Source organism: Chiloscyllium punctatum, chromosome 38 (assembly GCF_047496795.1).
Source record: "Chiloscyllium punctatum isolate Juve2018m chromosome 38, sChiPun1.3, whole genome shotgun sequence".
Classification (NCBI taxonomy): Eukaryota; Metazoa; Chordata; class Chondrichthyes; order Orectolobiformes; family Hemiscylliidae; genus Chiloscyllium; species Chiloscyllium punctatum.
This window is the reverse complement of record NC_092776.1, coordinates 47,737,011-47,809,099: the sequence shown is the minus strand read 5'-3', so window position 1 is coordinate 47,809,099 and position 72,089 is coordinate 47,737,011. Positions and strand designations below refer to the sequence as shown.

The following is a 72,089-nucleotide window of genomic DNA, read 5'->3' as shown; positions in this document are numbered from 1 at the left end:
AGACTGAAGAGTCCTGGGGCACATCACTGCTTTACAGAGCACTAAGTGGACAGAAGTTACCATGTCTAGGAACATCCTGCTCACTGAAGGACCTAAGTCACTACTGCCACCAGAAAAGGATGTTGAGTAAAGGCTTTGGAGGTTTTTGTCTCTGCTAGTGACTATCTGAAGACCTGGACACAATGCACTCTGGCAAGGCAAATGAGATGCTTATGAGTTCAGCCTGGCATCACTGGCTGCAACATGCCAGGTCTTGGATGGACAAACAGTAATGTGATACTCAGCAGCACTGCAGGAACATGTGTCCATGGGAAAGGTGCAGCATTGTCAATGATACAGGCAGGCGATGAGGAGAAGCAACTGAAAAATTCTTGGAGGTATCAGAATGTGCTACCACAGCATCCTTCCCTTATTCTTGCAGGTGATGGTGACCAATTCCTAAGAGCTCCAGAAAAATGGGGTTAGATCCTTTCCGGATGCAGGTGGCTGTATGCTGATGGGGTCAGTGATGGTCTGAGGTTTGGAAATGGCAGCTCAGCTGTTAATGATAATAGAAGCTTTTCACCAAGGAGGCAGTGAATGGTAGTAACTGAGTACAGGACAGCTTTGGACGAACGATGCTCTACATCACATCACCTCATGACCGTGCCATGTTGCATACCTTCAGGCAGTAGTTGCTTGAAGGGACGTGACTAGGTTGGTTGTTATCTCCATGTGACCATAAGTTCATTAGATTATGGGGGTTAAATTAGACCAGTGAGTCTGCTGTGCCATTCAATCATGGCTGATATGTTTCTCAACCCCATTCTCCTGCCCTTGATCCCTTTATCAATCAAGAAACCCATCTAACTCTGTCTTAAATATGCTTCATGACTCTGGCAATGAGTTCCACAGATTAACCTTCCATTGACTAAAGAAAGTTCTCCTCATCAGTCCAGAGGGTCATCCCTTCACTCAGAGGCTGTGCCCTCAGGTCCTCGTCTCTCCTATTGGCGGAAATATCTTCCTCCACAGCCATTCTGTCAAGGCCTCTCAATATTATGTCAATTTAAATGTGGAAATTATCAGAAGTTAATTTTCATTTCCGAAAATTGGAATTGCCCTGGACAAATGAGCTCCCCCAATTCTCCCTGAAGTGGAACCTCCTCCCTCTCCATCCCTACACACACACACCCCTACACAGACAGATTCTAATCTCAGGTGACTGTCTGTGTGGGTTTCCTCCCACAGTCCCAAAGATGTGCAGGTCAGGTGAATTGCCCATAGCGTTGGGTGCATTAGTCAGAGGGAAATGGGTCTTGGTGGGTTACTCTTCGGAGGGTTGGTGTGGGCCGAAGGGCCTGTTTCCACATTGTGGGGTATCTAATGTAATCCTTTAAAAGGAGTTACACACTAAAGCATAAATACGTAGAACTGTTTTTGTTTTACTGAATGTGAAAAATGTTGCAAATGTTAATGTGTCAAGGTATCTTTGACAATCACATGTGCATGCCATAGCTAGTGTTCATCCTGGCTCGGTTGTAGTCTTCGTTGATGCGATTACAAATGAAGAGGTTTCAACTGAATGTGTTGAACCAAATGAGACCAACACTTTTGGTACTATGGAAGGAGCAGTGTTGCAAGAGCAGTCACACTTAAATGTCTCCTGCTTCACAAAACTTGGTTCTGACTGATCTGTTTGATGAAATGTTGATCAGCATTCCGAATAATTTCAATGGGAATAAAGGATCCATCTGAAACATTTGAAACAAAAACTGAAATTGCTGGGGAAACTCAGCAGGTCAGACAGTATCTGTGGAAAGAAAGTGGACTTAACTTTTTCAAGTCCAGTCACCCTTCTTCAGAGCTAAGATGAGCTGAAAGAATTTGTTGCTCAGATTCATTGCTCTGTTCTGAGTTCTGGCAAATGAGTATTGAGTTTATTATCTAGATAAGAAAGATATGCTCCCAGCTGTCATTTGATTAGGTCAAAATCAATGACTCTTGAAGATAACACTTCTTAAAAGTATTCTTTATTCAAAAAATTGTAAAAGCAAAAATACATTCAAAAGCCTCTCTACTCAAATGTTAAACAATTTTTAATAAAACATTTCAAATTGGAAATTACAGAATGTATAATACAACTGAACCTTTCTCTATACCTCACTGCATTTTCAATCCCCTTAATTTTCAAAATGTACATTTTTTGTTAGGTGTACATACCCTGATGTGTTCTACAGTTTTCAACCCCTTGTGTTACGGCTAAAAAAAGCAATCTTACCTCATTGTGCTTCTGCGGTGGCTGTTGCCAGCTTTATTGCATCTCTCAGAGCATATTCCTGGAAACTGGAATATGTCAGTCTGCAATGTTGAGTTGAGCACAGGTCTTTGCACTGGAAGATGAGTCAGGTAGACCAGGGTGAGTCTTTCACTGAGTTGAAGGTCCTCCAGGTGCAGTTCATGGTTGTTCATGGACAGCCCTAAGATCACACAATCTTTCATCATCGAGTTACTCATGATAAACCTCAACACAAGCCAGTGTTCCTCTCCAGACCTTTTTTGCAAAGGCACATTTGGGAAGGATGTGGACAACAATCTCTTTCCCACCACAATCACCTTGAGGGTAAAAGGCAGAGGGAGTGAGAAATCAGGCACATAGGGAAGGACTTTTCTCTCCACTAGCCAAGCTATGTCTAGATGCTTGTTTGTAAGTTCTAATGATGAGATGTTCTTTGGGATCTGCTCAGGAAACCATTTGATTTTCCACCATCTTTATCCACAGGTCCTGAGGACTCTACCTACCAACCACTGATAGTCTTATTATCAAAGGTGTTTCTCTGCATGAAATTCTCCAGGAGGGAAGATGGTATGGCACAGTCCAACTACTTGGATGGTTCCACAACAATGTGATTGTTGTGATTGTAATGAGGTCGGCAACATGATGGCTCCGTGGTTAGCACTATGGCCTCACAGTGCCAGGGACCTGGGTTCAATTCCACCCTCTGGTGATTGTGTGGAGTTTGGCCATTCTCCCTGTGTCTGCATGGGCTATCTACAGGTGCTTTGGTTTTCTCCCACAGTCCAAAGATGTGCAGGTCAGGTTGATTGGCCATGCTACATTGCCCAGAGTGTTCAGGAATGTGCAGGCTAGGTGGATTAGCCACTGGAAATGCAGGGTTACGAGGATAGGGTGAGTCTGGGTGGGGTGTTCTTTTGCGGATTGGTGTGGACTTGATGGACTGAATGACCACTCGTAGAATATGAGTTTCCTGATTGGAATTGTTAACCTGGTTCAATCAGGGAGCCCTGGCTGACAGATATATAGGGGAGTGTTGGGGGTTCTGCTCAATCTGAGAGCTGGCTCTGAGGGAGTTAGATCATTGTCAAGGACTCTCCTTGTAAATAAAGGGTGACTTGGTGATGGGACACTGGTCTCTGCAGACTTATTTTAGTGGCCAGACACATACTTCAGTTAAAAATCACACAACACCAGGTTATAGTCCAACAGGTTTATTTGGAAGCTCTAGCTTTCGGAGTGCTGCTCCTTCATCAGATGGTTTCAAGTCACAAACTTGCCAGGTTAGTTAGCACTTATATTTTGAAGGCATTAATTTGTTCATTCTGGGCAAACATAAAAGTCTCTTCCAGCTGGTAGTGCTTTATTTAGTGGATTCATTTCACTGAATAGGTCTGTGAGGTAAACCAGTACAACCAGCCACAAGTAATTATTCTGTACCTTTGAACGTTCAGGTTTCTTAGCAACCAAAAATGTTCAACTTCCTTGAGCTTAAAAAGAAAAGTTAGCATTCAGCCTTGAGATAACCATCTCATCTCCAAATGCATGCAACAACAGGAATTCTGCAATTCAAAAATAATCAGTTGATTTTGTTTTCATCTCAAGATCTTTTCAAAACAAAAAGTAGATCTATTTTAATTCCTTTTCAAAATGTCCTGAGGATGAAAGAGTAGAGAGGACATTTGAGAAACAATGTCAAAGTCTTGCCTTGTTGCTTGACACTGCTTCGATTTGATCTGATGTAACATAAGTTCTGCTAAACCAATTGAGTGAGGCCAGTAATAGTGTGATGTGATATCGGTCCCTCTCCTCTTAGAAAACATGGCGTAGAGTCATAGAGATATATAGCATGATCTTTTGGTCCAAATCATCCATGCTGGCCAGATATCTTAACTTGATCTAGTCCCATTTGCCATCATTTGGCCCATATCTCTCTAAACCCTTCCAATTCATGTACCATTCCTTTTAAATGTAGTAGTTGTACCAGCCTCTACCACTTCTTCTGGCAGCTCGTTCCATACAAGAACCACCCTCTGTGTGAAATTGTTGCCCCTCTGTCCCTTTGAAATCTTTCTCCTCTCACCTTAAACCTATACCCTTGAGTCTTGGGCTCCCCTACCTTGGGAACAAAGATCTTGGCTATTCATTCTATCCACGATCCTCATGATTTTATAAATCTCTGGAAGGACACCCTCAGCCTCTAACCCTCCAGGGAAGAAAGTCCCAGCCTGATTCTTACCCTAGTTTTTTTTTCCTTTAATGTATTTTGTAGAAGCTCTTTGAATTCTCCCCAACTGTATTTGCCAAAGATATCTGGTGTCCTGATTTCCCTGTTTAGTATTTCTTACTGCCTTTGTATTCCTCTAGGGATTCACTTTATCCCAGCTGTCTACATCTTGAAAAGGTTTAGCAATATATTGGGTTCCATGGTCAGACACTATCTGATCTGGGATACCGAAACAACCGAAAGGAATGCTCATTGGGTCAGTGACAGTCAAGTTGTTGAACAATGGGAAATTTACAGTGGTAATCTATCACAAGGATGTAATCTTCCCCATGGATTGTGAATTAGTTGGCTGCTACTTTAACCTGAGGATTGAATCAAACATTGTGGGGATGTGGAAGCTGCCTCCACATTGTTGGATTTGGTATGTCTGGCACCTTCACAATTTGTTGAATATGCTGACCTACTCCGTACTCAGATTCATGTGCTAGCTGGCTTATCTGTTCAATATCCACAGGTCCCTGATTGTATCAAGGACATGATATGTTGGCATAATGCTTTTGGTATTAGGACTTATTTGCCCTTTATAATGACTTATTGCAATATACCACGTTCATCTCTGTATGGTCACAATGAATGAATCTTTTCAGGTCCATCTTTAATACTGTCAGGCCATCACTGTATAATGATTCTATGCCACTTTTTTACTTGTTAATTCTCAGCAGTTGCCAATTACAGTAGCTCACAATGGCTCTGGCCAAAATGTAACAAATTCTCAAGATTAAACTTGAGAATATTTACAACTTCTGGGTCTAGAGGATCAACATGGTAAAAGATATTGGTAAAACCTTTTTAAAAGAGGAATATCTTTGGTCTTTGTGTGGTTTGGATAATCTCCTCAATCTTGGTTCTGAAGAAGGGTCACTGGACCCGAAACGTTAACTCTGATTTCTCTCCACGGATGCTGTGAGACCTGCTGAGATTTTCCAGCAATTTCTGTTTTTGTCATCATGCTGGTACCTGTCTTATGCGTCACTTCCAGCTCACATTCTTGCAACTTGACAAGTGGATGATTTAATTTATTGTTGTACAGTTAAAAGTTTTGTTCTGTGAGCAGTATAGGCAGACCATAGCAAAAAAGGACATAGAGATCATAGAGCGCTTAGACAGAGTTGGGCATACAAGGTCACAGCTGCACAGGAGGTGCAAGGATAAACGTTAGATTTGAAATCGGAGAGATTCATTCAGCAGTCTAATAACAGCGGGGAAGAAGCTGTTCTTGAACCTGTTGGTGCATGTGTACAAGCTTCTGTATCATCTGCCTGATGGTAGAGGTTAGAAAAGACTATTAGAGGGGTGGGAGGGGTGTTTGATAATGTTGGCAGCCTCTCCACAATAGACAAAGTGCAAATGGAGTCCATGGACGGGGGTTTAGCTTCTCTGATGGTCTGGGCTGTGCACACAACATTCTGTAGTTTCTTACAGTCCTGGAGAGAGCAGTTGCCATCCTAGGCTGTTGTGCACCCAGATAGAATACTTTCGACAGTGCATCTGTAAAGGTTGATGAAGGTCCAAATGGACATGCCATGCTTCCTAAGCTTCCTGAGGAGGAAGAGGCATTGTTGTGCCTTCTCGACCATTGCACCTACATGGAAGTTCCACAACAGGTTGTCAGTTATTGTCTCTCCTAAGAACTTGATGCTCTTGTCTTCTCTCCACATCAGCTCTGTTGATATAAATGGGGGCATGTCCTTCTCCTTTCTTACTGAAGTCAAGGATCATCTCTTTTGTTTTGCTGACATTGAGACAGAAGTTCTTATTATTGCATCATGACACCACACATTCTATTTCCTTCCTGTATTCTGACTCATTGTTGTTTGATATCTGGCCCACAACGGTGATGTCGTCAGTGAACTTGCAGATGGCGTACATATGGAATTTGGCAACACAGTCATGTGAGTACAGTAGGCAGCTGAGTATGCAACTTAGTTAAGGATGCTGCAGATATTACAGTGCACACACTTGTGCAATATCATTTTTACATTTATGATCAGTTTCCACAGTGAGTTCTTGCCAAATAATTAAGTGTGAAACTGCATGATACCAAAGACCAGAGGTAAAGGCTTGTGTTTTCTTTTTAAGTCAGTTTTCAACAGCAGGATCGAATGAGCCAAGCTTCTCAATAAAGGCATGATGCCAGAACTGCTTACCCCAACTCCAAGTTGACTGTTGCAAGTGAATGTTCTTCAGGCACATACTGTTTTCTCCCATCGCCACTGAAATAATTGCACAGAGGCCAGTATCCGGTCACCAAGTCATCCTTTCTTATGCACAGTACACTGGCTGTGGCCAGCCAGCTCAGAATCAGTCTGCCTGAACTGAACAGATTCTAAATCTCCTGTTTATACATATTATACTGCAGTTATACCGCAGTAGTGCTTATTTTTGTTTTGCATTCTATATGGAATTGTGGCTCTGCAGATGGCAGGGCTTTTGAACAATTATGTTTCGTCTTGCAAAAGACATGTACCTAAGCGTTTTAGGAATACCATCACGTCAAGGCTTGTGTCATCCCTTAATTGAAGACGTGTTGGTAGTCGTCTTGCCATGCAGAAGAGATATCATTCTTAACCAAATCTCTCAGTGGAAATACATTGTTCACAGAGTTGGGAGTATATGGTGAGTGGAAGTTGAAAGCAAAATTGTACATCTGATTTCTCATTCGTTTAACAATCTTGAACCTCCTGGATTGGGCTTGGTTCTATGGTGGAGTGAATAGATCTGAAAACATTTATCTGTCTGATGCTGGTCTGGCACTTCAGGCTGTTAATACCAAACTATATCATCACACTTCTGTTATCAGGAAGTGAAGGTTCTGGTCATGAGTAGACCTTCATCTGACCCATGACTATGATGTAAAAACAGCCAGGTACATCTTTAATGATGGCATGACAGAAGCTTTAGCTAACGGATAGCCCAAATGTAACTGTCAGGAAGAGTACCTTCCAAATTGCATTCTGAATGGGCAGAGCAGTTCAATGGTTTGCATCTGGCTTGGAAAGCAGGACTTGCTCTAGAAAATGTAGGATTTAATTTTTCCAGTATTGATACTTTTAAAAAGTTGAGTTGCCCTGGATCAAGGCAAACTCTTATGGTGCTGCCATTCTTTAAAATGCATTTCATCAAACTACATCAATTTAGTGCCAATTACATCTGTTCGCAATGGCTCTGGTCAAACTGTAATGGAATCTCAAGATCAAACTTGAGAATATTTTCAACTACTTGGTCTAGAATATCAACATGTTGATAAAGAGGGATACCTTTGGTGAACAGTGGTCAATATTCTGCATTATAACATTTTGCTTCATCCCATTCAGTTCTGCTGGAATTTACCCCTAGATATTGATGCCATACTTTGTTGAAGGATCAATACATATGGTTGTATTAAGATGCAAAGCAGCACAATCCCTTAAAGCTGATGACTGCATTGAATTGGGTCTGGGTAGAGATTTTAGAAATTATTTACTGATTCAGTTGTATAGCATGTGGTCTGTTTCTTCAAGCTGGGTCCAGTATGCAGCTCATGAACTGTAACCACACTGAGACTTGTCCTTCTGCCACTGCTGGATTGTTGCAATTTTCTCGGCAGAAGATGAACTTGGTGGTGTAGTGTGATTCTAGCAATGCACTGGCTCAAGAATACGAGTCACACGCCAACTGGGGGGGTTACAGTCCAACAGGTTTATTTGAAATCACAAGCTTTCAGAGCACTGTTCCTTCATTGAACTACCTGGTGTCACGTGACTTCTGCTTTTGTCCACCACAGTCCATCACTGGCACCTCCACATTGTGGTTCAAGAAGGCAGTTCACCACCCACTTCCCAGCCAATTAGGGCCAGCCAATAAACGCTAGCCTCACCAGAGATGCCCACATCTCATAAACAAGTGAAAGGAACGTTCTTAAATCATCCCCAAATAATTAATGTTCCTTGTTTTCACATATTTTGTGCTTGTTAATGACATGCCTGTGTAATTTGTTGGTGGGGGAAAGGTGTGAGATTTCTAAGTTTCTTAGGGCAGTACTTTTCAACAAATTACAAACTGAGCCTGAAGTGTACCCCCATTTCCAGCACACCAAATCAAACTTCATTTTTCCTCAATACTCAGCGTGAACAATTCCTTATACTGTTTTATTCACCCTTCCACCTCCTCACTAATCTTCAACTCTTATGGATGAAGTTTATTGAAGGAAGTTCTGCATAATTGCTCTTCTGTTTTGAAATGAGTTGTTTAATTAAGGATTTACGTTGTTATTTACATTCATATCTGGTTATTATTTCTGCACTCTTGCAACCATTTTTCCCGTTTTTGCAACTGTTTTCACTTCTGCTGAAACAGCCCCTTACATAAAAGAGAATTTGTGAAGACCTAAATTTGTGTTGTGTGACCGTTTATTTCCCAAGATTTGCTCCACCCCCCATCAACCATTTTTTGGGGGTGGGGGGAATGCTGCAGTAACATTCCATTCCACATCCTTCATTTGGCAAACTGTCATTAATGATTCCGAACCCCAGCACAGCAATGAAAGCCAATCATGTAAATTGATCTCATCACCAAATGATAAAGGTTATTGATAAGAGAGAAATATGGCAAATAAACAGTGCCTCCATCCCCTCCAAGCTACTTTATCCTACCGATCTCACTGCCATAAATTATTTACTGATAGATACTGTCTACCTCTATTCTCCTCAACTCCTCTACAGCTCTATCAATAGAAAGAACATGAGCAACCAGGTTAGGTCTATAGAGCTGCCTTGGAACTCAAGGTCATTAAATCTCCAAATCTGAAGTAGGAGGAGTTGAGGCCTCTCCTGGAGTACTGAGTCCAGTTTTGGTCGCCCTGTTACAGCAAGGATATTATCAAGCCGGAAAAGGTTCAGAAAATCTTTACCAGGACGTTGCCGGGAATAAAAGGTTGGAGTTACAAGGAGAGGCTGGATAGGTTGGGACTTCTTTCACCGGGGCAAAGAAGGTTGAGGGGTCACCTTATAGAGGTCACCTTACAGATCTTTGTAAAATCATGGATTATAGATAAGGTGAATGGCAGGTGGCTTTTCCATATTGTGAAGGATTTCAAGACTACAGGGCATATGTTTAAGATGAGAGGAGAAAGATTTAAAAAGGATGCGAGAGGCACAGAGAGTGGTTGGTGTGTGTGAGAGGAGGTAGTGGATGCAGGTACAGTTACAATGTATAAAAGACTAAGCCCATGAATAATTACGGTTTGGAGGGATATAGGCCTAGCACAGGCAAGTGGGAATAGTTTATTTTGGGATTATGGTCGGCATGGACTGGTTAGACTGAAGAGTCTACTTCCGTGCTGTATGACTCTATGACACTACAATGGCTTCAGTTACTTTACTATCTCGGGAGAGGGGTTTGGTAAGGTGAGTTGGCTGGACTGTTGGTTTCTGTACAAGATGGATAGGCTGCTTCTTGGGAGGATTGGGTCTGACATTCTAAGAGGGAGATTCTCTGGTGCAGCTGCGGAGAGGTTAACCAGATCAGTCGGGGTTGTGAACCTGACAGAGACTTCGAGAGAAGCAAAACTCATAAAGGAAGTAGAAAATTAGAAAGCAAAAATAGAAGACGAAACATACGCAAGAATCAAAATGGGTCAGAATAATGTTAAAAAAAAGAATTAAAGTCACTCTATCTGAATGCAAACAGCATTTTCAAAACAAAATGATTATTTAAACACACAAATTAGATATGATTTAATTGCCATTAAGGAGTCGTGACAATAGGATGACCAAGATTAGGAACTGAGTATCTTAGGATATTTGTTCTTTAGGAGAGCTCGGGAGAAGGGAGAAGTAGGTGGAATAACACTCTTAATAAGACGTGCAATTAGGGATCTGAAGATCACGAAATAAAATCAGTTTGTGTGGAGCTAAGAAACAGCAAAAGTCTGCAAACATTGATGTAAATTGTTTATAGTTCACCAAGCTTTAGGGATAGTATTGGGCACAGTATAAATCAAGGAATTAAACTAATGCAATGTGGATGATATAGAATAATGGACTACATCAATTCACACATAGACTGTGTTAGTCAAATCAGTGTTAATACTGTGGAAGATAAATTTCTGGAGTGTGTGTGAAATAGATTTCTGGAGTACTATGTTGAGCAGCCTATGGGGGATCAAGTTATTTGGATTTAATCTTGAGTGATGAGAAAGGACTAGTTACTAAGCTTGTTGCAAAGCTGTCTTTGGGAAGTAATGACAACATGATAGAATTTGCATTAATTCAGACATTACAGGCTTAAATCTACATGATGATCAAGTTAGCTATGGTGGATTTGGAAATTGCAAGAACTACAAATAGCAGATGGTAGAGCAGCTACTATTTAAAGAAAACTATAGGTCTACAACAGATATATATTCTTCTAAGGCACAAATACCCAAAGGGAAGGGAAATTAACCAGTGTTAATTAAATAAGTTAAAGAAACTGCTCACAATATTCAAAATGCAGTCTGACCAGAGTTTTATACTGTCTGAGTGGTACATCTCTGCTCTTGCATTCTAGCCCTTAGAATAGAATCCCTACAGTGTGGACGCAGGCCATTCAACCCACCGGGTCCATACCAATTCTCCGAACAGCATCCCATCCAGACCCAGTCCCCTACCCCTTCATTTCCCATAGCTAACCCACCTAGCTTGCACATCTCTGAACACTACGAGCAGTTTGCCATGGCCAATCCACCTGATCTGCACATATTTGGACTAAGGCAAGAAACTGGAGCACCTGGAGAAAACCCACACAGACACAGGGAGAATATGCAAACTCTACACAGACAGTCGCTTGAGGCTGGAATCAAACCCGAGTCCATGACACTGTGAGGCAACAGAACTAGCCACTGAGCCACCCCAAAATTTGGTAACAAGTGTTACAGTCACCATACGACTCCTGATCTATTGCAGATATTTTATTAAGTTTAATTTCACCATGTGATTGGCAGGATTTGAATTGATGTTCCCCAGAACATTGACAGGTTTCTGGATGACTAGGTCCAGTGATATTAACACTGCACAACTGCTTCCCCTCTTGCATTTATTGCTAACATTGCATTTGTTTTCCTAACTGCCAATTGAACCTGCATGTTCACCTGAAGAGAATCCTGAACCAGAACTCCTAAATCCCTTTATGCTCCAGATCTCCAAAGCATTTGTTGATTTCGTTGCAGCTGGACAAGACGTTGGTGAGGCCACATTTGGAGTACTGCGTGCAATTCTGTTTTCCCTAAAATGAAAAGGATATTATTAAACTAGAAAAAGCGCAGAAAAGATTTACTAGGATGCAAGCTGGACTGCAGGATTTGAGTTATAAGGAGACATTGGATAATCTGAGAAATGGTTTCCCTGGAGCGTAGGAGGTGACCTTATAGAGGCCTATAAAATCATGAGAGATATAAATGAGATAGATAGCCAACAGCTTTCCCCCATGGTAGGGGAATATAAAACTAGATGAGAGAGACACAAAAGGGTCCAGAGGGGCAGTTTTTCTTTCAGATAGATGGTGGTGAGTGTCTGGAACAGGCTGTCCAGAGTAGTGGTGGAAGAGAGTACCATTTCATCATTTAAGAAATATTTAGACAGGTACATAGATGTGATAGGTGTAGAGGGACAGGGACCGAATGCAGGCAAATGGCACTATAGTCGAGAAAACTGGGATGCCTGGGCAAGTTGGACCAAAGGGCCTGTCTCCATGCTGTAGAACTCCATGACTCTATTGCAAAAGACAAAAAGAAATGACTTATATGGCTTCCTAAAAAAGTGGTAAGCCTGAGGATTGGGAACAATTTGGAGCCCAGCAAAAGAGAACAAACAAACTAATTAAGAAAATAAAAAAAAGTATATAGACGCAAACTAATGAGGAACATAAATGTAGACTGTAAATGTTTCTTTCGGTGTGTGAAAAGGAAGGGATTAGCTGGGACAAATATGGTGGTTTAACCGAAGAGTCACCACACCTCAGGCAAGGAGCAAGGTTCATGTTAATCTCAGCTGGTACAGGAATTGAACTCATGTTGTTGGTGTCTCTCAGCATCACAAAACAGCCATCCAGCCAACTGAGCTAAATAAAAAAGAATTGCTTATTGAAACCAAGACTTAGGCCCAATTGTCTAGCTACCAAAATTGAGGATTGCTGAGGTCAACAACAATGTCGTGTAAATGTGAAAATCCAAGAGAAACTGCATGAACACCACCACCTCAATCCACCCTTTTTGGCCTTGACTCTGATCCACAGGTTTTGTGCATTTTTGCCTATAATTCCCACCCATGATATTCCTAAACAAACTGTCCCATCAAACTTGTCCATCTTGTGTGTAAATGAATACGTGTGTTTGGATTTAAATGGATATTTAACCCTAGAGATTAAATTGGTCAGATTTCACATTGCGATGGCTTTTGGAATAGTAAATTTTGATTTCGAGTGTATTATTCCCACCAGGTTGTTATTTGTAGGATATCGTAAGGATCAGTACAAGGTCCACAGGTGTAAATGATTCTCAAAAATACTTTAACTACAGGGACCAATCACTCTTCTGGTAGCGTCCTTACTTCTGAGCCAAGAGACCTACGTTCAAGTCCCACCTATTCCCACCTCTGAACAAGTTGATATAGAAAATAGTCAGAGATGTATGGCATGAAAATAGACCCTTGGTCTATACTATACCAACCAGATATCCTAAATTAATCTAGTCATGTTTATCAGCATTTGGCCCATATCCCTCAAACTATAGATGGCATGGTGGCTCAGTGGTTAACATTGTTGCCTCACAGTGCCAGTGACCCAGGTTCGATTCCAGCCTCGGGTGACTGTCTGTGTGGAGTTTGCACATTCTCCCTGTGTCTGCGGGGGTTTCCTCTGGATAATCCAGTTTCCTCTCACAGTCCAAAGATGTGCAGGTCAGGTGGATTGGTTATGCTAAATTGCCCATCAAGTTAGTTGCATTAGTCGAGGTAAATAGGGGGAATGGGTTTGGGTGGGTTACTCTTCGGGGGGTTGGTGTGGACTAGTTGGGTCGAAGGGCCTGTTTCCACACTGTAGGGAATCTAATCTAAATCTAAAAAACCCTTCCTGTTCACGTACCCATCCAGACGCCGCTTAAATGTTGTAATTGTACCAGCCTCCACCACCACATCCTCTGGCAGCTCAGTCCAAACCTGCACCACCCTCTGTGTAAAAACAGTTGCCCCTTAGGTGTCTTATAAATCTTTCCCTCTCCCCTTAAACCTGTGCCCTCTAGATTTGGACTCCCCCACCCTGGTATTGGCTTCACCCTATCCATGCCCCTCATAAAACCTCTATAAGGTCATCCCTCAGCCTCCTGCGCTCCATGGAAAATAGCCCCAGCCCATTCAGCCTCTGCCTATAGCTCAAACCCACTAACCCTGACAACATTCTTGTAAATCTGTTATGAAATCTTTCAAGTTTCACATCACTCCTCCAGCAGGGTGACCAGAATTGAACACAGTATTCCAAAAGTGGCCTAATGTTTGACTATGGAAACCAAGGGCTCTTGTGGTGCAGTGGTAACCTCTGAACCGGGAGATCCAGGTTAAAATCCCATCTGCTCTATAAGTGTTGTTAGGTTCTTTTTCTTGAGATTCTTATACACTTGATGCAACTGCAATATGCCAACTTCTGTGAACAGCCAAAATTTATTAAGTACAAACTTTTGAAGGAACTCTTAACATTCTACACAATGCTTGTGAAGCGTGTCAAGTGAAGCTCTCTGAACAAGGGAACAATCCTCCACTGTACATCACGATCAGTAATGCCCAAAAGACAACCCCCTGTCACTCCCCCATAGTCACATGCCACTCAAGACACAATATAGTGATTTGATTATTTCCACAAATAATGTAATTTAATTGATTCTGAATTGCAGGAGATGGCTATATACATGTTTAAATTCTGCCTGCAAGACAGAGAAACATACCACCCTCCCCCTGGGACATCCAATTTCTTACAGGTCAGCAGAACAAATTAACCCTTTAAATCTCAGTGTGTGATAACATCTCTGAGCACATTAATCAGGAAGTTATCTGAAAATGGAGACCAATGGGAATATTTCAAAATTTGCAGACACCATAAACCTGTTTGGAAATGTAAACTGTGAGGAGGATTCAAGAGGACCTGAACAGTTTAAGTGAATGGTTTAGAGTCTGGCAGATGAAATGTATGTGAAGTTATTCACTTTTGTAGGGAAAGGCAGAATATTTTATTCAATGGGAAGAGATTGCACAGTGCAGTGTCCAAAGGGAGCTGGGTGTCCTTATCAGTGTGTTACGAAATCTTAGCACGTAGGTGCAACAAATAATGATGAAGTCTATTGATACATTGGGGGAAGAGACCTCTTGTGGTGCAGTGGTGGTGTCCCTACAGTAGTGATTGTAACAAGGTCAGCCAAGTGGACCTCATAGAATATGAGTTCCCTGACTGGGGTTGTTACTCTATTCCAATCAGGGAGCCCTGGCTGACAGATTAAAGGGAGAGGTGTGTTAGGGTGTTGCCTGCAGTAGTCCCTTACAACCGCAGATTGCTGAGATTCACAGGCTCCAAATACAACTGCTTATTTTGCGGCGCTATGGACCATGTATATATCAGATGAGGGCATTTGCAGTCCCTTTCTGGTTACTTGGAAAATCTTTTATTCTGTTTACAGTTGCACTTCACCCCCGTGCTCTTGATCTATGGGCACCTGGTGCGGAAGGGTGTGGGCAGATTAGGGAATCTCCTCCTGGGTCTGCTCCTGGGCCTCGCTAAGCTGGGTATAAACAGGTTCAGGCAGCAGGCCATGGAAGGGGTTGTTGTTTTGGCTGACTGCCTGCCTCTCTTCCGTGGTTATGTTCTAGGCCGGGTGTCCCTGGAAAGCGAATATGTGGTATCCACCAATGCTCTTGATGCCTTTAGGCACAGGTGGGAACCGCGGGGAGTGGAGTGCTTTATTCCCCCTTCCAATTCCAAACTGATTTAGTCCCTGCCCCTCCCCCTTCACTTGCATTACGCAGGCATTGCCCTCTTGCTTGTTAATGGTTCACTGGTCACTTGGGTGCTTTCCTGTTGGTGGGAAATATCGAATAAAGTTCGTGCACAATGATGTCTTTGTACCGAGTCACTACACATACACTCACAGCCACCGGCGATGTGGGGAATAAAATAAATAAACAGGAGATTCAGAAGTTCGCCTCAGTCTAGGGACTGGCATTAAGCTGGCTGGTCACATCCTAAGAAAGAAAACAAACAAAAACGGGGTCCCAGAGATACTGACTCTGAAGAAGCAGTCCCAAGATCAGGGAATGTTCACGTGTAAATAAAGGGATGACTCGGTGAGGGATACCAGCCTCTCTGGAGTTACTTCACCTAAACCTGGTCCAGGAGGTCCTGGTTCAAGACCCACCTGTTCCGAAGCTATGTGATAACATCTCTGAACAGATTGATTAGAAAAACAGGAATAGCACTTTGGGCTTCATCAGAAGCAGGTTTGAGAACAGGAGTAAAGTTGCCTCGATGAAAAGTTTGATTATTTTTTTTCCGAGGGAGGGATTATATTGAACAGAGAGGGAGTAAAATGGATACTCACCAGTGCAATCGCCTGGGATGGTGAAATTATCTGCAGAGGAATGTGGAATGAGGAATGTGGGCCTGAATTCTTCAGAGTTTGGAAAAATTAAACATGATACTCGTTGAACTTTACTGGTCGCTGATAGTGTGAATGTCGATAGGCTGTTCCTTCTGGATAATCATTACAACCAAAGAGTCACTGGTGTGGGGCGTGAACTGCTCATAACCTTTTGACTCGGTTACAGTCAACATTGACCTTTTGATAGAATTTTTAAGAAAGTTTATTCCAAAGTTTAGCACGACTAAACAAATTGTCATAAAGCATCGGCGAATGTAATTTTGTTTTTTTAAAAAAAAGACATACAAAGCCCTGCATGAATTAAGAGACGTGTTTGGAAACGCTGATTCAGAGCCGAGAGCTCCTTCTGTGAGAGAGAGGCGGCATCGCTTCCCGGTTTCTTTCACTTTCACAGTTGAGGGAGCAGCAAACTAGGAGCCAGCTGTCTCTGGGAGAGAGACAGAGAGAGAGAGACAGACAGAAAAATGAGGCGAACGTGCCCGATGTTGCTGGTGTTGTCTTTCCTGGTGAGTGAATTCGGATCGTGACAGTCAGAGGCTGGAAGAAAGTGCGGGTTTGAAAACACGGCCAGGCTGTAGGGTGACACAAGGGAGCTGTGTTGCTCACCCGACTCTCTGTTCGCTCCCCGGCGCATTCAGTGGATTAATAACTTATAACGCGGGCTGGAGGAGAGTTGCTGGGGAGCTGTCTGGGCATGTTAACTTCATCAGTTAGTTGTCTCGACACTAATGGAAATCAAAGTTGACTGTACTTCTTAAATTCAGCCTCCCCCTCCCAAGATTTGTCATTGACTGATTGTGTGAAGTTCACATCACACTGTAGCAAATCAGAAATCAAGAATTTATTTTTTGTATGCGGATTGTCCCCGGTGTTTGTTCCAACACACTCTCATACTGATAAAGAGCACACAAGTACAGCATTAGCGGAAAAAAATAACCTGTGTGTTTTGACACCTTCTGTTTCTTATTAGTGTTGTAAGCAAAATCATTTTGGTGTTTGTATTTTGTTCAGAACGTAAGAATTAAGGGCAGGAGCAGGCAGTTCGGCCCCTCAAGACTGCTTCCCGACTCAGTACGATCGTGGCTCATTTCATCTGGGCCTCAACTCGTTTCTTGCCCGCGCTCCACAACCCTTCAAACCATTATTAATTAAAAATCGGCCTAAGTTACTCGGTGTCCCAGTATCCATCGCACTCTGGGATAGTGAGTCCCGCAGATTCATGTCACTTTGTAAGAAATAATCTATCCTCCTGTCTGTTTGAGTTCTGCTACTCTTATAGTAAAACTATGACCTCCCCTTCTAAATTGCCGCACATGAGTAAGCATCTGCTCTGTCTACTTTGCCAATTCCCTTGAATTTTTTTTCCTTTTTTTCCCCTTTCTTTTTAAAAATCCCCCTGCAAAAGCACTGCACCCAATTCCCTTTCATGTCTTGTGCATCTCAATTAAATGTCCTCACATTCTTCTAAACGCCAAAAGAGCAAAGGCCTAAACTGCTCAAACTCTCATCAAATGACAAACCCTTCATCTCTGGAATCAATCGATTGAACCTCGTCTGAACTGTGTCCAATGAAGCTAAATCCCTCCTCAAATAGGGGATCAAATTTATATACAATGTTTATTTGTTCTTGGGATGTGAGCAACACTGTCAAGGCCACTACTTATTGCATGAAAAGCACTTAAGGTGGTGAGCTGTGTTTTTGCACCATTGCTGTCTTTGGGGTGTAAATACATCCATGGTGATTTTTGTTTTCTCTGTAGCATTTTGATATGACTGAGTGGCTTCATGCACCATTTCAGAGGACACATACAAGCCATGTTGCTGTGGTTTGGAGTCTTGCAGAGAGCAGATGGTCTAAGGAGTAGATTACCTCCCCTCGAGGATAGCAGTGGGTATTTACAGCAATCTGATAAATTCACGATCATTATATAGTGTGGTTTGCATTTCATTCTGATTAACTCATTTAAAATTTCACCTCTTCCTCCACCCCCCACTCTTGTGGAGGGACTTGATAACTTGTTTCCGGTGTGCTACATTGGGCCTGTGCATTACTAGCCCAGTAATATCAATGCTGTACTGCTGTCCCCTAATTTGGAACAATTTTTTTATATTTACATGTTTTTTTGAATGCCTGTTGCTTCCTGTGCCAAGTGTTAAGAGGAAGCTTTGCAAAAGAGGTTTTTCTAAATAATCAAAATAAGGAAAATCTTAGTGACATGCATAGCTACAAAAAAATAATAAATGCAGATAATGTATCAGTTTATTATTTTTAAATTAAATTGAAAAGTAAAGTCTTTTTAAAGATAGTTTTCCTGTAAGTGTATTTCCCTAAAGATAGTGACTCATATTGGATTTGTTTCTTAAGTACTAGCAACCAAAAGGGAGTTGCCCCAATGGTCCACAGTTATGTGAAAGACTGACGGCATACTTTAGTGAGGTTTAAAAGCTGTATAGGTTAAAAAGTCAAACCCACTCCTCTGCTCATCCACTATATACACACACACACACACACAGACACACACCCACATATCAGGTTAAATAATAAACAAAAGCAAAGACTTTATCTTGCTAGTTAATAATTGGGAGAAAGTGAGGACTGCAGATGCTGGGGATCAGAGCTTAAAAATGTGTTGCTGGAAAAGCGCAGCAGGTCAGGCAGCATCAAAGGAGAAGGAGAATCGACGTTTCGGGCATAAGCCCTTCTTCAGGAATGAGGAGGGTGTGCCAAGCAGGCTAAGATAAAAGGTAGGGAGGAGGGACTTGGGGGAGGGGTGTTGGGAATGCGATAGATGGAAGGAAGTTAAGGTGAGGCTGATAGGCCGGAGAGGGGGTGGGAGTGGAGAGGTCGGGAAGAAGATTGTAAGGCAAGAAGGCGGTGCTGAGACTGAGGGTTGGTTTTGGTAATGAGTATTAGAATAATGACAAATTTTGCTCTGCTGCTATACTTGAATTTTTAGACTGAACAATATGGTTTATTTGGTAAGTAAAAGTGAGAATAGCAGCTGCAGGAACTTCAAATTGAGGTTGAATACAATACCTACCCTGGATAATTTCTGGCTTCTCCACTGTATTGATACTTCTTGTGCAGACCTTGAGCGAGATACCCATTGCCTCCAAAACAGCAGGAGCCTGGAAGAACGCAGCATCAAGCAGTGGAGAAGTCGACATTTTGGGTATAACCCTTCTTCAGGAAAGGGGGTAGGGGGAACTTCAGATAAAGCAAAGGGGAGAGGGGACGGGATGGTGAGGTAGTAATAGGTGAACATGGGTTGTGGATGTGACTTGGTTGGTCGATGGGAAGGATAAATCCTATTGGTAGCCAGAAGGAAGAGTCGGTTGGAGAGATGGAAGGGAGGTGGCGGAGCTGGAAAGGGAGTCAGGGAATGGGAAGGGAGGTTATTTGAAATTGGAGAAGTCTATGTTGAGCCCTCCAGGCTGGAGGCTGCCCAGGCGGAAGATGAGGTGTCGTTCCTCCAATCTGCAGTCTGGTTCACTGTGGTAATGGAGGAGGCCGAGGATGGGCATGTCAGAAAGGGGGTGGGAAAGGGAATTGAAATGAGCGGTGACCGGGAGGTCAGGTCAGCACCTGCGGGCCTAGCTGAGATACTCAGCGAAATATTGCCTCAGTTTATGTTTGCTCTCCCTGGTGTAGAGATGACCACATCGGGAGCATTGGATACAGTAAAATAGGTTGGGAGAGAGGCAGGTGAATCTCTGTCTCACCTGGAAGGACTGTGTTGAGCTCCTGAATGGACGTGAGGGGTGAGCTGTGTTGGCAGGTTTGCATCTTTTATGACTGCGGGGGAAGGTACCTGGGGGAGTTAGGGGTGGTCGGTGCGGTGGGTGTTGTGAACCAAGGAGTGATGAAGGGAATGGTCCTTGGAAGGCAGAGACGGGTGGGGAGGGGAAGATGTTCTTGATGGTGGGGTCTAGTAAAGTTGAAATGTTTGAGGATGATGAATTAGATGCAGAGACTAATGGGGTGGAAAGTGAGGATAAGGGGGACTCTGTCTTTATTATGCTTGGTTTAGAGCAGTGGAGCAGGGAATGGAGGAGGTATGGTGGAGGGCTATCTGGTTGACAGAGGAGGGGGAACTACATTATTCAAAATAGGTGACATCTGGGGTGCTTGAGAGTTGACCAGCTACTCATCAGAGCAGATGTGATGGAAATGAGGAATTGGGGCAAAAGGGATGGAGTTTTTGCAGGAGATCTTGGACATCACCCTCCCTTTTCTTGACCTCTCTATTTCCATCTCCAGCAACAGTTTACAGACTGACATTTAATATAAACCCACAGACTCCCATAACGACCTGAAGTATACCTCCTCCTATCTCTTATCCTGCAAAAACTCCATCCGTTTTCCCAAATCCTCCGTCTCTGTCGCATCTGCTCAGATGAGGCGACATTCCATTCCCAAGCATCCCAGATCATCCACACACCCCTCAACTGCACCACCTCCCTTCCCCAGTCTATTGCTCTAAACCCCTCCCCCGCTCCAAACATAGTAAAGACAAGGTACCCCTTACCCTCACTTTCCACCTGACTAGTCTCCGCATCTGACGTAGCATCAAAGGCAGGCATCAGCCATGCTCTGACCTGCTATGGCCACATCAAAGAGAGCAGGCCCCCCTCCTCAGTGGAGCATGAACAAAACTCAAAACAGGGTTTGGAAGGTGATTTGGTGGATTTCTGCTGTGTGTCTTGAAGATAGTACATGCTGCTGCTGCTACTAAGCATTGGTGGTGTTAGGAGTGGTTCTTTCCACATCCACAAGCAATCAAGTGGGCTGCTTTGTCCTCTTTTGGGGTCAAGGGATGATGGGAGGATTCTGTTTCTGAGATGGCCCATTGCATGGCAGTTGTGTAGCATGAATGTTACTTGCCAGTTGTCAGCCCAATCCTGTACACTGTCAAAGCCTTGCTTCACTTGGACACAGACTGCTTCAGTATTTGAGGAATCCTGAAAATTGTGCAATCTTCAATGAATATTTTCTCTTCTCTTGGAGGGAAAGTCATTCGTGAAGCAGATGAACCCCTGCGGAGATGTCGTGGATCTGAGATGACTGACTTCCGACAACCACGCAACCAACTTCTTGTGTGCCAAGTAGGACTCCTACCGGCACAGGTTTCCTCTAATTCCCAATGACTGTGGTTTGTCTGAGTCTCCTTGAGGCTACACACAGTAAAATGTTGTCTTGATGTCCAGGGCAGTTACTCTCACCTCCCCTCTGGAATTCAGCTCCTTTTGTCCATATTTGAACCAAGTCTGTAATGCGGTCAGGAGCTGAGTGGCCCTGGCAGAATGCAATGTGAGGCTCAGTGAGCTAAGTAAGTTTGTAAGTACGTGTTGCTTGATAGCCCTGTTGATGACATTTCCATCACTTTACAGGTGATTGTGAGTAGATCGATGGGGTCAAAATTACTAAATTGGATTTGTCATACATTTTGTGATCAGCATCTACCTGGACAAATTTAGCAGTACAGACCCAATTGACTGAAGGGCTTTTTCTGTACTGTACATTGTTACAGTGTACTAAAGCTGCTTGTCTAGTGCACATCTTCAGTACTATTGCTAACATGTTGTCAGGGCTCATAAGCTTTGCAGTTTTCAGCTGCTCCAACTATTTCCTGATATCATATGGAGTACATTGAACTGGCTGATAACTGGTATCTGTAATGGTGGGGACCACTGGAGGAGGCCGAGATGAATCATCCACTTAGCACTTCTGGCTGAAAATCATTGCATATGCTTGGAGCACAGCTCTACTATTGCCGATGATCCACAGCACCTCATATATGTCCAGTCTTGAGTTGCTAGATCCTTTCATTTGTCTGTCCCATTTAGCACAGTGGTAGTGGCACCCAATAAGTGGGGGTGGCACAGTGGCTCAGTAGTTAGCACTGCTGCCTCACAGCGCCAGGAACCCGGGTTTGATTCCAGCCTTGGGTGAATTCTGTGTGGAGTTTTCATATTCTCCCTGTGTCTGCATGGATTTCCTCCGGGTGTTCTCGTTTTCTCCCACAGTCCAAAGATGTGCAGGTCAGGTGAATTGGTCATGCTAAATTGCCCATAGTGTTCAGGGATGTGGAGGTTAGGTGCCTTGGTCAGGGGTAAATATAGGGTAGAGGAATGGTTCTGGGTAGATTACTCTTTGGAAGGTTGGTGTGGACTTGTTGGGCCAATGGGCCTATTTCCACTCTATAGGGATTCTAGAATACGATAAAGGTTATTCTCAATATGAAGGCAGGACTTCACAAGGCCTCTGTAGTGGTCACTCTTATGAATTCTGTCATAGATAGATGGTTCTGCAGAATGAGGTCAAGTGTGTTTTTCCCTTTTGGTTCCGTCACTACCTGCCACAGATCCAGCCCAGCAGCAGCGTTCTTTAGGAGCTGACCAACTCAATTGGCAGAACTTTTGCTGAGGTTTCCCACCCAGAATGCATTCTGTGCCCTTGTTACCCTCACTGCTGTCTTCAAGTGATGATGAATTAATACTAATCAGGTATGGTGTACTGTGGAGGTGGCGGGGGAGTTGGGGTAGGGGCGGGGGGAAGTGGAATGGATATGTTGTAATCAGGAGGATTGTCCATGTTTGGTTTGATGTCATGAGACTTCATGGGATCCAGAGTCCAAGTTGAGGACTCCCAGAACAGTTCCCTCCTGAATGGGCACTACTGTTCTTCCACACATATTGAACCTGTTCTGGGATGATGGTGGTGGTGTTTGGGATGTTGTCCGTAATGTATTGGAGTTAAGTTTGCTGTTTCATTCTGTAAGTGAGATTGTGTCAATCAGGTGCTTGACTGGTTTGTGAGGCAGCTGTCCCAATTTTGGTACCAGCCTTCAGCTGTAACCGGCCTCCAGCTGAAGGATATTTTAGAGGGTTGATATAGCTGATGCCTTCATTGATGTTCGGTCCATCTGGTTTCATGTTTCTTTTTTCAGATTTTCTAGCAGTTCCTCTGTCACATGTCGGCCAAACCAGATAAGAACAGCATTTTTCCTTCCCTAAAAATAACTTGGGTGAACTAGTTGGGATTTTTATGCCAATGGTTTCATTATCATCATTAGACTTTTAATTCCAGATTATTATTGAATCCATTGCCTGCTGTGGTGAGATTTGAACTCAGGTCCTCAGAACATTACCTGGGTTTCTGGATTACTAGTCCCATTATAACATTGCACCTGCACCTCCATGTCTTATCATAACGATTGCTTATTAAGGAAATGTGTTTCCTGCCTCCAGAGTGTCCAATCCTTTAATAATCTTATATGTCTCAATCATATCCCCTCTCAGTCTTCTAAACTCAAGGGTATACAAGCCCAGTCGCTCCAGTCTTTCAGTGTAAGATAATCCCGCCATTCCATGAATTGACCTCGTGCACCTACACTGCACTCCCTCAATAGCCAGATTGCTAGATTTCCTTGTTGAAGTTGTTAGCTCATTTAGTTTAAATGTCTTGAATGTGATTATGCTTCATAATTTAACTAGAATCTTGCATTTTATTTGTCCATTTATAAATAATTTTCTTGGTGCAACTTTACAGAAATCTGACATCACTGTTTCATCAAATCATGTTTTGCAGATTGGGATAAATGCCCATCAATCTACCCAAGAGGAGAGGAATGCTGTTCAAAATAGTTTATCAACTGACAATATTTCGGGTTCAGTACAGAGCTGGCCCATGAAACGACGTTTCCGAAGGGACGATAGTTGTCCATCTGGTTCACCATCGAATTGCAGCAAATGTAAGGCAGGTAAGTGAGTGTTAACTCTGAACAAGTACACAGCATTGGATTACTGCCATCTCTGCAAAATATTTCTAAACAGCACATATTGGAAACTTGGAACTTCCTTTTAATAACAACAAAAACCTGCATTCCTGTAATGCTTCACTGAAGTGCACTCACACAAAGGTAATACCAAGACATTGAAGGATTTGCAGGCTTGGCAGAAGATGTGGGATTTAGGGTGGGCCTTTCTGGGGGAGAGAGAGGTTGAGATGTGAGATATTTACGAAGTAGTGGCATGGCTGGGAATGAGGTGGGCAAAGCAATTGCGAAAGGGGGAAGAGGGGTTTGCACAATAGACAATAGACAACAGGTGCAGGAGTAGGCCATTCTGCCCTTTGAGCCTGCACCACCATTCAATATGATCATGGCTGATCATCCTTAATCAGTATCCTGTTCCTGCCTTATCTCCATAACCCTTGATTCCACAATCCTTGAGAGCTCTATCCAACTCTTTCTTAAATGAATCCAGAGACTGGGCCTCCACTGCCCTCTGGGGCAGAGCATTCCACACAGCCACCACTCTCTGGGTGAAGAAGTTTCTCCTCATCTCTGTCCTAAATGGTCTACCCCGTATTTTTAAGCTGTGTCCTCTGGTTTGGCACTCGCCCATCAGTGGAAATGTGTTTCCTGCCTCCAGAGTGTCCAATCCTTTAATAATCTTATATGTCTCAATCATATCCTCTCAGTCTTCTAAACTCAAGGGTATACAAGCCCAGTCGCTCCAGTCTTTCAGTGTAAGATAATCCCGCCATTCCATGAATTGACCTCGTGCACCTACACTGCACTCCCTCAATAGCCAGAATGTCTTTCCTCACATTTGGAGACCAGAGCTGCACACAGTACTCCAGGTGTGGTCTCACCAGGGCTCTGTACGGCTGCAGAAGAGAACCTCTTTGCTTCTATACTCAATCCCTCTTGTTATGAAGGCCAGCATGCCATTAGCCTCCTTCACTACCTGCTGTACCTGCAAGCTTACCTTCATTGGCTGGTGTACAAGAACACCCAGATCTCTTTGTACTGCCCCTTTACCTAAATTGATTCCATTTAGGTAGTAATCTGCCTTCCTGTTCTTGCCACCAAAGTGGATAAACCATACATTTATCCACATTAAACTGCATCTGACCACTCACCTAACCTGTCCAGGTCACCCTGTAATTTCTTAATATCCACTTCACATTTCACCCTGCCACCCAGCTTAGTATCATCAGCAAATTTGCTAATGTTATTACTAATACCATCTTCTATATCATTAACATATATTGTAAAAAGCTGCAGTGCCAGTACTGATCCCTGCGGTACCCACTGGTCACTGCCTGCCATTCCGAAATGGAGCCGATTATCACTACTCTTTGTTTCCTGTCAGCCAACCAACTTTCAATCCAAGTTAGTACTTTGCCCCCAATACCATGCGCCCTAATTTTGCTCACTAACCTCCTATGTGGGACTTTATCAAAAGCTTTCTGAAAGTCCAGGTACACTACATCTACTGGATCTCCCTCGTCCATCTTCAGAGTTACATCCTCAAAAATTCCAGAAGATTAGTCAGGCATGATTTCCCCTTCATAAATCCATGCTGACTCTGACCTATCCTGTTACTACTATCCAGATGTGTCGTAAATTCATCCTTTATAATAGACTCCAGTATCTTTCCCACCACTGAGGTCAGACTAACTGGTCTATAATTTCCTGCTTTCTCTCTCCCACCTTTCTTAAAAAGTGGTACAACATTAGCCACCCTCCAATCCACAGGAACTGATCCTGAATCTATCGAACTCTGGAAAATAATCACCAACGCATCCACGATTTCTCGAGCCACCTCCTTCAGTACCCTGGGATGTAGACCATCAGGCCCCGGGGACTTATCAACCTTTAGATCTAACAGTCTGTCCAACACCAATTTCTGGCAAATATAAATTCCCTTCAGGTCAGGTCCTTCAGCCACTGTTACCTCAGGGAGATTGCTTGTGTCTTCCCCAGTGAACAAAGATCTGAAGTACCAATTCAATTCTTCTGCCATTTCTTTGTTCCCTGCAATATATTCCCTTGTTTCTGTCTTCAAGGGCCCAATTTTAGTCTTAACCATTTTTTTGCCTTTCACATACCTTAAAAAAAGCTTTTACTATCCTCCTTTTATATTTTTGGCCAGTTTACCTTCATACCTCATTTTTTTCTCTGCGTATTTCCTTCTTAGTAATCCTCTGTTGTTCTTTAAAAGCTTTCTAGACCTCCGTTTTCTCACTTATCTTTGTTATGTTATACTTTTTCTCTTTTAACTCTTATATGTTTCTTAACTTCCCTCGTCAGCCACGGTCACCCATGCCTCCTCCTAGGATCTTTCTTCCTTTTTGAAATGAACTGATCCTGCATCTTCTGCATTATACACCGAAATATCTGCCATTGTTCCTCCACTATCATCCCTGCTAAGGTATTGCACCATTGAACTTTGGCCAGCTCCTCCCTCATAGCTCCATAGTTCCCTTTTATTCAACAGAAATGTTGTCACTTCTGATTGTACTTTCTCCCTCTCAAATTGCAGATTGAAGCTTATTGTATTATGGTCACTACTTCCCAATGGCTCCTTCACTTCGAGGTCCCTGATCAATTCTGGTTCGTTGCACCATACCACATCCAGAATTGCCTTCTCCCTGGTTGGCTCCAGCACTAGCTGTTCTAAGAATCCATCTCTGAGGCACTCCACAAAGTCTCTTTCTTAAGGTCCAATACCATCCTGATTCTCCCAGCCTACCTGCATGTTGAAATCCCCCCATAACAACTGTAGTAACATCTTTGCGACAGGACAATTTCAGCTCCTGATTTAACTTGCATCCAACATCCAGACTACTGTTTGGGGGCCTGTAAATAACTCCCAAGAGGGTCTTTTTACCCTTGGTATTTCTCAGCTCTATCCACACTGACTCTAAGTCCCCAGATTCTAGGTCCCCCCCACGTAAGGGACTGAATATCATCCCTTACCAATATGGCCACCCCACCCCCTCTGCCCGTCAGTCTGTCCTTACGATAGCACTTGTAGCCTTGAATAATCATTTCCTAGGCCCTGTCCAGTTGAAGCCACATCTCAGTTATCCCCACAATATTGTATCTGCCAATTTCCAAAAGAGCCTCAAGCTCATCCATCTTGTTCCTAATGCTTCGTGTGTTCATGTGTAGTGGTTTTAATTTGTTACTGCCCTCACCCTTCCCATCAACTCCTATTTCACTCAACCTTACAGCATGATCCCTTTTTGAGTTTTCTGCCTCATTGATACAGTTGTCTTTCATGACTTCCCTTGTTCTAACTTTCCCCCCAATTTCCTTCTTAAACATCCAGTTTGTCCCCTCCCCCCCGGCTACTTAGTTTAAACGTAGCTGTGTTGCAGTAGCAAACCTGCCTGCCAGAATGCTGGTCCCTAACCTATTAAGGTGCAAACCATCTCTCTTGTAGAATTTATGTTTACCACAAAACATACCCCAGTGACCCAAGAATTTAAATCCTTGCTTCCTGCACCAGTTCCCCAGCCATATGTTCAAGTCCATTATCTCCCTGTTTCTGGCCTCACCAGCCCGAGGAACTGGAAGCAAACCGGAGATAACCACCCTGGACATCCTGCTTTTCAGCCTTCTTCCTAGTTCTCCGAAGTCCCGCTGTAGTATGTTCCTCCTCTTCTTCCCGACATCATTTGTGCCGACATGTACCACCACCTCTGGCTCTTCACCTTCGTCCTTGAGGATTTCCTGCACTCTGTCTGTGATGTATTTAACCCTGACACCAGGAAGGCAACACACCATCCTTAAGTCCCATCTGCTGCCACAAAAACTCCGGTCAGTTCCTCTCACTATGGAGTCCCCTATTACCACGGCTCTGTGCGATGTCCGACTTTTCCGCTCTGTCTCCACTGATAGAATCTAAGGAAGGAACATTTGGTATTGAAGGGGTTAGAGGTTGGGAGGATAGTCAAGGCCTGATGCAGTTGAATTTAAACACAGTGATGAACATTTTAATTTAAGCTGTTGGAGGGTCAATTTAGTCAACCACATTACTTAGGCTCTACAGCCACTTGGAGACCAGACCAGGTAAGGATGGCAGTTTCCTTCCCAAATGGGCATCAGTGAACAATGGTTCACAAACTTCGATTAATTCCAGATTTTTATTGAATTCAAATTCCACCATCTACTGCAGTGAGATTTGAACCCCAAGTCACCTAAACATTACCTGGGCCTCTGGATTAACGAGCAATAATCCCACTAAACCATCACCTCTCCATGTTAGCCAACCCACTATCAAAGTACTATTCTGAGGAAAGGTCACTGGACTCGAAACGTTCACTCTGATTTCTCTCCACAGCTGCTGCCAGAGCTGCTGAGATTTTCCAGAAATTTCTGTTTTTGTTTCAGATTTCCACTGTACTTTCGGTTTATTTCCCGCATTATCCTAGCTGATGTATTACCCAATGCCATGTCATCTTGTATATCAACCTTTTGTTTAGCTCCATATCAAATACCTCCTGGAAGTCTATATATACACTATATCTATACCTTGCTTGTTATATCTTTAAGAACTCCAGCATGAAACGATACTGACTCTGTTGGATTGTTTTTGACTTTCCAATTGTCCTCTTGTAAATTCCTTAATAATGGATTCTAAAAACTTTTCAATGACCTATGTTAAACTAACTGGTCTACAGTTTTCTACTTTTTGCATTTCTCCCTCCCTTTTTGAATATAGCAGTGTTTTGCAATCCTCTGGAACCTTTCTCTCATCCAGGGAATTTGGGATATTATAACAATGGATCCACTGTCTGTTTCTGCCTTCAATTCCAATAGTTTGCTCAGTACTTTTTCTCGTGGTGATGATGATTTATTCTTAATTCCTCCCTTTTTATAATCTCTGCATTACCTGTTCCTACTGGGATAGTACTAATGTCATCCACTGGGAATACTGAAGCTACATACTGACTTAGTAACTCTGCCATTGCTGGCTTCCCACTCCTTAGTCTCATGCTCCAAGGGGTCAACATTCACTTTAATTACTGTCTTCACTTTTATATATTTACAGGAGTTTTTACTATGTGTTTTTTTTTAATAGTTTGTGTGTTTTCTTTCATAATTTCCATTGCTCTTTTTATTACTTTTTCAGTAACCTTTGTTGATCATTTCCCAATCCTCCAGCCTGTCACTCACTTTTGCAATTGTGGTATGGCGTAGTTTTTGTCTTTAACTTCTTTGCTTAGTCATGGATGGTTTTTACCCCCTTACTGTCTTTCTTCCTTTCTGAAATATAGTTTAGTTGGAAGAAATTGAATATCTCCTAAAACATTCATTACTGTTCACCAACCAACTCACCTTATAGTTTTCCTGCCCAGCTCATGGGGGCCAGATCTGTCCTTGTAACTATGCAATTACACTTGCTTAACTCCAGAAAGGTGGTGTGGGATGTTGAAACTCTAGCATGCTGTGATCACTCTTCCCTAGCCTTTACCATGAGCCTATTAATTAATACGACATTGTTACACAATACTGAATTGGGTGCTTTCTGGTTGACTCCATACCATTTCACTCCAAGAACCAACCCTTAATACACTCAATGAAATTTCCTTTGAAGATACCCTTGCCAATTTGTTTAATTTAGCCTCTATACATATTAAAAACACCCATGATTATTGTTATACCTTTCCTCTAACCCCTAGTATTTCCTGGTTTAAACTGTGCCCACTGTGGATTTACTGTTTGGCAACCTAAAGATCACTCCTATTCGGGACTTCTTTCCTATGCTCTTTCTTTTTTCTGCCCAAACTGATTCTACATCTTGATCCCCAGTGCTGACATAATTTCTCAGTATGGCACTGATCCTATCCTTTGCAAACAAAGTAACACCAGCTCCTTTTCCTTCCTTCCTTCCTTTCTATTCTTCCGAAGCATTATTCGTTTTCTAAACCTGGTCTCCCTGCAACCTCATCTCAGTAATTGCCACCAAATTGTAACCATTTGTTTCTACTTGTGCTGTTAATTCATTAATTTTATTCTAAATTCCTTGTCCATTCATATATACAAAGCTATGAAATGCATCCTCTTATCAAATTTCCCTCATCTTGTACAATTCCTGGGTGTGATATGACATTCCCTCATTCTTCCCCTTCATTTTAATCACTAACTTGCATTCTTGTCTTCTCCTTTAACTTCAGTTTTCTAATTTTCCACACAATTGATTCCAGAGCCACCACTAAACCTCTAAGAATAACCCAGGTTCATCAGGTCTCTGGTCTCAGTATGATTCAGATGGAGCCCATTCCATCAGAACAGCTGTCCTCTTCCCCGATACTGGTGCTAATATCCCATGAATTCGAACCTGTTTCTCCCACACCAATCTTTGAGCCACATGTTTACCTCTTTAATCTTAATGACTTTGTGCCAATTAGCTTGAGGCTTGGGTAGTAATATGGAGATTGTAACCTTTTTTTGGTTCTGCTTTTTAATTTAACCCCTAACTTCTCCTATTCCTGCAGCAGAACCTCTTTCCTTGTTCTTCCTATGTTTGTGGACTACATCAATGAGACCTTTCCCTTCCCACTTAAAGTTCCTCTGCAGCCAGGTGAGATATCCTGAACCCGGGCACCAGGCAGGCAATGTAGCCTTCGGGACTCTTTGATCTTGTTTGTTCGAATGACTATACTATCCCTGACATGTTTCTCTTTTCTCCACACTCTTGAGTGGCTCCCTGGACAGTGGTGCTATGATCCATTTGCTCATCCTCCCTACAGATCCACTCTCATCCATGAAGGGAGCAAGAATGTCAAACCTGTTAGATAAGCTCCAGAGTTGATGCTCCTTCAACACTACCTCCTGGATCCCCTAATCTGCCTTGCTCATAGTCACACACTTTCTGTCCCTGTCTCCTGACCAAATTCTAGGTAGTTCATCTAAAGGTAGTGACAGCCTTCTTAAACACAGTGCCCAGGTATCTCTCCCTCCTCCCTGATGTGTTGCAGTGTCTGAAGTTCAGCCTCCACCTCACCAATTCCCTGTTAGAGGTTCCTCAACTATGAGCAAGGCAGATAGGGGGATCCAGGAGGTAGTACTGAAAGAGCATCAACTCTTGAGCTTGTCTAACTGGTTTGACATTCCTGGTTTGACATTCTTGTTCCCTTTATAACCACTTGGTACAGATGTGGTCACTATGGACCACAATGGTGTCCACCAGCTCCTAAATCACGCATTGCTTGGCCCAGCACTTCTATTTTACTTAGCTGCTAGTTTGATTTTTAAAAAATTCTTTCTAGTCTTTTGTAATATATGAAACATTTCTTCTATTTTCTTTTAATCTGAGAACAATTTATAGTAGGCATTCAGATCAGCTATTACTAACTACTAGTAAACTTATAGTTTTCCCTGTGATTCATTCTGTTTTGTCTCTAAGCCTGGGCCTCAGTTTATTCTGTAAAAAGACCTTGCGAGCTATGAACCAGAAAAAAAATGCAAAAAGCACTTCTGCACTGAACTCCCACTGTGCTCCACATTCCTAGAAACACCGACTCACTCAGGCTGTGCTCTCTCTAACTGCTATTGTGAAGCTTATGGTTTGGATTAGTTCAGGCTGGAGATGAAAATAGATGAGTGGACGAGGATTTCAGTAGATGATAGACTATGGAAGGTGCAGAGTTGGGTGATTTCTTCTTTTGTAGTGGCAACATAAGTCTACCCCCAATAATTGGTTTGATTCTTCTGAAGTGTTAAGTATTTTAATGCCTTTAAAATGCCTTTTGAACTGCTGTGTTTTTAAAATCTGATATGGCTATATGCTGCAGTTTGTTTTAGTCCTTACATTCACATTGTTTGCTCTTAGGTACTTATCTGGCACGTTGCACTTGTAATTGTGTGGAGTGTCGAGAGGGTGAATTTACAGATAGTGAAAATCACTTGCCTGAATGTAGGCGATGTCTGCAATGCCAGGCGAATGACGGTAAGTACATGGTTTTTTTTTTACCAAAAAGCCCATCTGGATATGCTTCACTAACTGCCTAAGATTATGTGTACCAAATACTGAAGGCATTCCAGTTAAATAGAACTAGATTCATACAGCACCAAAGGTCATTTGGCCTTTTTGGCTTGTGCGGCCAAATTAAAAAGAAACCCCTTTTCTGATGCAGGATGGCTGTGAAGTCTGACATTTGTTGTCCATTTCTAGTTGACCAATAGTTAACACAATTGTGTTTCTTACTTGGTCACCTTAGAAAGTGGTTTCTGCAATGTTTTATTGGAATATAAATTAAATTCACATCTGAGGCATCCTTTTTAATCTGCCTCCACCACCCTTTCCACGTAGAATGTTCCAGATCCCAACAGCTTGTAACATTGGATTAGATTCCCTACAGTGCAGAAACAAGCCCTTCAGCCCAACAAGTCCTCACCGATCCTCCGAAGAGTAACCCACCCCAGGCCCATTTCCCTCCAACCAATACACCTAACACTATGGGCGATTTAGCATGGCCAATTCATCTAACCTGCACATCTTTGGACTGTGGGAGGAAACCCACACAGACACATAGAGAATGTACAAACTTCATACAGACAGTCACCCAAGGCTTGAATTGAACCTGGGACCCGGGTGCTGTGAGGTAGCAGTGCTAACCACTGAGCCACTATGCTACCCAAATTTCAGTAACACCTTCATCTTCCTTCATGGTTCGTTTACCAACTTGTTAGGTATTTAAATTCTTACTGATGGAAACATTTTCTTGTACTTACTGTATTAGAAAAACTTCCATAATTTTGAGCATCTCGACTAAATCTCCCCCTAATCTTTTCTGCTCTGAGAAGTTTCATCCCGGTTTCTGAAGTATCTCCACAAATACTCTTGATATTGAAGGAATGGTGGATTGCTTTATGGCCATATGGCAATTTATTAAACTTCAAGCTTTCAGAATTGTGGCATAGGGTTGGATTTTGCAGTCTCTGGTAAACAAATAACAACAGTTGGTCATTACACTTAACATGTCCGCAGATCTTTAAGTTGAGGCTTGCATTAGAACCTCTGGTGATGAAAGAAGCCTTTGTGTGCAGTGGCCTGTGTAGCACAGAGACCAAACCAGGAAGGAGCAGTTAGACTATTTAATAAAATGCCTAACCAGTTATAGAAAGGGAAACAAAGAAATAAATAGTAAGATTGAGCATGAGGGATTAGAGAGATGGAAAGAGAAAGTGAAAAAAAAATTGATTTTTATTTTAATTAAAGCCTGAAAGAATGAGACTCCACATTTGTAAAAGTTACATTTCAGATGCAGAGAGGTTGTTTGGTAGATTATAGCGTAGGAAATTTAATTCCACTAGGATGAATGAGTCTTAATATTTTAGATGAGGTTAGTGGGCATGTACTAAGTAGTTCTTACAGCTTTTATACCCTTTTGTATATTTAAATTCTGAGTCTCTGCTACTGCAAAGCTTTGAGAGTAGCAGGACACTTTGGACAAGAGTTTCCTGATTTCTGTGTTTGACTGTGTGTATGTGAGGATGCTGGAATTTGTCCAACTTAATTTTCTATAAGAGTGAACAGTGATAGCCTTACCATGATTGCTACTGAAAATTTTAACCAATCAATTGACAACTGCAGCCTGCGACTTGTACTTTTGAAGCAAAGGGTTTCTAAGCCAGCTCAGCGTATTATTTGTGGTGAACCTTTTGAAAGATCTGGGCTGAGAAAGCTTTGCAGAATTGCTGCTCCCCACAATCTATTCCTTCATGAAATGCATTGTGGAAGACCTAACTAGCATGTAGAAATTGAGTTACGGGTGTACAGGGCTCAGAGTCTGCTTCCCACTGTGTCTTCAATGAAGGAATAGGTCTCACAGTGGGAGCAACACTGAAATTTTACTGCCCTGGAGGCTTGTAACTTCCACTGGAAGTGAACATCAGATTAATAAGGAACTCATGAAGGAAGAAGATGGGAAGCAGTTTCGAAACAATATTGTGAAAATGTAATTGGCATGAAGTTCATACTGGTTAGCTGTTGGCTGAGTGATGCCAGACCACTTACTCATGAGGGTAATGGTGCTTACACAGCAAGCTTGCATTGAAAGCACAGAGAACATGAAAGAAATTTATAAAATCATCAGGGGTACACATAGGGTCAATGGTAGGTGTCTTTTCCAGAGGGTGCAGGATTTCAAGACTAGTGGGCTCCAATTTAAGGTGAGAGGAGAGAGATTTTAAAAAAGACATGAAGGTCAAATTGTTTACACAGAGGGTAGTTCGCCTGTGGAATGAACTTCCTGAGGAAGTGGTGGATGCGGGCTCAATTGCAATGTTTAAAAGACATTTGGATAGGTCTATGAATAGGATTGATTTTAGGAAGGACATGGCCAGGAGCAGGCAACTGGGATGAGCTTAATTTGGGATTATGGTTGGCATGGATTGGTTGGACTGAAAGGTCTATTTCTGTGCTGTATCACTCTGACTCTAAAATGTTCATGATGTCTACCAGCATGTCATGCTGATTTGATGTCACATTTATCATTTTGGAGCTCAGCGATTTTGCTAACATCCTCTTTTAATCATGCACAATGAAAACAGCTTCAATGGCAGGCAGGAGCTCTGCGCCAACACTGTTTAAATGGATTGCCAACTAATCGGTTGGTTTGCTGATTGAATTTAGTTGGGAGCTGCCACAGTGGCACAGGGATCTGCTTGGTAAAGTTTTTATAATGTTGCAAAAGTTTTCAGATCACTGAATAGGTGATGCTGAAAGACTTGGCCCTTCACATTTTGTACAGGAGCCCATTACTGCTAGAAATAGGTGCACCGGGAGCCGCTACCTTTGGGTGAATAAAGGTTAGGGTTAGTGGAGTGCACATACGATTAGTTGAAAGGACAGGAGGAGGGTGGTCAGGATCTGGTGGGTGGGCCTTGGAGTAAGAATGGTGAGCTGATGCCCTGGTGGGAGAGTCATGACTTATGGAAATTCTCTGTAAAATCTCTCCATCATTTAGGGGATAGCCCATTCCACAAGTTTTATGGCATGCAGCTAACGATCAAGAAAAGGTACAGGCAAAGAGGTACAGGAGAAGAAAGGATAGATACAACTTAAGCAGCCCCTTTCTGCATGTCAATGAATAACCTGTTCAAGTGCCATACTAATAACCATAGCCTCAATTCAAGTGTCAGTGGGTGAACATTTAGGGGATATGAATCATTGTTATTGGGAGATTTAGGATGACAATAGAATGTAGGTTTCCTGAGTAAGAATAATTAACTGGGAGAGAGCTGATTTTAGTGGACAAGAACTGGACCTGATAGACTGGAGCAGAACTTTGTTGGGAAAGGCGGTTGCTAAATAATGGTCTACTTTCAAAATGGAAATGTTTTAGGTATAACAAAGGTATATTCTCTCGAAAGGCAAACAATTCAGAACTCTGTGGATGATAAAGGAAAAAGAAGTTAGGGTAACAAACAGGAAGTGTGCTTTTAACAGGTGTCAGGTCAAAAATCCTGTTGAGATGGTTCAGAGGGGAGGTTGGAAAATTTAAAAAGAAGCAATAGAAATTACAGAAAGAACATTTGCAGCCAGCTCAACAGGGAATCTCAAAATTTTCTATAGTGATTTGAGTAGTCAAATGGTGGTAAAAGGAGGAATAGAGTTGATTAGAGACGGGGCATGGCTGAGGTATGAATATTCTGTACCTGTTTTTGTGAAAGAGGTAGATGTCATCTGGGCTGTAGTGACAGAGGAGGAATCTCTATTACAAGATGGCTTCAGAATTGGTAAGGAAGGAATGTTGGAGAGACTGGTATTAAAAGGACTAGGACCAGATGAAAGGCATTCAAGGATCTTGACGGAAGAGAGAATGGGATTTGTGGGGACACTGACCATAAATCTTTCAGTCTTCCTCGACTCAAGGGAGATGCCAGGCAACTGCAGAATTGCAAAGAGCACATTCTTATTCAAAAATAAGAATGAACCCAACAATTCCAAAGCTTCTGGAAGCCATTTTTGGGTTTGAATGAATAGTCACATGGAAAAAGTTGGCTCAATTGGGAAGCGTTAGAATGGATTTCATGTTTAACTTGCTCTGGTTGTTTGAAAATGTAACTGAAACGGTCAAGACAGGTCATGCCATTGCTGTGGTATACATGGACTTTCCAAAAAAAAGATAGAGTGCTATGCTTGTGGAACAAAAAGGACAGTGGTCAATGGATATTTTTCAGGCTGGAGGAAGGTTTGTATTTGGAATTTCCCAGGAGTTGGTATTGGGAACCTTACTTTTTTCCTGAAGTATAGATCTAGGTTTGGAAGGGAAAGTTTCAAAGTTTGTGGATTATACAAAACTTTGAAGCTTCATAATCTGAGGAGGATGGTACAGAACTCAAATCACTGTTGATATTGTCATGAATAGATAAGTGGCAGATAAGGTTCTCTGCAGAGAAATGTGAAATGGTGCAGGAAGGATATGGACAGACAAAACAAAGTAAGGAGTACCATTTTGAAGGGGGTAGAGAACAAAAGGACCTGGGTGTATATGTGCACTGTGGTTGCAAGACAGGTAGAGAGAGCAGTTAATAAAGCATACAGTGTCCTCAGCTTTATTAACTGGCATGGGGTACAAGAGCAAGGGTCTTGTTTGGCGTTTCACTAAAGGAAGGATATGGAGACTTTGGAGAGATTGCAGAAGAGATTTACAAGAATGGTTCCTGAAATTGCTGAACTTTAGGGTATGAGGATAGTTAGAAGAAGTTGGGACTGTGCTACTTGGACAGAAGAGGAGATCTGAGAGCAGTTTTGAAAATTGTGAGGGGGCTGAATAATGTAGATCAGTAGAAAATATTCCTGTTCATAAAAGGATTGAAAGTGAGAAGGTATTGATTTATAGTGATTTGCAAAAGAAGCAATTGTAATGGGAGAAAGTGAGGACTGCAGATGCTGGAGATCAGAGCTGAAAATGTGTTGCTGGAAAAGCGCAGCAGGTCAGGCAGCATCCAAGGAACAGGAGAATCGACGTTTCGGGCATGAGCCCTTCTTCACGAATGAGGAGGGTGTGCCAAGCAGGTTAAGATAAAAGGTAGGGACGAGGGATTTGGGGGAGGTGCATTAGAAATGCGATAGGTGGAAGGAGGTTAAGGTGAGGGTGATAGGCCGGAGTGGGGGTGGGGTGGGGGTGGGAGGCGCGGAGAGGTCAGGTAGAAGTTTGCAGGTTAGGAAGGTGGTGCCGAGTTCGAGGGTTGGGACTGAGACAAGGTGGGGAGAGGGGAAATGAGGAAACTGGAGAAATCTGAGTTCGTCCCTTGTGGTTGGAGGGTTCCTAGGCGGAAGATGAGGCGCTCTTCCTCCAGCCGTCGTGTGGCTATGGTCTGGCGATGGAGGAGTCCAAGGACCTGCATGTCCTTGGTGGAGTGGGAGGGGGAGTTGAAGTGTTGAGCCACGGGGTGGTTGGGTTGGTTGGTCCGGGTGTCCCAGAGGTGTTCTCTGAAACGTTCTGCAAGTAGGCGGCTTGTCTCCCCAATATAGAGGAGGCCACATCGGGTGCAGCGGATGCAGTAAATGATGTGTGTGGAGGTGCAGGTGAATTTGTGGCGGATATGGAAGGATCCCTAGAGGCCTTGGAGGGAGGTGTGGGCGCAAGTTTTTTATTTCTTGCGGTTGCAGGGGAAGGTTGATGAGTGGAGGTTGGGTTGGTGGGGGGTGTGGATCTGACAAGGGAGTCACGGAGGGAGTGGTCTTTTCAGAACGATGATAAGGGAAGGAAATATATCCCTGGTGGTGGGGTCCGTTTGGAGGTGGCGGAAATGACGACGGATGATACGATGTATATGGAGGTTGGTGGGGTGGTAGGTGAGGACCAGTGGGGTTCTGTCCTGGTGGCGGTTGGAGGGGCGGGGCACAAGGGCGGAGGAGCGGGAAGTGGAGGAGAAGCGGTGGAGAGCATTGTCGACCAAGGCTGGGGGAAAATTGTGGTCTTTGAAGAAGGAGGCCATTTGGGTTGTATGGTTTTGGGACTGGTCCTCCTGGGAGCAGATGCGGCGGAGACGAAGGAATTGGGAATAGGGGATGGCGTTTTTACAGGGGGCAGGGTGGGAGGAGGTGTAGTCTAGGTAGCTGTGGGAGTTGGTTGGTTTATAGTAAATGTCTGTGTTGATTCGGTTGCCCGAGATAGAAATGGAGAGGTCTAGGAAGGGGAGGGAGGAGTCTGAGACGGTCCAGTTAAATTTGAGGTCGGGGTGGAAGGTGTTGGTAAAGTGGATGAACTGTTCAACCTCCTCGTGGGAGCACGAGGCAGCGCTGATACAGTCATCGATGTAGCGGAGGGAAAGGTGGGCGGTGGTGCTAGTGTAGCTGCAGAAGATGGACTGTTCCACATATCCTTCGAAGAGGTAGGCATAGCTGGGGCCCATGCGGGTGCCCATGGCTACTCCTTTGGTTTGGAGGAAGTGGGAGGTTTGGAAAGAAAAGTTGTTCAGAGTGAGGACCAGTTCAGTCAGTTGAAGGAGGGTGTCAGGGGAAGGGTACTGGTTGGTACGGCGGGAAAGGAAGAAGCGGAGGGCTTTGAGTCCTTTGTGATGGGGGATGGAGGTGTACAGGGACTGGATGTCCATGGTGAAGATAAGGCGTTGGGGACCGGGGAAGTGAAAATCATGGAGGAGGTGGAGGACGTGGGTGGTGTCTGGAACGTAGGTGGGGAGTTCTTGGACTAGGGGGGACAGGACCATGTTGAGGTATGCAGAGATGAGTTCGGTGGGGCAGGAGCAGGCTGAGACAATGGGTCGGTCAGGGCAGTCAGGTTTGTGGATTTTAGGCAGGAGGTAGAAACGGGCGGTGCGGGGTTGTGGGACTATGAGGTTGGAGGCGGTGGATGGGAGATTCCCTGAGGTGATGAGGTTAAGAATGGTCTGGGAGATGATGGTTTGGTGGTGGGAGGTGCGGTCATGGTCAAGGGGGCAGTAGGAGGAGGTGTCTGCGAGCTGGCGTTTAGCCTCAGCGGTGTAAAGGTCGGTGCGCCAAATTACTACTGCGCCTCCCTTGTCTGCTGGTTTGATAGTGAGGTTGGGGTTGGAACGGAGGGAGTGGAGGGCTGCACGTTCCGAGGGTGAGAGGTTGGAGTGGGTGAGTGGGGTGGACAGGTTGAGGCGGTTAGTGTCGCGGCGGCAGTTGGCTATGAAGAGATCGAGGGCAGGTAAAGGCAAGCATGGGGTGTCCAGGTGGATGGGGTGTGTTGGAGGCGGGAGAAGGGGTCATCAGAGGGTGGGCGAGAATCCTGGTTGAAGAAGTAGGCGCGGAGGCAAAGGCGGCGGAAGAATTGTTCGATGTCTCGCCGCGTGTTGAACTCGTTAATCTGAGAGCGTAGGGGGATGAAGGTGAGGCCTCTGTTGAGGACTGATCTTTTATCTTCAGAGAGGGGGAGGTCTGGAGGGATGGTGAAAATACTGCAGGGCTGGGAGCTAGGATCTGGGAATGGGGGCGGGGTTAGGCGTGGGGGTGGGGTTCGGTGTGCAAACCCCATTGTAATGAGAGAAGCAACCTTTTCAGATAGTGAGAAGTTTGGGCTTGGATTCTACTGCTTGGACATGAAGTTGAGGCCATGTTCAGTTAAAGGCATTCAAGAGGGCATGAGATAATTGCTTCTATTCAAATGATGTTCAATGTGATGAGGCAGAGAAAGGGGAATGACATGCAAACAAAATGCTCATTGTGCTAACACAATGCAAACATGCTAACCTAAATTTATTAATCAAACCATCCCACCCAAAGAGAATCTCATTACCAATGTGTATGAACTTAGTGCCATTGTTGCAGATGCCTTTGATCTCGTGCTCCTATGTGATGCTATCTCACTGACTGACTGTAGCAAAGCTGCTGTCTTTCACTGGAAGAGACTCCAGCTGGTCTTTGGCCCGAACGACTCTGGCCCTGTTTAGCCCAGGTTTGGATTGCATCACCTTGGCATGGCCCAGCAGCAGCCTGGGCTCACTACTGGGTCACGTCAAGGGCAGAGGCAGGGTTGCTGTGGCAGGAGAGCAAAAGCTGCCATTCTGAATGTACACGCACAGAGGAGTTGTGCAGCATGGACTACTTCCCAATCCACTATGACAGATGGAGCCTCAGCAATCCCGTGGATTGATTTAGAGTACAAATTGTTGGAATATTGAAGTCCTTTTGGTATCAGCTGCCACATTGACAACAGCTCAAGCCTGCATGCGAGCAAGCTGGTCCTAGTCTGAATTACCAGTGTCGCCCTTTGACCTTACGCTGCCAACCTCCGATCTTACGCTGCTTCATTTTCTGTGCCTTACTGAAAACTGAGACACCGACTGTGGCTTATTTTGACAGATTTTTCCATGTCCCTTATTTCTGTGATAGCTTGTAGCAGTCTCCCAGGTCGAGGGTTTACTAATTCAAACTGCTTTCTCTGCCACTTTGTTTTCATCTCTGCACACCAGAATGTTTCTTACAGGTCTGTACCAGCAGGAAGTTGAATTCTTGTCACAGGCCTTTCACGTCCCTCAGTAAGACTTTATCCCCCTATCACTGAGACTCCCACAGACTGCCACCATCTGTCTGTAATTTCCCTGCAGCCACTGCAACCTTGCTGTGGTCTCTCTGTTTACACTCATGAGGTATTGGGCTGGGTTCCCACCAATGGCGTTCCTTCATGGTTTGAATGTGCCCAGTTCCTCTTGTGCATTTTCTGAGTTCCCATTTCTTCCCCATGTCACTAAGTATTTTTGTTTCTTGTCATACTTTCCTTAATGTCATTTGAGTGAATTCTTCCCATTGTTAGCTGCATGTTCTGCCTTGGGGCTTTCTCTTTCTCTTTTGATTGTGGGATTTCCTGTTCTGCAGTTCAGTGCCTAGATATGTCTCAGAACCTGTTGCTGGCTGGCTCCTGCCACTGCTGACCTTTTTTGTTCCCTACCTCTGGGTTAGACCATTGGGTTGACTTTACAGTTCATCGTGACTGTGACTGGATATCACTAAGGGCATTTACCTCCCACGTCTGATTCTGTGTTTGGTTGGCATGTAGTGAGGCCTTGTGGGTAATCAGCACTCCAGCTTTATTGAAAAAGAACATATGTTGAAGATAGTAAGAGAGGTCATGTGACCTAATGGCCTTATCGTCCCAGGCTCCTATTCCATGTGATCTCCCATCACTTTGGTTCACCAAATGGAGCTGCTGCCCCTGTGGCCACTCATTATATTACACACAGTGCCAATGTCTGAGCTGATAGCTGCATTTGTTAAATCGGTGGCAATGTTATTTTCATCATTATTATTGTTGCTTTTCAACTGCTGCCTGTGCAAGTAGTAATTAACAGGTTTCTGAAAGGCAGGCAGTGCAATGATTGGAGTGTGCTGGGGGGAAGGAAGAAGCTTGCAAATACAAAGGATTTAGAGTAATGGGATACGAGGAGGAGGATTAATAATTGCCTTCTGTACGCTTCCACGGATCCAGCCCTGAGAAATAGCTTCACAACCGGATAAGGCCATGTAGATGTTCCTATCTCCCAGCTTTGTTGGTGTATCTCTCTTCCAGTAGGAGAGATGCAAGTGTATCAGTGAGTGTCACTGTCATGGTTGAATAGCTACCAGTGTGTGCCAACTGAGATGTGCATGTAAGGGGCAATTGAGGATGGACAGAGGTGATTGGTGAATGGGTGATTGAAATGTTGTGCATTGAGCAGTAAGTAAGCCTTGTGATACAGTTGGTGGAATAAGGAATTTAATGTGGAATGTACTGACCTTGACAGATTATTGAACGTTGGATCCAGATTCTCAAGGTTTGTCTCTTGGCATTGTCCACCATTCTTCAAAAGGCTTTATATTGTTTGCCCCCTTTACCCCACCACACCACACCACACCACACCACACCACACCTTCTCCATACCCTCCCTCTGGGACTTCCAGCTGGTCGGGCATCAGCCAGAGGAAGGAGGGAGGAGGTGGCAGCAGCGAGGTTGGGGGAAGGAGGTGAGGAGATTGATGTAAGGAACAGAGAACGAGGTTGCAACTGGCCATTGCTGAGGAGAAAGGGGCTGCACGAGCTGTGAGGAGTGCTAAAGGACACTGTAGGAGTGGAATTTGGGGAAGAGGGGAGAGAGGCTAGAAAGGTGAGAGAACACTTGATCAAAATGTAGTCCTCCAGAAAATCTGAAGATGAGCACTGAAAAAATAAAAATAATTTTGACCCTTGTTTCTAATCACTCAAAGTTTTGCTTGTGCCAGTTAGAGTGACAGAACAAATTACTGCAAGTTGTCTCTGTGTGTCTGTGAACTGTGCGTATTCTGAATGAAGTAGCACTTCCATTAAAGGAATACTAAACGCTCATGTGGCAACCTTCCATAGCACAATCAGGGACCTGGTAATTGCAAAATACAACTAAAATGTATGTCCAAAAGTATTAACAAATAAATAAAACAAATTCCATGTCTTATATTCTTTAAATTGCTCAAATGAGACCACAGTTTAGTTTATTTAATCTGTCTTTCCACATCCAAGGTTAGTTACCAAATCAACATTTCAGTATTTACATTACAGAAATTGTTGTAGAAATTCAGCAGGTCGAGCAGCATCTGTGGAAAGAAACCAGAGTTAATGTTTAGGGGCCAGTGACCCTTCAAAACTTCAAAAGTTGAGTGAAGTTGGGTAATTGTCCATAATCCATATGGGGTTGTAGGCATTTCATTCTGTTAAAGAGAGGCATTTGGATGTACAGCTTGAGGGGTATTGGGCCTCAGCGAACACAGGGAACAATGGGTGCCTCAAGACACAATTAATTCTCTTGCAGTTCCTGGAACGGTATCTGTTGTCCACACGCCTACAGTGACGTGTTGTGGAATGTCTTTGAGTTAATTGTGCCAAAAATCAAAAGTCTTTTGCTTTTAATAAAACACTTTTTTGACCCAGCAAGAGATCTTCTGAACTGTGGACCATTGCAATTACTTCCTTTAATAACAGTCTATGCTTTGGCAGTCTCCCAATATTTCATCCAATATTCTTGCACCATATGCTCAAGAGGAAAATTGGATGTACTGGCATGCAGTTTGCAGTGGTAATAACGATGGGACTATCAGTGTTGCAATTACCACTGAGGCTGAAAGCAGTGACAGGAATTCTGACATCTCTCTTATTGACAAGATCATTCACTAATGCAGTAAAATCTCTAGAAGAGTTGCGTCAATTAAATGAGATGTAACTAAGTTGATAACTGCAAGCTAAGTTGACAGTCACTGTGAAACCCCCTTACTGGCCCTGAAAAAATAATTTTGTATTGTGTTTTTTGTATAATGATAAAATATTGCACATATGTCTGAAAATTAAGGTTGTTCTTCTTTTCAAATGTCTCTTTGATAGCTTCCATCTTAATACAGTGCTATTTATATTTAACTCTCTAAAGTGCCTTCAGCTCCTTGGCTTGCTGTGTGAATACTTCAGTTTGAATGGTGCTCTTACAGTGCAACCAATTCATTCTCCTGATTCGTTGCCTGGTTTGAACGGTCAGTGAGAAAGATGTGAATTCCTAATACAGAGATGGCTAGGTCTTTGTGAACTGCGAGGTCAGCTTGTTGATAGTTTGTTGGCCTCAGTCTGTGTGCTGTAAGATTGGGTGAAGTCTGTAAACTATTTCACTCCCTTCAGGTAAGAAAACGAAAACCAACTGTACCATAACCCATGACACAGTATGCAGTTGTTTGGAAAATTTCTACAGCACAACCAATGGAAACGAATGCCGCAAGTGTGCAGAGTAAGTAAGAAAAATTACAAACTTTGATTTTATTTACATGCCAAGTGTTGGATCAACAGGGCAGGTTGTCGCCAATCCATTTAGTTGCGATGAGAGCACTCTCGCCTCTTGTCTCAGATGATTGCAGTATTGAATCCTGTTTCAGAGTTTGAACATGTATTCAATCGTTCTAGTGAAAGATTGCTGTATCTTAAGTAACAAAATATTTGGGTCTTTTGTGCAACTCCAATCTGAAATGCTCCACCACTAGTGACAATGCGCAGGCAGTAATTTCTGAAATTCCCTTTCTATACATCTCCTGTTCAGTTTTTCTTTCACCCTTTTCGGATGCTTCTTACAACTTGACCTTTTTGACCAGTCTTCCTGTACAAATAGCTCATTATATAGTTTGATGTTCAATCTTGCTTGCTGATACAGTGCTTGGAACAGTTTATTAGGTTAAGTGCAACTTGCTGTCTGATGTATGTTGGATGTAAAACATTGCAAGTAGCTTTTTGTGAAGATGGGCTGGGGAGTTTACCTCTGAATTCTAACAATAGGATTAGATTAAATCATCAATTATTGCTGGACAATTGCTAATGCTGTTTTGGTTAACTTGGTATACAGCTGTTGACAGTTATGGGTGCCCACTAAACATTAATGACTGTATTTCAAAAGTTATTAGTTAGTTGGCTCTTAAGTTCTGTGAGAAATCTTCAGGACATGAAAAGCTGCTTTGTGTAAGTGTCATGGAAATAACTGCCAGTGAAAGGGTCTGTTTCCATGCTGTATATCTCTGTGACTATGACTCTGTAAGAGGTCATTTGATTTTCAGCGTGTGATTCTGTATCAAATCGAAGAGATGTAGATAGTATGACACATGCCAAGGTGTGAGCTGATTTGTGTACCTCACCTGGTGCATCATTCTCATATTTTTATACATGAATCTGTAGAGAAGCATAGGAGCAATTGAGTAAACTGCAAGGCTTAAAATATTGATTATGCTAATCCTAATTGAGGCAGGTTTTGTGATTAAATCACTTTGCTAACCCTTGTGTGTGTTAAAGGAAAGAACTTGCAGTTTTATTTTATTCTTTCATGGAACCTGGCAAAGTTAGTATTTGGTGGCCGTTCCTTGAACTGAGTTGCTGGTTTAGCCACTTCAGAGGACCGTTAAGAGCCAATTGGAATTGCATGTAGGCCAGACTGTAAGGACAGCAGATTTCCTTTCCAAAAGGACAGTAGTGAGCCAGATGGGTTATTAAAACAAACAATGATGATTGTCATGGTCACCATTGCAGATCTGTTAAATTTTTAAATATCCACCACCTACTGTTTTGGAATTTGAATCCATGTCCCGTGGCGATAGCTTGGGCCTCTGGGTTTGGTGACATTACCATCTTGTGTTAAAGTCAAAAAGTGCGGCGCTGGAAAAGCACAGCAGGTCAGGAATGCCTGATGAAGGGCTGATATCCGAAATGTCAATTCCTCCTGCACCTCGGATGCTGCCTGACCTGCTGTGCTTTTCCAGCAGCACACTTTTCGATTCTGCTCTCCAGCATCTGCAGTCCTCATTTTCTCCATGCTGTGTTAAACTCCGGGCACTGTATATAGACATTCACTGATGCTTTTCCTGATCTCAGCACATCCAAAAGCACTTCACAGCCAATTTGAAGTCATTCATTGTACTTCACCATGAATTTGTAAACAATCGATTATTGTATGTTTTAAATTTGAGAGCCAGTCTATGAACAGCAAGCTCCCACAAATAGCAATGTGATAATGGTTAGGTAGTTTGTTTTAGTGATGTTCAATGTGGATAAATGTCAGCCAGACCAACAGGAATTACTTCCCTGTTCTTCACAATGGTACAGCAAGCTTTCTTGCATCCAGCTGAGTGGATAGGTTGGACCTTGGTTTTTTTTTCAACAGATGACAGTTCAGATGGTGCAGTTGTTGTTCAGCAGTGGGGTGGAATATCGACCTGGATTCTGTGGTCAAACCTCTGCAGTGGTCAATTGAATACTCCACTTTCTGACATAGATGAATATGCTACTATTGGGTCTGGACGGACACAGTTTTTCTGTTCGTCTACATTCAAACACCTCATTAAAGCGATGCTCAAAGCTGTCAGTGTCTCCATTAGATTGCTCAGCTACATTTTGTAATCTTTAGCTTTAAACAGATTAGGAGCATTGGCAGGAACAAATGCATTCTTTGAAGAAATAAAAAGCAATTCTAAGTTTTGGCACTGTGACAAACTGAAATTCCACTATCTCCTCGGCGTACTTTTGAGATAGCACTGGCCAGAATGTGACAATGCTGTTGAGCATTGTCTTCTGAAATTGTCTTCCCAATGAGGAAGCTTGTGCTGGGGAGAGTAGTGTATATCACTGAGGTTTCAGCTCCATTATCAATAGGGTCTGGCAGGAATGCCTGAAACCAAATTCAGCTGGAGAATGGGCAATGGTTATATGTTCATTCAGTGATAATTGGGAGTTGGTTAGCCCAGTTGGCTGGATGGTTGCTTTGTAAAGCAGAATGATGCCAACAGCATCAATTCCCTACTGGCTGAGGTTATCATGCAGGTCCTGTCTTCTCAACCTCGCCTCTCGCCTGAGAGTCTCAGATTAAACTCTCTGCCAGTCATGTCTCTCACAGTCCTATCAGACTATGGTGACTTTACTAATTTCATGAGAGTTGGGTGTGTTTATGGGGGGCAGATGTTTGAGCTGGGCTAAAACTCTGAACAGAAAAATAAATGCCTGGACTGTGTTTAACCAACCTTTAGACTCTGTGGTTGTTCATTCAGGTTCCTGGAATCCAAGGATTTTGACAATTGCAGCGTATTCTGCAGTGGGTTCAAGCTTTTGCATAACGCTGCCCGTAACTTCACCAGCTGGCTGCCCATATTAGGAAATGACAGGTTCTGATAACTAACCAGTTACTGAAGGTTATCTTTAACCAATCTAAGCTTATCAGCGAAGCAAAATAATGAATACGGTGGAGATTTGACTTTAGCAATTTTGGCAGCATCTCGAAAGGAAACCTTCTGAAGTTTCAGAACAGACCAGCTGATTGTTTCCATGAGTACGTGTTCCTGTTTTCTCAGATCAGCTGTTTCCTTACGTCTTTCATTTCCCACCTAAGGTGCAATGCAGAAACTGATGAGGTTGAACAACCCTGTACAGAAACACAGGACACAGTCTGCAGGAAAAAAGGTGCATCTCTTTCTTTTCTTTGTTCTTCTTTCTGTTGTGTATAGGTGTGACTTAACAAACTAAAAGGAGCAGTAGTAGTCACCAAACAGTCAGCTTAGAGTCATGGAGATGTACAGCACGGAAACAGACCCTTCGGTCCAACTCGTCTATGCTGACCAGATATCCCAACCCAATCTAGTCCCACCTGCCAGCACCCGGCCCATTTCCCTCCAAACTCTTTCTATTTGTGTACCCATCCTGATGCCTTTTAAATGTTGTAATTGTACCAGCCCCTGCCACTTCTTCTGGCAGCCCATTCCACACATGCACCACTCTCTGTGTGAAAAAGTTGCCCGTTAGGTCTCTTTTATATAGAACATAGAACATAGAACAATACAGCGCAGTACAGGCCCTTCGGCCCTCGATGTTGCGCCGATCAAAGCCCACCTAACCTACACTAACCCACTATCCTCCATATACCTATCCAATGCCCGCTTAAATACCCATAAAGAGGGAGAGTCCACTACTGCTACTGGCAGGGCATTCCATGATCTTACGACTCGCTGAGTGAAGAACCTACCCCTAACATCAGTCCTATATCTACCCCCCCTTAATTTAAAGCTATGCCCCCTTGTAATAGCTGACTCCATACGTGGAAAAAGGTTCTCACTGTCAACCCTATCTAACCCCCTAATCATCTTGTACACCTCTATCAAATCACCCCTAAACCTTCTTTTCTCCAAAGAAAACAACCCCAAGTGCCTCAGCCTTTCCTCATAGGATCTTCCTACCATACCAGGCAACATCCTGGTAAACTTCCTCTGCACCCGTTCCAGTGCCTCCACATCCTTCCTATAGTATGGCGACCAAAACTGCACACAATATTCCAGATGCGGCCGCACCAGAGTCTTATACAACTGCAGCATGATCTCAGGACTCCGGAACTCAATTCCTCTACCAATAAAAGCCAGTACGCCATATGCCTTCTTCACTGCACTATTTACCTGGGTGGCAACTTTCAGAGATCTGTGTACATGGACACCAAGATCCCTCTGCTCTTCCACACTACCAAGTAGTCTACCATTAGCCCAGTAATCCATCTTTTTATTACTCTTACCAAAGTGAATCACTTCACACTTAGCTACATTGAACTCCATTTGCCACCTTTCTGCCGAGCTCTGCAGCTTCTCTATATCCCGCTGTAACCTGCCACATCCTTCCTCACTGTCTACAACTCCTCCGACTTTCGTATCATCCGCAAACTTGCTCACCCAACCTTCTAACCCTTCCTCCAGGTCATTTATAAAAATGACAAACAGCAATGGTCCCAAAACAGATCCTTGCGGAACACCACTAGTGACGGCACTCCAAAATGAACCTTTGCCATCAACTACTACCCTCTGTCTTCTTCCAGAGAGCCAATTCCTAATCCAAACCTCCAACTCACCCTCAATGCCATATCTCTGTATTTTCTGCAGTAGCCTACCATGGGGGACCTTATCAAACGCCTTACTAAAATCCATATATACCACATCTACCGCTTTCCCCTCATCTACCTCCTTCGTCACCTTCTCAAAGAATTCAATAAGGTTTGTGAGGCACGACCTGCCCTTCACAAAACCATGCTGACTATCCTTGATCACATCATTCTTATCCAGATGTGCATAAATCCTATCCCTTACAATTCTCTCTAAGACTTTGCCCACAACAGAAGTGAGACTCACTGGCCTATAGTTACTAGGATTATCCCTACTCACCCTATCTTTTCCCTCTCACCCTAAACCCTCCCCCTCTGGTACTGGACTCGCCTACCCCAGGAAAAAGACTGTCTATTTACCCTATCCATGCCCCTTATGATTTTATAAACATCTATCAGGTAACCCCTCAGCCCCCAATGCTCCAGGGAAAACAGCCCCAGCCTATTCAACCTCCCCCTATAGTTCAAATCCTCCAACCCTGGCAACATGCTTATAAGTCTTTTCTGTACCTTTTCAAGTTTCACAACATCCTTCCAATAGGAAGGAGACCAGAATTGCACGCAATATTCCAACAGTGTCTTAACCAATGTCCTGTCCAGCCACAACATGACCTCCCAACTCCTGTACTCAATACTCTGACCAACAGAAGAAAGTATACCAAATGCCTTCACTATCCTATCCACCTGTGACTCTACTTTCAAGGAGTTATGAACCTGCACTTCAAGGTCTCTTTGTTCAGCACCACTCCCAAGGACCTTACCATTGAGTGTATAAGTCCTGCTAAGATATGCTTTCCCAAAATGCAGCACCTCACATTTATCTAGATTAAACTCTATCTGCCACTCCTCAGCCCATTGGCTCATCTGGTCCAGATCCCGTTGTAATCTGAAGTAACCTCCTTTGCTATCCACAACATTTCCAAATTCGGTGTCATCTGCAAACCTACTAACTGTACCTCTTATGTACACATCCAAATCATTTATATAAATGATGAAAAGTAGTGGACCCAGAACCAAACCTCATGGCACACCACTGGTCACTGGCCTCCAGTCTGAAAAACAACTCTCTACCACCACCCTCTGTCTTCTACCTTTGAGCCAGTTATGTATCCAAATGGCTAGATCTCCCTGTATTCCATGCGATCTAACCTTGCTAACCAGTCTTCCGTGGGGAATTTTGAACCCTTTACTGAAGTCCATGTAGGTCATGTCTATCACTCTGCCATCATCAATGCTTTTTGTTAGTTCACAAACTCAATCAAGTTTGTGAGACATGATTTCCCACGCACAAAGCCATATTGACTATCCCTAATCAGTCTTTGCTTTTCCAAATACATGTATATCCTGTCCCTCAGGATTCCCTCCAACAACTTGCCCACCACCGACGTTAGGCTCAGTGGTCTATAGTTCCCTGGCTTGTCCTTACCATCCTTCTTAAACTGTGGCACCAGGTTAGCCAACCTCCAGTCTTCCAGCAGCTCACCTGTGACTATCGATGATACAAATATCTCAGTAAGAGGCCCAGCGATCACTTCCCTAGCTTTCCACAGAGCTCTAGGGTACACCTGATCAGGTCCTGGGGATTTATCCACTTTAATGCATTTCACAACATCCTCTGTCATATGGACATTTTTTCAAGATGTCACCATCAATGCCCCTACATTCTATGTCTTCCATATCCTTTTCCACAGTAAACACTGATGCAAAATAATTGTTCAGTATCTCCCCCATCTCCTGGGGCTGCACACAAAGGCCGCCTTGTTGATCTTTGAGGATCTCTCTATTCTCTCCCTAGTTACCCATTTGTCCTTAATGTATTTGTAAAAACCCTTTGGATTCTCCTTAACTCTATTTGCCAAAGCTATCTCATGTCCCCGTTTTGACCTCCTGATTTCCCTCTTAAGTATACTGCTACTTCCTTTATACTCTTCGAAGGATTCACTTGATCTATCTTGTCTATATCTGACATATGCTTCCTTATTTTTCTTAACCAAAGCCTCAATTTCTCTTGTCATCCAGCTTTTCCTACACCCTAATAGGAATGTACTGTCTCTGCACTCTTGTTATCTGATTTCTGAAGGCTTCCCATTTTCCAGCTGTCCCTTTATCTGCAAGGATCTCTCCCCAATCAACCTTTGAAGGTTCTTGCCTAATACTGTCAAAGTTGGCCTTTCTCCAATTTAGAACTTCACCTTTTAGATTTGGTCTATCCTTTTCCATCACTATTTTAAAACTAATAGAATTATGGTCACTGGCCCCAAAGTGCTCCCCCACTGACACCTCAGTCACCTGCCCTGCCTTACTTCCCAAGAGTTGGTTAAGTTTTGCACCTTCTTTAGTAGGTACATCCACATACGGAATCAGAAAATTTTCTTGTACACACTTAACAAATTCCTCTCCATCTAAACCCTTAAGACTATGGACATCCCAGTCTATGTTTAGACAGTTAAAATCCTTTACCATAACCACCCTATTATTCTTACAGATAACTTAGATCTCCTTACAAATTTGTTTCTCAATTTCCCTCTGACTATTAGGGGGTCTATAATATAATCCCAATAATGTGATCATCCCTTTCTTATTTCTCAGTTCCCCCCAAATAACTTGGCTGGATGTACTTCTGGGAATATCCTCCCTGTAACGGTAACTCTTATCAAAAACCCCACTCCCTCTCCTGTCTTGCCTCCCTTTCAATCCTTCCTGTAGCATTTGTAGCCTGGAACATAAAGCTGCCAGTCCTGTCCATCCCTGAGCCATGTTTCTGTAATTGCTATGATATCCCAGTCCCAGGTTCCTAACTAACCCTAAGTTTATCTGCCTTCCCTGTTAGGCCCCTTGCATTGAAATAAATGCACTTTAATTTATCAGTCCTACCTTGTTCTCTACTTTGCTCCTGCCTGCCCTGACTGTTGGGCTCGCTTCTTTCCTCAACTGTATCAGTCTGATTGATCTCTTTTCTCACTATGTCCCTGGGTCTCACCCTCACCCCTACTCCCCACCCCCCCCACCTTACTAGTTTTAATCCTCCCGAGCAGCTCGCACAAATCCCCCTGCCAGTATATTAGTCCCCTTCCAATTTAGGTCACCTCTACCCCAGAAGAGACTCTAATGATCCAAAAATGTGAATCTTTCTCCCATACACCAGCTCCTCAGCCATGCATTCATCTGCTCTATCCTCCTATTCTTTCCCTCACTAGCTCGTAGCATCGGTAGTAATCCTGATATTACTACTCTCGAGGACCTCCTCTTTAAATTTCTGCCTAACTCTCTGTAATCTCCATTCAGAATCTCAACATTTTCCCTTCCTATGTCGTTGGTTCCAAAGTGGACAATGACCTCTTGCTGGCCCCTCCCCCCGTGAGAACATTCTCCACCCTCTCTGAGACATCTTTGATCCTGGCACCAGGGAGGCAACATACCATTCTCATTTTTTTTTGCTGCTGGCCACAGAAATGTCTGTCTGTGCCTCGGACGAGAGAGTCCCGTAACACAATCGATCTCTTTGAACCTGATGTACCCTTCGTTGCATTAGAGCCAGTCTGAATACCAGAAACTTGATGGTTTATGCTACGTTCCCCTGAGAATCCATCTCCCCCTACATTTTCCAAAACAGCATACTTGTTTGAAATGGGGATAGCCACAGAAGACTCCTGTACTACCTGTCTACCTCTCTTGCCTTTCCTGGAGTTAATTCATCTATGTAACTGTATCTGTGACTTTTCCCTCTTCCTATAACTGGCATCCATCACATCCCCTTGCTCTTGTAAATCCCTCATTGCCTCTAACTGTGACTCCAACCGTTCCATTCGATCTGATAGGATTCGCAACCAATGGCATTTATTGCAGATATAATCCTCAGTAACCCGTAAACTTTCCCTAAACTCCCACATCTGACAAGAAACGCATATCACTCTACTAAAGGCCATTTTTGCTTTATTTTTGCAGACCCAGAAAATAGCCCTATCTTATTCCTCTACAAAAGACTGCTCCAGGCTAACTTAATTCTTATGGTTTATGTTTTTACGTTTAATCAAGAGACATATCTCAATAAAACTTATAATCAAGAAAGAACCCACTCTATTCACTAGTGCAGACTTGCAGCAAGGCCCCAAGGCCACACTTAAATCTATTCACTTATCTGTCTCTGTGCTGTGACCTCTCCCAAACAGGTTCCTCCATGATCAGTTGTGAATTTCACTGTTTGTTAATTTTCCCAGACACACTCTGATGTCCAATGATATAACGAATTCAACAGCAAAGGCAGTAATTGCGCAGGTTCACTGCCATGTCAGTTGGCAGTGTGGGTTCTCTCTCTCCCTCTCTCTCTCTCTCTCTCTCTCTCTCTCTCTCTCTCTCTATACAGTGCTGTTGTTTTGACTTTTTTTTTCTCCAAAATTCCAAAACAATGCAACAGCATCTAAAACAGTAATTGATGCTCCTGGAATTTGAGGAAATCACCTCCAATACCAAAATATCTCAAAAAGGAGCAGCCTCTTACAGCCAGAAATTTTTTCCATCCTTCATCTTGGATTACCCAGAATCCTTGATGCAGTGGTATGACATTCTAATAATGACAAAGTTAAACAACTTATACTGTCCTATAATGCGTACTAACATATTACTAACTGGCAGTATTCTAATCATAGAATCCCTACAGTGTGGAAGTGAGCCATTTAGCCCATCAAGTCCATACCAAACCTGCAAAGAGCATCCCACCTAGACTCACCCCCATAACCCTACACTCACATGGCTGACCCACCTAGCCTGCACATCCGTGGACACTAAGGGCAATTTAGCTTGGCTAATCCTCCCAACCTGTACAGCTTTGGACTGTGGGAGGAAACTGGGTCACCGGCAGGAACTCCACGCAGACACAGGGAGAATATGCAAAGTTTGCACAGGTAGTTGCCTGAGGGTGAAATCGAACCTGGGTTGCTGGCGCTGTGAGGCTGTAGTGCTAACCACTGAGCCACCATGCTGACCAGCAAACTAGAGTGGCTCCTCTACAAAATGTATTGTCTATAGGGAAACAGATTCTTCTCTCTCTTGTCCACTTGGTACAAAGTGACAGTATTGATTGGCTGCCACTCTCAGGCCATTGTAATCATTTACATTTGTCTCTCTTACAGTTCACTCATCAGTGAATCCTGCTGCCATAGTGATCCCAATTTTCTTAGTACTTGGAGCAATTGCTGGAATTGTTGGATATTTGTGCATTAAAAAGAAATACTGTCGACGTAAGTCAAAAGAAACTTAGACTGTTTTACTCTTCTAAGCAATGTCAACTTAAATGTATTATTTCTAATATTGGCCAGTATAATGATTTCAAACAAAATGATTTTGATGCTTCTGGTAAGGAAACAACTGTCTGTCAGCAACTAATAACCCATTGCAAAATGTTAATTGTAAAAGTAGACTTTTCTTAAAACATTTCTCTTGTCCTGTAATTTCAACAAAATAAGGCCTGTATTTTATTGTCTGCATTGAAGAAATGACCCTCCCTTTTCACCATCCTGAGAACTGTCCACAGAGTTCCTGTGGACTCTACAGCACAGATATTATCCAGCTTCATATCCATTCCAGGATGATATTTCTACAGGAGCATACAGTTTATATCATGTCTCAACAGATAGAGATAGCCAGGGTTTTCACACAATCAGATTGAAGAACCTCATTGACACATTCGGAGTCCAAACCAATAGGAAACGCCAAAGTATAAATTCTTAATGTATAGAAAACTCAATAAATTTGGCAAGTTCAGAAGGGCTTAAGGCAAAGAGACAAAAATAGAGATACTCCGGGGGCAAATCAAATTAAAACTTAAAAGCACCAGCCCTAACCTTTTTACCCATTTTTGACATTAAGTTATTCAGTAAGTACCATATCTCTCAGATTCGCTGGCAGTCTTTCAGAATCATACAATCCCTACAAATTTGGAAGCAGACAATTCAACCCATCAAGTTCACACTGACCTTCTGAAGAGGCAGTAGTGCTAACCACTGAGCCACCATGCTGACCAACAAACTACAGTGGCTCCTCTACAAAATGTATTGTCTATAGGGAAACAGATTCTTCTTTTTCTTGTCCTCTTGGTACAAAGTGGCAGTGTTGATTGGCTGCCACTCTCAGACCATCGTAATCATTTACATTTGTCTGTCTTACAGTTGGCACATCAGTGCATCCTGCTGCCGTAGTAATCCCTATAACCATGCATTTCCTATGGCTAATCCACCTTGCATGGATATATCTGGACAATATGGGCAATTTCATGACCAATCCACCTGATCTGCACATCTTTGTGACTGTGGGAGGAAACTCACACAGACATGGGGAGAATGTGAAAACAGCCAGTCATCCGCGGCTGGAATCAAACCTGGGTCCCTGGCACTGTGAGGCAGCACTCAAACTACCGTGCCACCCCAAGATGCACAGTCACACCAGTTTGTGAAGATTGCTACAACAAACTCTGAGAAGGAGCATGCTATCTCTGGCAGCAGCTTCAGGGTATTTGCAATGAACAGCACGTGTACATATTTCAAAACCTGCTGTCTGATTTGCCCCAAATAATATTGTATATTGATGGCCTTGCCATCATTATTTCCCCACCAACATCATTAAAACAGTTTAGCTAGCTATTACAGATGGTTCTGAGATAATGCGTGATCCGGCAGTGCAATTTGGCTATAGCGTCACTGAGGATTTAAGGAACGGTATTTTCAAGAACGCTTACCTCTGTTCCCAATAGCATGTATCCAGTGGTGATCGTTTTGTCTACTTCATTCTGCACATGCACCAATGTCAGCTGCCAACAGAGTAGCTTTCTATGAGATCAAACATAGAACAGTACAGCATAGAACAGGCCCTTCAGCCCACGATGTTGTGCTGACCATTGATCCTCATGTATGCACCCTCAAATTTCTGTGACCATATGCATGTCCAGTAGTCTCTTAAATATCCCCAATGACCTTGCTTTCACAACTGCTGCTGGCAATGCATTCCATGCTCTCACAACTCTGTGTAAAGAACCCGCCTCTGACATCCCCTCTATAGTTTCCTCCAAACTATGACCCCTCGTGTTAGCCATTTCTGCCCTGGGAAATAGTCTCTGGCTATCGACTCTATCTATGCCTCTCATTATCTTATATACCTCAATTAGGTCACCACTCCTCCTCCTTTTCTCCAATGAGAAAAGTCCGAGTTCAGTCAACCTCTCTTCATAAGATAAGCCCTCCAGTCCAGCCAGCATCCTGGTAAACCTCCTCTGAACCCTCTCCAAAGCATCTACATCTTTCGTATTAACTGGTATACTGTACAGACAGCAAGCTTTCTAAGAGAGATACCGTATATGCTCAAGTAATAATCAATCTCATGTAAAAGTGGACCCCCTATTGTTGTGGTTCTGTTCGCCGAGCTGGGAATTTGTCTTGCAAACGTTTCGTCCCCTGTCTAGGTGACATCCTCAGTGCTTGGGAGCCTCCTGTGAAGCGCTTCTGTGCTGTTTCCTCCGGCATTTATAGTGGCCTGTCTCTGCCGCTTCCGGTTGTCAGTTCCAGCTGTCCGCTGCAGTGGCCGGTATATTGGGTCCAGGTTGATGTGTTTGTTGATAGAATCTGTGGATGAGTGCCATGCCTCTAGGAATTCCCTGGCTGTTCTCTGTTCTGGCCAAAAATATTGTGGAATTTTCCATATATTTTGAGTAAAAGTCAACCTTAGTTCTTCAAAGATAACAGATCAGCGTTTGAGTCAGTGTGCCGGCTGTCAAGTTCCGTTCCAGTTTCCAGTCTACCGGTTGTTCTGCTCTACTCTCGGTCTTACAGTCAGCAGAATGTTGTGATCTGCTCTGGGCTTTCAGATTACCATAATTTATTGTTTGTTTTTCTTTATTCCTTTTAGAGATCAGTTGGGCTCCTGCTAATGATAGGATGTAAATTTGATGGGCACGAATTTCAGCCCCTCAAAAGTAGTATCCATGCAATGGTTGACCACAAAAATTTAATTGTAAAATGTAGTCAAAATAATTTGACTGTTGCTCGAGTATATACGGTACATTGGGCAGCTTCCTGTGATAGGCACGCTACTAAAACATCCCTTTTGTTGAAAAAATAATGGAGGGGCATAGTGACAAGAAGAAGCATCCTAGTGATAAAATTGCGGGTGGTGAACACAAAACGAAGACTATAACACTGGAAGAGAAACTCGATATTATAAAGCCTTTTGAGCTTAAGTCAGCTATATGATATAGCTGACTTAACAGGACTGAGGGATTCTACCTTACGCACCATGAGATGCAACACTGAAAAGATTGAAGCAAACTGTACTGCTGGAATAAGTCTGGAGTCCCAGCAAATCTGTCAGCCATGGTTAAGAGTTGGAGAAGTTTCTAAACATTTGGAAAGAAGATCAAACAAAAAAAAAGCAATCTGGGACAACCTTTCTCACCATAAAGGAGAAAACCTTGTCCATTCCATAACGTAAAGTTAATTGTTGAATCTGCCTGCGCAGGCAAGGAGTATGGACTGGCATTTCCTCCCATAGCAGAAAAACAATTGATGAAGAAGGCTATATGTTAGGTCAAACCCTCAATTTGGATGAGACACATTTATACTGCAATCTACATTTCTAAGAATGTAGGAACCTACATTTCCAAACTTTAAGATGGCAAAGGATCGTATGTCTGTGTTGTTGGCTGCCAATGCCAGTGGAGGCTTAAAGCTTAAGCCCGTGGTGGTGTACCACTCTGCCAATTAGCAAGCCTTGAAGGGTTACCTTAAGTCTGCTCTTGCCGCCTACTTCAGGTCAAGCAAAAAAGGTTGGATGACAGGGCAAATTATTTCTGACCTTTATTGTTGATGCTTTGGAAAATGTTTTTAGACCATTATTGCAGGCAAAAAAATTTGCATTTCATCGTGGAAAATGCACCAAGCCATCCTCCTACCATTGGTGAGCTTTCTGAAAACAGTGCTATTTCTACCTCCGAACACAACCTCTCTTATCCAACCCGTGTTCCAAGGTGCAATAGCAGCTTTTAAAGCTTATCATTTAAGATGCACGTTGAAGAGGCTGATTTCAGCTACTGACGGGGATAATAAGGGCCGTGTTCTTTGAAGAGCTTCAATGTTAAGAATGTTATTGACATTATTGTGGAGGCCCGGAGTGATGTCAGTAAGGACTGCCAGGTTGGCAGTGGATTTTTTTTTTCAAGGTTTCAAAGGATGTGAACCATCAGACAAGCTCCCAAAACTCAAAGAGCATTGTGTTGCCCTTGCAAAGCAGGTTAGGTTTGAAGAAGTGGAAAGTGAGGATATTGAGGAGCTGCTTGAGTCCCTCTGTGAATACCTCTCTTCAGCTGATCTACAACCGCTTGTCGCTGAGGGGGAAGTGGAAGCTGAAGTCCAGGATGCAGCACCATGAGAGCTTTCCACTTTTCTTTTGTCTTCTATCCTGAGGGAAATTGAAAGGCGTTGCAACTCTTAGCGGACAATGCTTACAGTGCAGAGCGCAGCAGGGTAGCAGGATATCATCTGGCACTCCATAAACAACTTCTTCACAACAGAAGAATTTGGGCAAAGCAGCAAGAACTGGATTTCTTTTTATAAACCAACTCCCAAGAAACATTCAGTAGACAATCAACCACAGCCATCCACTTCTGCAACCACAACTGTACCTGAAGGTGTGATGATGATGACCTTCTGTCCCTGCATTGACAACATTGAAAAAATATAATGCTTTAAATTTACTTTTGTTTCCTTAATAAATATGATTTAAACCTTCATGCAAGTTATGCTATACTTTGTGTTAGGCTTTTGGGTGATTTTTGAGTGATCATGAGTGATTTATTTTGCTGGTCTGTCCCGAAATCCACTTTTCCCATGGGGTTATTTCTATTAAGCGATTTTCTATTAAGTAAGGTTTCGTTGGAATGCAACAACGATGCTATCAGAGAGCTACCTATATCATATTTCTGATTGGGGGAACTTTCTGTGACCATCAGATGATGGTGTTCCCATGTATCTGCTGCCCTTATCCATCTAGATGGAAGTGATCCAAGGTGTTTGGAAGGTGCTGTCCAAGGAGGACCTTTGGTGAGACAAAAGCTTGCTTCCTCTATTGGAATAGTGAGCAGTCACTGCGATTCTAGTGACAAGTTTGATTCTCTCTATGGGGCAGAGCAAAAGTGACTGCAATAATGTTATTGCTTTTCAAATCACAGTTAGTTCTCTAATGTTTAACCACATATCAAAGTCTGAAATGCAACTAGAAACTTAGTAAAGATAAAGGCACTGTTATCAAATGGGTTACTTTCTCATTGGAGAGAGACAACTGGTGGTCACCTTAGGTAGACAAGGTGGGACCCTCATGTTAAAATGTCAGATAAGTATGAGAATTGAACCTACACTGTTAGCATCTGTCTGCATCACAAACTAGCCATTCAACCAACTCCGATAACTGACTCCCTAGAAATATCTCCAGCTATTTTTTGAAAACTGCTTTTAAACCACGTTAATAACTTGAATGTTTTATCGTTTAGCCATCAGTAATATTGTAAACTAGTTTCAGATCAGTGCCTAGTCTACTCTTCTGTCATTGCTAAAAGATATATTTTTCTATTTCAGGCAATAAGCTACCAAGCTCTCAGGTAAAGACTAATTACATTTTTTTTTGTAAATATGGACATTTTTATACTTATGCAATGTATAAAATGTAATGCAATGTTTGAATAAATGCTGTACTTTGGAATCCTGTTTCAGTGCATGCAACTTTTCAATAGGTTAAAGCTATTTCTAGATGTAAACTGTCAGAGTTTTGAGAAGATGTGTAGCTCAGATTGAGGTTCTGGATGTAAGTTTGCTTGCTGAGCTGGAAGGTTTATTTTCAGACGTTTCATCACCATGCTGGGTAACATCAGTGAGCCTCCGGTGAAGCAGTTGTGTTATGTCCTACTTTCTATTTATGTTTAGGTTTCCTTGGGTTGGTGGTGTCATTTCTGGTTCTTTTTCTCAGGGGGTGGTAAATGGGGTCCAAATTAATGTGTTTGTTGATAGAGGTCCGGTTGGAATGCCATGTTTCTAGGAATTCTCGAGCATGTCTTTGTTTGGCCTGTCTTAGGATGGATGTGTTGTCTCCGTCAAACCAGCATCTACAGAAAAACAACACACAGGGACCAAGTACTGAGCTACAAAAGCAAATGAGCCACCACACCGAGAAACTACAAAGAGCAGAGGAAAAAACACCTGTACAGCATATTCAAAAAGAGGGTGTACCAATGACACGGTCCGCCAGTTTCTCCGTAACAAACTCCAAAAAGCAGACAAAACATGCCCAGAAACCCTAGCCACTCTCCCCTCCATCAAAGACATCTCAGACATGATTGCTAGACTACTCAGACCCCTTGGCATCATGGCAGCCCACAAACCCACCAACACACTAAAACAGTAGCTAATGAACTTAAAGGACCCTAGACCGACAACGAGCAAAACTAACGTCATTTACAAAGTACCGTGCAAGAACTCTGACAAACACTACATTGGACAAACAGGCAGAAAACTAGCCACCAGGACACATGAACATCAACTAGCCACGAAAGGCATGACCCATTCTCACTAGCATCCTTACATACAGATGAGGAAGGACACCACCTTGACTGGGACAACACATCCATCCTAGGACCAGCCACTCCGAGACACTCACGCAAATTCCTAGAAGCATGGCATTCTGACCGGAACTCTATCAACAAACACTTTGATTCAACCCCATTTACCACCATCTGAGAAAAAGAACCGGAAATGACATCACCAACCCAAGGAAACCTAAACACAAAAATAGAAAGCAGAATGTAACACTAGTGCTTCACCGGAGGCTCACTGATGTTACCTAGTATGGTAATGAAACGTCTGAAAACAAACCTTCCAACCTAGTGAGCAAACTTACATCTATAAACCGTCATATTGCCTTCCATGCATATTTACAAATGGGGTAATTCAGAACTCGCAGTATTTCTACACGTCGCAATCCATGATTTTCCTTAATTTACTTGCAACTATATATTACCACTTATCTGTATAGCCTAGAATTTGCAGTGTGCTAAATTGATTTTGCACAGTGTTTGATCCAATTGCTGGTTTTTCATAGAACTGTGAGTGATTCTGTACCCTATTTGCCACATTACACAGTAAAGTTTTGAAATTAAATTTTGAAGTTTCTGACACGTTAAGTGTTTTAAATCAATTTGTTGGAGGGTCTTTAATCTCTGAGTCCATGGTTATGGGTTCAAGATCCATGCAGAGACCTGACCATGAAATCATGTGATTCCTTTACATTTCTATTAAAATCTAGATCTCTCTTCATCTAAGTCTGACATGTTTGCTAATTGCTTTCTGTTTCTTCTCCACAGATACTGGAGGTGAAAAATGGTAACTATTTGGCGACTCAGATTTCCTCACATGAGCACTTGTCTTATTTGTCATCAGCTGAGCCATTTTCCACGGTTACGTACATAGTTAATGTATCTCGATCTTTTTTTATAAAAGTCTGAAGTTTTCCTGCAGTTGACATTAATCTTTTGGGGCGCTCATTCTGTCACAGGATCATCTTCCTGTTGACAGAATCATAGAGCATGGAAACAGACTCTTTGATCCAACCAGTCCATGCTGATCATAATCCCAAACTAGACTAGTCCCACCTGCCTGTGCTTTGCCCATATCCTTCCAAACCTTTCCCATTCATGAACTTATCCAAACGTCTTTTAAATTTTGTAACTGTACTTGCATTCGTCAGTTCCTCTAGAAGTTCATTCCAATCGTGAACCACTCTCAGTGTAAAAAAAAACCTCATTTTTAAAAAAAAATCTCCTCTCACCTTAAAAATATGCCCCTCAGTCTTGAAATCTCCCACCCTAGGGATTTTTGTCTTGACCTCCCTGCTTTAATACACAATTAAGAATATTACAGTTAATGTAGATGTTAATATTTAATCCAGTACAACTGCATTCTGTGCCCTGTAGCCTATTACATTAGGCAAAGCCTCTGATATGCTTATATCCTTTTCACACCTTTCCTTCTTATCCAACTCTCTGCACAAATATAGGTGCATTTTTAGTCCATTTGACCATTACTAACACCCACAAAATTGCAACTTTTCCCTATGACCGATTTTATCTCCATATGTGAAGCTGATATTGACTCTTATTCATGCCCAGAATTAAGATGCAAATTGGAATGCACTCTACCTAAGCACCAAATTGCCAGAGTAAGTTGGCTCACTTGCAGTTGTCAGAATAGTTGTAGTAAGGTGTAAAGTGGAATAGTGATCCAAGCCTTTGGCGATATTATTCTTGGAGCAGGGGTATCGTTTCACCCAAAAGAAGCTAGATATCAGGTTTCTATTGAACAATATATGTTGCAAATTGATAATCAGTAAATCATTATCAGGCCCCTGATAGCCAGTACTGTTATATTCTGTCACATCACAGTTTAGTATATGAGCCCTCTCCAGTCACTGGCTTATAATGAGCATTTGTAACGGCCAGGTCATTTAATTGTGGACTGAAATGGGGAAAGTACTAAGGATTGTTGGAGGATTCCAACGTATATGGAATCTAAGTGATCTGACACTCAGAACCTCCATTTTCACAGCTGCATCTTTGAGTGGTGGTTAAAGTGTGTTTCCAGATTATCTGGTGTTGAGACGCTGTGTACAGTTGGAGGCTTGGTTGGTATAAGTAGCTAATTGGCCTGTAAAACTATTGACCAGTTATCAATGACAAAGGCTTATCAACAATTGTGTGATTGGTTTCAAGGAAGTTGAAGAGCTTGGAAATGTGAACAAGATACAGAGAAGTCTTCAGATCTCCACCAGATCAGGAGCTTTCTGTTCTTGCAGTAAAACCCAATTTAAATCTGAAGAAAGCCAGTTTATCTTCCCTTCAGTTCATGTATGCTGCAACTTTTAACTGGTAAATCCTTTAACTGGTTAACCTTTTATACGTGAACCAGCCACTCTGTACCTCTTGCAATCCAGCAGAAACATTCAGAGAAGGAGGACTGAGAAGCAATGTTTTAATCATAAAGACCATGTCAACAGTCCTGTAGCCAGGAAATACTAAACAGCTTTCCCAGTTTTTCCTTCTCTTTATAACGTCCTAATTTATTTTCCTGTCTGCCTCTTTTGAGTGTGTGTACAAGGTTAAGTTTAATTTAGTAGAGTTATATGCTATTGATTCAAAATTGTTTACCTGTAGCTAGAGTCTAATTATTTGTAAGTTTAGTTAAGTACAGAAAACTGGTTCTTGATTTCTGTTATCCCTGGTCTTAAAGACTGATTGATTGGTTTGAGGAGTTTTGCATACTTGAGTACAGTCTTTCACCTTTTGTGATGTCTTTGGGAACAATCAATTGCTAGCACAATATCCCAGTCAGCAGTAACACAGTGAAGTCGTTGTAAAGTAAAATGGGGTTGCTGATGTATACCTGCCAGGATTCAGCAGGGGTGGTTGGTTAAAAAGAATCCCTTTCTTTCTCAATTAGTTGACAGTGCAAAAAGAATTAATTTGGTGATTATTCTCATACATCTGTCTGATGAGATTGGACAGGTTCTGAAAGGCATTCATAGAAATTGTAGAGATTAGTTACATCTATTAAGGTTGAAATTGGACATTAACTTCTGGAGAGGCATTTTTCTGCAGTAGCAGGCACTAGGTAATGGGAAGCAATGTGCGTTACTTTCTAACTGAAGGTATGGTTGGTGTTTTTAAGAACATTTTTGAGACTTACCTGTTTTTTATTTGTGCTTCAGGTAAAGAAATGTCTGAGCAACTGGAGGTAAGGAATAAATTGTAACAATGGTCAAAAGCTGTTCATTGAGTAACACCTAGAAATTAGTCAAGCCAATAGTGACCAATGGTTATCTTTCATTATGGCAAGGATGAGCAAGGAGAGATTGTGTTATCAAATCAAAGCAATAGTTTTCAAATGAAAGAGTAAAACAGTGTCAGGTGTTCCAGCACCACCTTCTCAGTGTATCTTGGAATACGCAATAAATATGACCTTCCCAATTAAATCCACTTGCCAAGAATGTGCACTATTACAATTGAGCATTCCTGGTGAGGAATGCTGCTGACAGGGAGTACTGTTCAGGACATTTACTGATCTGAGGCCTTCCTGTCCAGACCTCTCAAACAAATGGGTTAGAGTCAGAGGCACTGGTCTCAGCGTTTCCTAACCAGGGCTCCCTTTTGAGCATCACACCCCACTGGGGAGTGCTCAGTTTAGAAAATAGTCTCTTATGTATATAACCAGTAAATATGTTTTGTGATCAATATTACCACAAACAGGCCTGATAGACCAATGCTTATAATTCATATTAATGTCATCAAAATGCAAGCTACCCCAAAAAATAAACTTCTATTTTGACTGTGGGATGCTGTGAGGGGCTTTCCTATAATTTGCATTCTTTTTCCCCCTACACCAGCACAATGGACCTGGTACAAGGGATGTGCTTTCTCTCTGTAACCACAAGAAGTGCTGGAATTTCCCTCCCTAATCCTATTAGTGGACTGTAACATTTTGTGATATTTGATGATATTCTGCAAAATGTAACGTGCAATCTGTAATGTGATAGTTTGAGTGGTGAATTATATCTTGAATCTCAGTTGTGCTTGCATAGCTTCACAACCTTGAGTTAAAGTTTCAACACTTTGCCTTGTTCTCAGTTATAGCTCTGTCTCACAGAATAACACACAATCTGATTGTTCTCCTTTTGATTTTTACAGGTACCAGGTACTGTGTGCAGTCCACTGATCTGTACAGAAACTTTTGTCCGAGCTTTTGGTTCTCCTTTAGTGGTATCCTTTTATAGCATTTTAAATAATCACGCAGAGATATGTAGGTCTGTAAGGGGCCATTGCATGTTATGGTGGAAATGAATTATTTTCCATAATTGTGTAGTTACAATGCTGCATTTAGTTCATTTTCTTGGTCCATTTATCCCCTGGCACAGTTTATGCTCAGAAAACAGCATTGATGCTAAACAGTTTCCACAGAGTCAGAAGATTTAAAGAAGGTTTAGCATTGCTAATTGTTGCTTTTGAAAGAAAAGATCTGTGCCTAAATGAACAACTAATCAGAGAGCTAAAAGGTTAATAAAAAATTTGCAACTAACACTGCTGCAGCTGCAACAGTAGAGGTTTGAATCAGTAGCTTTCAGTTTTAGTCACAGAGCTAAAGAATGACACAGAACTGGTGCTATTGTAAGTTCCAACCAGTTATATCTGTGCTGCTCCATTCGTGCCATTGTTGGAAAGTGTTCCATGATGCCACAAACCAATGGAACAGTGGTGGCCAGTCGAGAACATTAAAATCTCATTCCTCCAACCCTCTGCAGGAACAATTCAAAATAAATTCTAAATGGTTATATTCCTGATTTGCTGAAAATCTGAAATGAGAACAGGAAGTTCAGCAGGTCTGGCAGCATCTGTGGAGAGACAAGCAGAGTTAACTTAAGGACATTTGTGTGTGGGTAGGTCATTGAACTATTCTGTTCAAGTCTGCTCTGCAATTCAATACAATCGTGCCATCTTCAAACACTGTCTCCAGACCCATTTATGTCAGTGATATTTAGAAATCTGTCAATCTCAAAGCATACTCAGTGACTCAGCTTCTGCAGTCCTTGGGGGTACAGAGTTCCAAAGATTCACAACTTGCTAGGAAAAGTAAATTCTCTTCATCCATGCCCTGAGTGGCTATTCCTTTATTTTTAAATTGTACTCCCCATTTCATTGCGAACACTTCATCTGAAGGTTTTGATGAAATCATCTCTCTTCCTTTTGAGACTCTAGAGAATACAAAAAGCAGAGAACAATACAGCACAGGAACAGGCCCTTCGGCCCTCCAAGCCTGTGCTGATACATTTTGCCCCTTCATACTAAAACTGTCTTCACTTGCAGGATCTGTGTCCTTCTATTACCTTCCATTTTATGTATTCATCCAGGTGCTTCTTGAGTGCTGCTATTGTGTCTGCTTCCACCACTACCTCTGGCAGTTTGTTCCAGACACTCACTACCCTTTGTGTGGAAAAACTTGCCTCACACATCTTTTTTTAACACAGGCCCAATTTGGACTATCTCTCTTCATGGGATAGTCCTACTATACTGAGAACAAGTCTGGTGAACCTCATTGCCTGTCATTATGGGAATAACATCTTTCCTGAGATAAGGAAAACCAAAACGGCACACAGTGTTTCAGGTGCAGTCTGACCAAACTCCTATATAATTGATGCAAGACGTCACTACTTCACTACTCCTGTATTCAAATCCCCTTCGAATAAAGGATAACATTATCATTCAGTGACTTATTGACAACAATCACCAAGGTCCTTTTGTACATCTACATTTTATAATCTCTTATTATTTAAGACATAACTCTACATCTGTTTCTCCTACTAAAGTGAATAGTCTCACATTTTTCCACATTATATTCCATTTACTATGTTCTTGTCCTCTGACCAAATCCTCTTGAAGTTGCTTTATATCTTTCTCACAGCACACATTCCCACCTTGCTTTGGGGCATTTATAAGCTTGGAGATATTATGTGTGCTTCCCATATCCAAATCACTTGACTGTAAAAGCAGGAATGTACATCTGAGACTCTGTCAGGCTCTGGTCAGACCATATTTGGAGTATTGCATTCAGTTTTGGGCCTCATCTCAGGAAGGATGTACTGGCCTTGGAGCATGTTCAGAGGAGGTTCATGAAAAGCCTAAGATGTAAGGAACGTTTGAGGACTCTGGGTTTATACTTGATGGAGTTTAGAAGGATGACGGGTGTTCTAATTAAAACCTATAGAATACAGAATGGCCTGGACAGAGTAGATGTTGGGAAAATGTTTCCATTGGTGGGAGAGACTAGGACCCAAGAGCACATCCTTGGAGTAAATGGAAGACCTTTTGGAACAGAGATAAGGAGAAATGTCTTCAGCCACAGAGTGGTGAATCTATGGAATTCGTTGCCACAGAAGGCTTGAGGCCAGGTCATTCAGTCCGTTTAAGAGTGAGATAGATAGGTTCTTGCGTATTAAGGGTTATGGGGAGAAGGGTGTTGAGAAACCTATCATCCATGATCGAATGGTGGAGCAGACTTGATATGTGAATGGCCTAATAACTGCTCCTATGTCTTATGGTCTTTATGTGATCATTTTAAATAGCTGATCCTTAGTCATTGACTCTTCAATAAGAGGAAATGTTTCTAAAGCCATGAGATTTAATGCAACATGGATTCTGAAATACCTGCACAGAGGCCAGTATCCCATTACCAAGTCACCTTTTATTTACACATGGAGAGTCCTTGACACCGATCCATTTCCCTCCGAGCCAGCTCTCCGATTGAACAGAACTGCTGACAGTCCTGTTTATAGCTTGGAGAAAGTGAGGACTGCAGATGCTGGAGATCAGAGTTGAGAATTGTGGTGCTGGAAAAGTGCAGCAGGTCAGGCAGTATCCGAGGAGCAGGAGAATTCCTGATTAAGTCCTCATGAAGGGCTTATGCCTGAAATGTCAATTCTCCTGCTGCTCAGATGCTGTCTGACCTGCTGTGCTTTTCCAGCACCATAGTATTGACTCCTGTTTATGTCTGTCAGCCAGGGCTCCCTGATTGGATCAGATTACCAGCCCTAATCAGGGAACTCCTATTCGATGAGGTCCTCTTGGCTGACCTCTGTATAATCACTACAGATTCAATGCAGCATTGATAAAATCGGCATCCCAAAGCAACTTTAAAGGAGTGTTTAGTATTCTGGACGATTGCCAGAACTAGCAGGCCCATCCTCACTGTTAACCCTGACCATTGGTAATTTAAAATGTGATTCCTTTTGAAGATCACTGTTGCCTTGAAGGGTATAAAGCTATGCTGATGGATTGGTTCAAGCAGAGGTGAAGATGTTTGGAACCCTACTTTTTAAGTTGAAAGTTAAGAGTGTATGTTCTGGGCATAGAGTGTTGCGTTATGAATAATTCAGCAGATTTTTCTGAATGTCTGCTGCGATTACAAACTAGATTGTGACTATTACTCTTTTGACCATTTACTCCGTTTTCACTGAGGCTTCAAGTGCACGATACTCCAGGTTTTTCTCTTTCCCATCTCCTCATTACATTGAAAGAAGATCATTGTAGCACCTCACAATTCTCTGAATTGTAATTTCTTACTGTCAATGTTTTTTTTTAATTTGCATTCTGAACAATTCAAACTTGATGCTGTCTCGTCTGGATATTTTGATTTTTTTTGGGAGGTAGATTGTCCTTCAATCCAACTGCTCTGTGTTAGTGTTTGTATGAGCCTCCTCCTATCCTTTTATTATTAAACTATGGTTGATAAGGTACCCACCAAACATAAGCAACCCTTTACAGCTCTCTGAAAGGAGTATGCCCTCCACAACACCATGGTCTACCCCTCTACCACTCCTACACCCTGGCCTCTTCTTGCTTTAGGAGTCCCAACACGTACCTTTTTCCTACTTTGCCCTCATTAAAACAAGTGCCCAAACATTCCTTCCAGCTGAGGCAACGATTTACATGGACTTGTTTCAGTTTACTATCTTGTATTTTCTGTATGCAATGTGGTCTCCTCTCCACTGGGGACACCAGAGGCAGATGGGCCGATTGATTTGTGGAACACATCTGCTTTGTCTGTGTCAGCCTAGGTGGCCTGTCGTTTAAATTCTCAGCCCTGCTGAAGATTTTGTTCTCGACTTACTGCATTGTTGCCCAAGTTTCCGCTAGAACAACACCTTATCTTTCAATTAGGTACTTTACCACCATGGGATTCAGCATCGCATTCCATAACTTCAGATGATAAACTCGCTCCCATCATTTTGTTTCATTTTCTTTTCCTATTTTGGTTTTGTATCTTGTACTTGCGCTTTCACACATTTTCTCTGGGGCCAACTTTTGTTTATCTTCCCCTTATTGCTACTCCTTTTGGACTTATAGAACTACCTCTTCTGTCACTCCATCTCGCCCAACTTCCACTGTATCTTCCTTTTTGTCCCATGCATAAATCACTCAAAGGGTATTACATTTTCAACTTTCTCTGTTCTGGTGAAAGAAATGTAAACTCTGTTTCTCTCCCAACAAGCTGCCTGACCTGCTGAATTTCTCCAGCATGGTATTTATTTCAGACTTCCAGTATCCATGTGGTTCTGTTGTGTGCTCAGTATATCCTTCCATGACTTTATCCTTTTGGAATTCCCACATCTGACTGCCCACTTAGAAGGGTCCCTTCTGAATTCTGATTGGATTTCTTGATAACTATCCCCCTCAAGTGGAAATGTGATTACTTACAGTATGGAAACAGGCCCTTCGGCCCAACAAATCCACACCGTCCCTCTGAAGAGCAACCCACCCAGACCCCTACAGTTACCCCTTCACCAAACATTACGGGCAATTTAGCATGGCCAATTCACCTAACCTGCACATCTTTTGGACTGTGGGAGGGAACCGGAGCACTCGGAGGAAATCCACGCAGACACTGGGAGAATGTGCAAACTCCACACAGACAGTTGCCTGAGACGGGAATTGAACCCAGGTCTGTAGTGCTGTGAGGCAGCAGTGCTAACCACTGTGCCACCCAGTCATCATTATGACACCCAGTCATAATTTTTAATGAACCTATGAGCAGGTCTTTCTTATATATTAAAAAAAGGCTGTTCAATCTTTGTTTTCTTTCAATTTTGTCAATACTTTTACTAGGCTATGTTGTGAACCTTTACAATGAAGGTCGGCTGTGGGAAGAAAAGTGGTTTCAGGCTTAAACCAGAATAGTTGCTGTTGTGAATATTAGGGAGGAACTCCCTCAGGGACTTTGAATTGCAATCTTCCATTCTTCAAGCTTGGTATTGAATAACTGATGTCTTTTCTCTTTCTCGGACAGACATTGTGCTTACCGAGGAGCATTTGCAAATGATAGTGATGGAAGTGGAACCGAAAATATACCATCAACTTGGGATAAGCTTAGGGCAAACTGAACCTATGCTGCAGCAGATTCGAGCTGATTACCATGACAATATAAAGCAACAGGGTTATCATATACTGTATTCCTGGCTCCAGGCTCATGGAAAGAAAGGTGCATTTCCTGCATTGATTAACACGTTCAGGAAATTGGGATATGTCACCACTGCTGAAAACATTGTGGAAAAACTTATTCCAAAACAGGAGGGTACAATTGACACCAGCACACTGGATGGGAGCGAAAATGACAGAGTGGCAGATATGGTGCTTTAGATGCTTTATTAGTTCCCTCAGGTCACCTGTATTCATCAGTGATTTCAATGTTTGTTACAAGTTGCAAGTTATCATGTTCAGGCTAGAGTAGTTCTGTGCTCAACTGATTTAACCACCCCAGGCATAACTTGTTAAGTGACTTCGAAATTGCAGCAAAGATTGGCAAACATCTTAAAAATGGGACATTGCAGTGATGGATCTAAAATTAACCCGTTCTTATCATTTAGTCATAGAACCTTTAATGAACCTTTTGCCAAACAGAAAATCTCTCTCTGGTACCGTTTTTAAAATAGTTTCTTTCCACTTACTTTGCTGACCATTTATGGAAAAACATAGGAAGAGTGACTTATATGTGAAATGCAAAAGAGAAGTCTTCAGACTAAGTCTATCATGCAAGTGGTCAGTCACAAATGAGTAACATCCATTTCTAATGCAGTAACATATGGATATTAATGTCCAAAGCTGTGATTCCATATCTGCCATTGATTTTATGTAGCTTGCCTATTCCAACAAAACTGTATCAGTCTGCATTTTAATCCAAATTTGACAACTTTACCTTTTATGCTGATGTTAAAGTGACCTGAGGTGGAACAAATCAGATTCTGGTTTACTGCACAGTGCAGGGTTATTGCATATCTGGCCACATGTAGCAGTTTGACTGTTTGCTTTACATTGCTGCAATGCCCCAATACTCCCCAGTGCTCAACTATTAGATTCCTATTAACTGGACCAAGAAATCCCATTGCACACAGTTGGTGATGCTGGTCTAACTCTGGGTTGATTGAGGGTGGGAGGAATGTGGGCCCTTGTGCCGTGGGGCAGAAGTAATACGGGTATATCCAATATTTGTTAACTGATTTCTTACTGTAGGAAGTGACACAGCAGGGAGATGAAACACATGTTCACATCTTCTTCCAAGTTTAATTTTCTCCTAGAATAGGTCACCAATCTGTCAGCATGGGCTCTAGCCTCAGAAGCATCACTCTTCATCCACAATGGCGAAGCAGGGGACTCTCTCATTCATAGGACTTCCATGGGCACATCAGAAGGACTTGCAGGCTGATAATTGACCTGTTTGACAACATCACCATTGACCAGGCCATCAAACTCTGACGGAGCGTTTGAATTCAGAGTAAACCACTTTGCCACAAAACTGCCTGTCATTTATTTACCACCTCTGTCGAAAACCAAGGGGTTGGTCAAAAGCTGGTGAAGCTTTGATACATTTGTGTCAAAACATAACATTAGATTTATTTGACGGGTTAATCTCCTTTTAACTACCTTTTATTAAAACCTATTTTTAAATACCTGTTTTTATTACTACAAATTTAATAATTTTAGAGTTTGGTATGGAATTTTATCAGCAATTTTTATTTTTGAAAAGTGCAAATGCTCAGTTGATCAGTATAATTCTACCAGCATTGATCAATATAGAGTGTAGAACAAAGGGATATTAAAAAAAACTTATTGCATCTTCAATTACTCAGCAGTGACTGTCTTTAAATTCACTGTTGTTATTTTGGAGTAAGTTATGAGGCAACAGCGCTCCCTACTGACCTTGAGAAAGTTAGCCTGGAGCTCTTGTAAAGTTCTCACCATAGAGATTGCTTTTCCTGAAGGCAAGTTAAATCTAGTGGCAAGGTCACCATTGACTGCAGTCTGCGGGTGCTTCAATAGTTTCTTAGGAGGAGTTTAGAGTCAGGGACTGTGCTCCAGTTATTCTGTAAACTCCAGGCTTGGCTGTCAGTTCCAGTGGAATAATGATGCCAGTTGCTGCAGTTTCACGCTTAACTGCAGAACAAAATCTGTTACATTGCTCCATGTGCCATCATTGTGAAAATGCTCTGTTCTTGCAAGTGCCTGTTTAATGTGAATTTATCTTGATTATTTTTGTGAGTGCAATACAGAACAAATCTAGGGATTACAGACAGTGAACAAAGCACAGAATCCCTACAACTTATCACTCAAAGTTTTAATGATTTGGAGATGGTGCCAAATAAAACCTGTTGGATTATAACCTGGTGTTGTACGATTTTTTTTAAGGAGGCGTGAGCTGTGTATTAATGGATTAATAAGTATCAAAATAAGTACTAGGCCTCTTGTGATGCAGTGGCTGTATCCCTTCCTCTGAGTTAGGAGGCCTGTGTTCAGGACCCCCCCTTTCCAGAGGTGCAATATAACATCTCTGAACAAGTTAATTAGAAAATATCAAAAACAAATACTGTCAACACAGCATTGTCCCATCGTTTGATAGCCAACTGTGATTCTTAAAGACCTGTGCCGGTCCACAAATGATCTCCCCGGATTTCTAAACTATGGGGCTTACGAAAGATGCATCAGCATGAACAAGAGTTTAAAACAACAAGAAAGGTTCACTCTACTGTTGTCGTTTTCTGCACGACTGTGTTCACTAAATGTTGCTAACCTTAATGAAA

The 72,089-nt window shown here is 42.6% G+C and overlaps 1 protein-coding gene across 1 annotated transcript; it reads left to right on the top strand.

The window, feature by feature from the left end:
• Nucleotides 1-16,348: 16,348 nt before the first annotated feature.
• LOC140463603 (uncharacterized) lies at nucleotides 16,349-71,671 on the top strand. Its single transcript, XM_072557820.1, has 12 exons — nucleotides 16,349-16,721; nucleotides 23,807-23,978; nucleotides 31,852-31,968; nucleotides 43,628-43,733; nucleotides 46,863-46,933; nucleotides 53,519-53,626; nucleotides 59,003-59,025; nucleotides 60,781-60,799; nucleotides 63,180-63,205; nucleotides 64,156-64,227; nucleotides 64,828-64,901; nucleotides 69,305-71,671. The coding sequence occupies exons 1-12, from the start codon at nucleotides 16,680-16,682 to the stop codon at nucleotides 69,396-69,398; spliced, it is 924 nt and encodes a 307-aa protein (XP_072413921.1). The 5' UTR covers nucleotides 16,349-16,679; the 3' UTR covers nucleotides 69,399-71,671.
• Nucleotides 71,672-72,089: the final 418 nt, after the last annotated feature.

Excerpts from the sequence above, each read along its gene's own strand:
- LOC140463603 (XM_072557820.1), top strand. The coding sequence starts at position 16,680 with ATGAGGCGAACGTGCCCGATGTTGCTGGTGTTGTCTTTCCTG. Across the intron at positions 31,969-43,627 it reads GCAATGCCAGGCGAATGACG|GTAAGAAAACGAAAACCAAC; the intron begins GTAAGTACATGG and ends CACTCCCTTCAG. Across the intron at positions 46,934-53,518 it reads CACAGTCTGCAGGAAAAAAG|TTCACTCATCAGTGAATCCT; the intron begins GTGCATCTCTTT and ends TCTCTCTTACAG.